Raw genomic sequence first — 72089 nt, 5'->3', positions numbered from 1 at the left:
ATTATGAAATCTAGCAGATGGATGTCAAAACGGCGTTCCTTAACGGTTTCCTTAAGGAAGAGTTGTATATGATGCAACCCGAAGGTTTTGTCGATCCTAAGAATGCTGACAAGGTGTGCAAGCTCCAGCGATCCATTTATGGACTGTTGCAAGCATCTCGGAGTTGGAACAAACGCTTTGATGAGGTGATCAAAGCATTCGGGTTTATACAAGTGGTTGGAGAATCTTGTATTTACAAGAAAGTGAGTGGGAGCTCTGTGGCGTTTCTAATATTATATGTGGATGACATATTGCTGATTGGAAACAACGTAGAGCTTTTGGAGAGCATAAAAGGTTACTTGAATAAAAGTTTCTCTATGAAGGACCTAGGAGAAGCTGCTTACATACTAGGCATTAAGATCTATAGGGATAGATCAAAACACCTGATAGGACTTTCACAAAGCACATACCTTGATAAAGTTTTGAAGAGGTTCAAAATGGAACAGTCCAAGAAAGGGTTCTTGCCAGTGTTACAAGGTACGAGATTGAGTAAGACTCAGTGCCCAGCAACTGATGAAGATAGAGAGCATATGCGCTCCGTCCCCTATGCTTCAGCCATTGGATCTATCATGTATGCAATGCTGTGCACTAGACCGGATGTTAGCCTGGCCATAAGTGTGGCAGGTAGGTTCCAGAGTAATCCAGGAGTGGATCACTGGACAGCGGTCAAGAATATCCTGAAGTACCTGAAAAGGACTAAGGAGATGTTTCTCGTGTATGGAGGTGACGAAGAGCTCGCCGTTAAAGGTTACGTCGATGCAAGCTTTGACACAGATTCGGACGACTCTAAGTCGCAAACCGGATACGTATTTATTCTTAATGGGGGTGCAGTAAGCTGGTGCAGTTCCAAGCAAAGCGTCGTAGCAGATTCTACATGTGAAGCAGAGTACATGGCTGCCTCGGAGGCGGCTAAGGAGGGTGTCTGGATGAAGCAGTTCATGACGGATCTTGGAGTGGTGCCAAGTGCACTGGATCCAATAACCTTGTTCTGTGACAACACTGGTGCCATTGCCTTAGCAAAGGAACCAAGGTTTCACAAGAAGACTAGACACATCAAACGACGCTTCAACCTCATCCGCGACTACGTCGAGGAGGAGGACGTAAATATATGCAAAGTGCACACGGATCTGAATGTAGCAGACCCGCTGACTAAACCTCTTCCACGGCCAAAACATGATCGACACCAGAACTGTATGGGTGTTAGATTTATTACAATGTAAATCACATAGTGATGTGAGGGCTAGATTATTGACTCTAGTGCAAGTGGGAGACTGTTGGAATTATGCCCTAGAGGCAATAATAAATGTATAGTTATTATTATAATTCCTGTATCAAGATAATAGTTTATTATCCATGCTATAATTGTATTGAATGAAGACTCATTTACATGTGTGGATACATAGACAAAACACCGTCCCTAGCATGCCTCTAGTTGGCTAGCCAGTTGATCGATGATAGTCAGTGTCTTCTGATTATGAACAAGGTGTTGTTGCTTGATAACTGGATCACGTCATTGGGAGAATCACGTGATGGACTAGACCCAAACTAATAGACGTAGCATGTTGATCGTGTCATTTTGTTGCTACTGTTTTCTGCGTGTCAAGTATTTATTCCTATGTCCATGAGATCATATAACTCACTGACACCGGAGGAATGCTTTGTGTGTATCAAACGTCGCAACGTAACTGGGTGACTATAAAGATGCTCTACAGGTATCTCCGAAGGTGTTAGTTGAGTTAGTATGGATCAAGACTGGGATTTGTCACTCCGTGTGACGGAGAGGTATCTCGGGGCCCACTCGGTAATACAACATCACACACAAGCCTTGTAAGCAATGTAACTTAGTGTAAGTTGCGGGATCTTGTATTGCGGAACGAGTAAAGAGACTTGCCAGTAAACGAGATTGAAATAGGTATGCGGATACTGACGATCGAATCTCGGGCAAGTAACATACCGAAGGACAAAGGGAATGACATACGGGATTATACGAATCCTTGGCACTGAGGTTCAAACGATAAGATCTTCGTAGAATATGTAGGATCCAATATGGGCATCCAGGTCCCGCTATTGGATATTGACCGAGGAGTCTCTCGGGTCATGTCTACATAGTTCTCGAACCCGCAGGGTCTGCACACTTAAGGTTCGACGTTGTTTTATGCGTATTTGAGTTATATGGTTGGTTACCGAATGTTGTTCGGAGTCCCGGATGAGATCAAGGACGTCACGAGGGTTTCCGGAATGGTCCGGAAACAAAGATTGATATATAGGATGACCTCATTTGATTACCGGAAGGTTTTCGGAGTTACCGGGAATGTACCGGGAATGACGAATGGGTTCCGGGAGTTCACCGGGGGGGGGCAACCCACCCCGGGGAAGCCCATAGGCTTTGGGGAGGCACACCAGCCCTTAGTGGGCTGGTGGGACAGCCCCAAGGGGGCCTATGCGCCAAGAGAAGAAAATCAAAGGAAAAGAAAAAAAAAAGAGGGAAGAAGTGGGAAGGGAGGGGGACTCCTCCCACCAAACCAAGTCCAACTCGGTTTGGGGGGGGAGTCCTCCCCCCCTTGGCTCGGCCGACCCCTTGGGAGTCCCTTGGACCCCAAGGCAAGGTCTCCCTCCCTCCTCCTATATATATGGGGCTTTTAGGGCAGATTTGAGACGACTTTCTCACGGCTGCCCGACCACATACCTCCATAGTTTTTCCTCTAGATCGCGTTTCTGCGGAGCTCGGGCGGAGCCCTGCTGAGACGAGATCATCACCAACCTCCGGAGCGTCGTGACGCTGCCGGAGAACTCTTCTACCTCTCCGTCTCTCTTGCTGGATCAAGAAGGCCGAGATCATCGTCGAGCTGTACGTGTGCTGAACGCGGAGGTGCCGTCCGTTCGGTACTAGATCGTGGGACTGATCGCGGGATTGTTCGCGGGGCGGATCAAGGGACGTGAGGACATTCCACTACATCAACCGCGTTCTCTAACGCTTCTGCTGTACGATCTACAAGGGTACGTAGATCACTCATCCCCTCTCGTAGATGGACATCACCATGATAGGTCTTCGTGCGCGTAGGAAATTTTTTGTTTCCCATGCGACGTTCCCCAACAGTGGTATGAGAGCTAGGCTCATGCGTAGATGTCTTCTCGAGTAGAACACAAAAGGTTTTTTGGGCGGTGATGTGCGTTTTGCTGCCCTCCTTAGTCTTTTCTTGATTCCGCGGTATTGTTGGATTGAAGCGGCTTGGACCGACATTACTCGTACGCTTACGAGAGACTGGTTTCATCGTTACGAGTAACCCCCTTTGCTCAAAAATGACTGGCAAGTGTCGGTTTCTCCAACTTTAGTTGAATCGGATTTGACCGAGGAGGTCCTTGGATGAGGTTAAATAGCAACTCATATATCTCCGTTGTGGTGTTTGCGTAAGTAAGATGCGATCCTACTAGATACCCTTGGTCACCACGTAAAACATGCAACAACAAAACTAGAGGACGTCTAACTTGTTTTTGCAGGGTATGATTGTGATGTGATATGGCCAACGATGTGATGTGATATATTGGATGTATGAGATGATCATGTTGTAATAGAAATATCGACTTGCACGTCGATGGTACGGCAACCGGCAGGAGCCATAGGGTTGTCTTTATACTAACATATGTGCTTGCAGATGCGTTTACTATTTTGCTAGGATGTAGCTTTAGTAGTAATAGCATAAGTAGCACGACAACCACGATGGCAACACGTTGATGGATGATCATGGTGTGGCGCCGGTGACAAGAAGATCGTGCCGGTGCTTTGGTGATGGAGATCAAGAAGCACGTGATGATGGCCATATCATGTCACTTATGAATTGCATGTGATGTTAATCCTTTTATGCACCTTATTTTGCTTAGAACGACGGTAGCATTATGAGGTGATCTCTCACTAAAATTTCAAGACGAAATTGTGTTCTCCCCGACTGTGCACCGTTGCTACAGTTTGTCGTTTCGAGACACCTCGTGATGATCGGGTGTGATAGACTCAACGTTCACATACAACGGGTGCAAAACAGTTGCGCACGCGGAACACTCGGGTTAAGCTTGACAAGCCTAGCATGTGCAGACGTGGCCTCGGAACACATGAGACCGAAAGGTCGATCATGAATCATATAGTTGATATGATTAGCATAGGGATGCTTACCACTAAAACTATACTCAACTCACGTGATGATCGGACTTGGGATAGTGTAAGTGGATCATGAACCACTCAAATGACTAGAGAGATGTACTTTTTGAGTGGGAGTTTAGCATATAATTTGATTAAGTTGAACTCTAATTATCTTGAACATAGTCTAAGTCCACTTTGAATATATTTGTGTTGTAGATCATGGCTCACGCAAGTGTCATCCTGAATTTTAATACGTTCCTAGAGAAAGCTAAGTTGAAAGATGATGGAAGCAACTTTGTAGACTGGGCTCGTAATCTTAAGCTAATCTTACAAGCTGGAAAGAAGGATTATGTCCTTAATGCTGCGCTAGGAGATGAACCACCCGCTACGGCTGATCAGGATGTTAAGAACGTTTGGTTAGCACGTAAGGAGGACTACTCAATAGTTCAATGTGCAGTCTTGTATGGCTTGGAACCGGGACTTCAACGTCGCTTTGAGCGTCATGGAGCATTTGAGATGTTCCAGGAGTTGAAGTTTATCTTTCAGAAGAACGCCCGGATCGAGAGGTATGAGACCTCCGATAAATTCTATGCTTGCAAGATGTAGGAAAACTCGTCTGTCAGTGAACATGTGCTCAAAATGTCTGGGTACTCAAACCGTCTAGCTGAACTGGGGATTGAACTCCCGCAAGAAGCTATCACTGACAGAATCCTTCAATCACTGCCGCCAAGCTATAAAGGCTTTGTGTTGAACTACAACATGCAAGGGATGAACAAGTCTCCCGGCGAGTTGTTTGCGATGCTGAAAGTCGCAGAGTCTGAACTCCGTAAAGAGCATCAAGTGTTGATGGTGAGCAAGACCACTAGTTTCAAGAGAAACGGCAAAGGCAAGAAGGGAAATTCGAAGAAGAGCGGCAAGTCTGTTGCCAATCCGCCGAAGAAACCCAAAGCTGGACCTAAGCCTGAAACGGAGTGCTTCTATTGCAAGGGTATGGGTCACTGGAAGCGCAATTGCCCCAAGTATCTGGCAGATAAGAAGGCGGGCAAAGAGAAATCAGGTATATTTGATATACATGTTATTGATGTGTACTTAACCGGCGCTTGTAGTAGTGCCTGGGTATTTGATACCGGTTCTGTTGCTCACATTTGCAACTCGAAGCAGGAACTGCGGAATAGACGAAGGCTGGCGAAAGACGAAGTGACGATGCGCGTAGGAAACGGTTCCAAGGTTGATGCAATCGCCGTCGGCACAGTGTCACTTCAACTACCATCGGGATTAGTGATGAACTTAAATCATTGTTATTTAGTGCCTGCGTTGAGCATGAAAATTATATCTGGATCTTGTTTATTGCGAGACGGGTACTCTTTTAAGTCTTAGAATAATGGTTGTTCTATTTCTATGAGTAACATCTTTTATGGTCATGCACCGAATGTGAGAGGATTGTTCATATTGAATCTTGATAGCGACACGCATATACATAACATTGAGACCAAAAGAGTTAGAGTAAACAATGATAGCGCCATATTTTTGTGGCACTGCCGCTTGGGTCATATTGGTGTAAAGCGCATGAAGAAACTCCATGCTGATGGACTTTTGGAGTCACTTGACTTTGATTCACTTGACACGTGCGAACCATGCCTCATGGGCAAGATGACTAAGACTCCGTTCTCCGGAACAATGGAGCGTGCAAGTGACTTATTGGAAATCATACATACCGATGTGTGTGGTCCAATGAGCGTGGAGGCACGCGGCGGATATCGTTATTTTCTCACCTTCACTGACGATTTGAGTAGATATGGTTATGTCTACTTGATGAAACACAAGTCTGAAACATTTCAAAAGTTCAAGCAATTTCAGAATGAAATGGAAAATAATCGTAACAAGAAGATCAAGTTCCTACGGTCTGATCATGGGGGTTAATATCTGAGTTTCGAGTTTGGTACTCACTTAAGACAATGTGGAATTGTTTCGCAGTTAACACCGCCTGGAACACCACAGCGTAATGGTGTGTCCGAACGTCGTAATCGTACTTTGTTAGAGATGGTGCGATCTATGATGTCTCTTACTGATTTGCCGTTATCATTTTGGGGTTATGCATTAGAAACAGCTGCATTCACTTTAAATAGGGCACCATTAAGATCCGTTGAGACGACACCATACGAACTGTGGTATGGCAAAAGGCCAAAGTTGTCGTTTCTTAAAGTTTGGGGATGTGATGCTTATGTCAAAAAGCTTCAGCCTGAAAAGCTGGAACCCAAAGCGGAAAAGTGCGTCTTCATAGGTTACCCAAAAGAGACGGTTGGGTACACCTTCTATCTCAAATCCGAGGGCAAAGTGTTTGTTGCTAAGAACGGAACTTTTCTCGAGAAGGAGTTTCTCTCGAGAGAATTGAGTGGGAGGAAGATAGAACTTGACGAGGTTGTCGAACCTCTCATCCCTCTGGATGGTGGCGCAGGGCAAGGGGAAACCTCTGTCACTGCAACACCGGTTGAGGAAGAAGTTAATGATGATGATCATGAAACTACAGTTCAAGTTTCTGTTGAACCACGCAGGTCGACGAGATCACGTGCTGCTCCAGAGTGGTACGGTAATCCCGTCTTATCAATCATGTTGTTAGACAACAATGAACCTGCGAATTATGAAGAGGCAATGGTGGGCCCAGATTCCAACAAATGGCTAGAAGCCATGAAATCCGAGATAGGATCCATGTATGAGAACAAAGTGTGGACTTTGGAAATGCTACCTGAGGGCCGCAAGGCTATTCAGAACAAATGGATCTTTAAGAAGAAGACGGACGCTGACGGTAATGTGACCGTTTATAAAGCTCGACTTGTGGCAAAGGGTTTTTCACAAGTTCCAGGAGTTGACTACGATGAGACCTTCTCACCCGTAGCGATGCTTAAGTCCGTCAGAATCATGTTAGCAATAGCTGCATTTTTCGATTATGAAATCTAGCAGATGGATGTCAAAACGGCGTTCCTTAACGGTTTCCTTAAGGAAGAGTTGTATATGATGCAACCCGAAGGTTTTGTCGATCCTAAGAATGCTGACAAGGTGTGCAAGCTCCAGCGATCCATTTATGGACTGTTGCAAGCATCTCGGAGTTGGAACAAACGCTTTGATGAGGTGATCAAAGCATTCGGGTTTATACAAGTGGTTGGAGAATCTTGTATTTACAAGAAAGTGAGTGGGAGCTCTGTGGCGTTTCTAATATTATATGTGGATGACATATTGCTGATTGGAAACAACGTAGAGCTTTTGGAGAGCATAAAAGGTTACTTGAATAAAAGTTTCTCTATGAAGGACCTAGGAGAAGCTGCTTACATACTAGGCATTAAGATCTATAGGGATAGATCAAAACACCTGATAGGACTTTCACAAAGCACATACCTTGATAAAGTTTTGAAGAGGTTCAAAATGGAACAGTCCAAGAAAGGGTTCTTGCCAGTGTTACAAGGTACGAGATTGAGTAAGACTCAGTGCCCAGCAACTGATGAAGATAGAGAGCATATGCGCTCCGTCCCCTATGCTTCAGCCATTGGATCTATCATGTATGCAATGCTGTGCACTAGACCGGATGTTAGCCTGGCCATAAGTGTGGCAGGTAGGTTCCAGAGTAATCCAGGAGTGGATCACTGGACAGCGGTCAAGAATATCCTGAAGTACCTGAAAAGGACTAAGGAGATGTTTCTCGTGTATGGAGGTGACGAAGAGCTCGCCGTTAAAGGTTACGTCGATGCAAGCTTTGACACAGATTCGGACGACTCTAAGTCGCAAACCGGATACGTATTTATTCTTAATGGGGGTGCAGTAAGCTGGTGCAGTTCCAAGCAAAGCGTCGTAGCAGATTCTACATGTGAAGCAGAGTACATGGCTGCCTCGGAGGCGGCTAAGGAGGGTGTCTGGATGAAGCAGTTCATGACGGATCTTGGAGTGGTGCCAAGTGCACTGGATCCAATAACCTTGTTCTGTGACAACACTGGTGCCATTGCCTTAGCAAAGGAACCAAGGTTTCACAAGAAGACCAGACACATCAAACGACGCTTCAACCTCATCCGCGACTACGTCGAGGAGGAGGACGTAAATATATGCAAAGTGCACACGGATCTGAATGTAGCAGACCCGCTGACTAAACCTCTTCCACGGCCAAAACATGATCGACACCAGAACTGTATGGGTGTTAGATTTATTACAATGTAAATCACATAGTGATGTGAGGGCTAGATTATTGACTCTAGTGCAAGTGGGAGACTGTTGGAATTATGCCCTAGAGGCAATAATAAATGTATAGTTATTATTATAATTCCTGTATCAAGATAATAGTTTATTATCCATGCTATAATTGTATTGAATGAAGACTCATTTACATGTGTGGATACATAGACAAAACACCGTCCCTAGCATGCCTCTAGTTGGCTAGCCAGTTGATCGATGATAGTCAGTGTCTTCTGATTATGAAAAGGTGTTGTTGCTTGATAACTGGATCACGTCATTGGGAGAATCACGTGATGGACTAGACCCAAACTAATAGACGTAGCATGTTGATCGTGTCATTTTGTTGCTACTGTTTTCTGCGTGTCAAGTATTTATTCCTATGTCCATGAGATCATATAACTCACTGACACCGGAGGAATGCTTTGTGTGTATCAAACGTCGCAACGTAACTGGGTGACTATAAAGATGCTCTACAGGTATCTCCGAAGGTCTTAGTTGAGTTAGTATGGATCAAGACTGGGATTTGTCACTCCGTGTGACGGAGAGGTATCTCGGGGCCCACTCGGTAATACAACATCACACACAAGCCTTGCAAGCAATGTAACTTAGTGTAAGTTGCGGGATCTTGTATTGCGGAATGAGTAAAGAGACTTGCCAGTAAACGAGATTGAAATAGGTATGCGGATACTGACGATCGAATCTCGGGCAAGTAACATACCGAAGGACAAAGGGAATGACATACGGGATTATACGAATCCTTGGCACTGAGGTTCAAACGATAAGATCTTCGTAGAATATGTAGGATCCAATATGGGCATCCAGGTCCCGCTATTGGATATTGACCGAGGAGTCTCTCGGGTCATGTCTACATAGTTCTCGAACCCGCAGGGTCTGCACACTTAAGGTTCGACGTTGTTTTATGCGTATTTGAGTTATATGGTTGGTTACCGAATGTTGTTCGGAGTCCCGGATGAGATCACGGACGTCACGAGGGTTTCTTGAATGGTCCGGAAATGAAGATTGATATATAGGATGACCTCATTTGATTACCGGAAGGTTTTCGGAGTTACCGGGAATGTACCGGGAATGACGAATGGGTTCCGGGAGTTCACCGGGGGGGCAACCCACCCCGGGGAAGCCCATAGGCTTTGGGGAGGCACACCAGCCCTTAGTGGGCTGGTGGGACAGCCCCAAGGGGGCCTATGCGCCAAGAGAAGAAAATCAAAGGAAAAGAAAAAAAAAAGAGGGAAGAAGTGGGAAGGGAGGGGGACTCCTCCCACCAAACCAAGTCCAACTCGGTTTGGGGGGGGAGTCCTCCCCCCCTTGGCTCGGCCGACCCCTTGGGAGTCCCTTGGACCCCAAGGCAAGGTCTCCCTCCCTCCTCCTATATATATGGGGCTTTTAGGGCAGATTTGAGACGACTTTCTCACGGCTGCCCGACCACATACCTCCATAGTTTTTCCTCTAGATCGCGTTTCTGCGGAGCTCGGGCGGAGCCCTGCTGAGACGAGATCATCACCAACCTCCGGAGCGCCGTCACGCTGCCGGAGAACTCTTCTACCTCTCCGTCTCTCTTGCTGGATCAAGAAGGCCGAGATCATCGTCGAGCTGTACGTGTGCTGAACGCGGAGGTGCCGTCCGTTCGGTACTAGATCGTGGGACTGATCGCGGGATTGTTCGCGGGGCGGATCGAGGGACGTGAGGACGTTCCACTACATCAACCGCGTTCTCTAACGCTTCTGCTGTACGATCTACAAGGGTACGTAGATCACTCATCCCCTCTCGTAGATGGACATCACCATGATAGGTCTTCGTGCGCGTAGGAAAATTTTTGTTTCCCATGCGACGTTCCCCAACACATAGCCTCTATGGACACGAGCATATCTAGCACCACACATAGTGTAAATTATTGTGCTGATAGGTCATGCATTTCACCTAAAGATCCCTCGACAAATGTCTGTGGTGATATGCCTGCTTCCTCATGTCCTCTTGATCAAAATATCTTGTTTCTCCCTAGTTGCTCTATGACTAATCATTTAGGGGAAATCAAGAAATATGAAGTACTTTTGACTAATGAAGAATCTGATTCACCAAAAGAATCATCATCAACTCCTCCAGTTCAAATGTGCCTCATGGCAAGAGGTAATAATGAGGTATCATCTTCCCTGTGCAATAACGATGATATTTGCGATGAGGATGATGATGATGATTTGACCGAAAATATTTATTTGATCAGTAAAATTCTTCATAAAGCTAAAAATAACGCTCTCCAAAGATTCCAAGATGTTCTTGCTTACTTTGAACATTGTAATGATTCACTTAATCATGAACAAGCTAAAAGTGAACAACTTGAACATGAACTTGAGAAGAGTCATCAAGCATGTAGAGACTTAAGATCTTCAAACGGGGAGATTGAAGTTGCTCATGATAAACTTAAAAAGGATTTTGAGGTCCTTCTCCTTGAATGCAATAATGTCAAGGGAGAGCTCATCAAAACCTCTAAGATCTATGAGGAGCTTCAATCTACTCATGAGAAGTCTCTATTTGCTACTTACTCCTCTCATATTGTTGATGATACTTGTACATCTAACTCTACCTCATTTGAAGTTTCAACATTGAAGGAGAATATTGAGCTACGTGCTCAACTTGATTTACTAACTAGCAATTATGGGAAGTTGGAAGAAAACCATGTAATGCTCACAAGCTCTCATGTCGATCTTCTAACATCCTATAATGTGCAAAAGTTAGCTCATGAGGCTATCATCACCAAGGTAACATCAAATAAGCCTCATGTGGACAATGGCACTACTTCTAGCCAAAGTACTATATTTTCATGTGTTAGTCCTCGTAATTCGTCTACTCATAATGTTGCTACCTCGTGTGATGAATTACTTTCCTTGCCTTGTTGCTCTAACAATGAAACTTACACTTCCTCTAGTATTTGCATTAAAACTAACCATGCAGAGGAAATCGAAGAGCTCAAGGCCCAAGTCACTTCTTTGAAGAAAGACTTGGAACAGTGTCATGAAGGGATGTCCACACTCAATAACATCATGTGTGAGCAAACATCTCCGAATGACAAAAATGATGTTGGAGTAAACTCAAACAAGAACAAGAGTGGCCTAGAACGAGTTAAGAATTCGGCCAAAATCATTTGCTTCAAGTGCAAAGTTAAAGGGCACCATGTTAGATCTTGCCCTTTGAAGACGAAGTCTCAAAGTCACAAGCAACAAGGGAAGCGGCCACAAACTCAATCACACACACAACTACAAGTTGAAGGAAGGCCTCTTCCCAATAAGACCCAAGCCAACACTCCCCAAGGTGAGAAATCAACTGGGAAGAAAACAAAGGGTAGATGTTGCTACTTATGTCATGAGAAGGGTCACGTCGCTTCGTCTTGCACGAGAGGTAACTTATCCAACCCAATCACTATTGATGATATCTATTCCCTTGGGTAGGATAAGGTTGGCAATGTGTTTGCCAAGTTTGTTGGTACTCAAAATGGTGTCAAGAAAAGAACCATTTGGGTTGCCAAGCCTATTGTGATTAACCTCTTAGGACCCAACGTAGTTGGGGACCAACAAGCTCAAACTTGATCAATAGGTGACTATGGAGGACATTAGAGACTTGGATACATAATGAAGAATTAAGGGGTCTTCATCATTCATATTATCTCAAGCCAAGTCATTTGGATTATTGAGTTTCTATCTTATATCCAATGTGCCCCCTTACGGTAACTTATACTTAAACTGTTTACATTGTTAGGTGCTTTCCCCTTTGCATGTTGTGGTTTTGTACCTTGCATGCGTTTGTATATGTTGTGCTTCCAACTTGCTTATCTTGAGCAATCGAGTATGGGTATGTTTGTTTGCATATCATGTACATGTGAGTCTTGTATTGAGCCTTTTTGCATCTTGTTTATATTTTTTTTGTTGGCTCTTGTGAGAGATTAATGGATTATCCCATTGTGGGGGAGTGATGTGCTTTGCACACCTCACAATCCTATAAATATGTATATATGGGGAATACCACTTAGTTTTGATACTTCAAGATTATCTAGTTTCTATGTGGTATGTCTTACTCATGAGAAATTCAAATTCTATATGGTCCATTAAGTATCTCTTGTTGGTTTTAATTTGCCACCTGTTAATGTTGTTGGTTTATCACATTATGGGGGAGTAATATGCTATGTGCATATTACAAACCTAGAAAATGTGTACATTTGACGTGTTGCCACTTAGTGTTGATATTGTAAATTATCTTGTTCCTAGGTGGCATGTTAGCTCTACAAGTGTCATTTGCTTGCGTTTTATGGGTAAAGATGATCTTGGATATATTTGTGATCTACCAATGAGTATCACTTCGAAAATACTTCTTGTCTTTGACAATTGGTATTCCCATCATGTGATAGGAATTGCTAATCATCTTTACATTGGATTTTGTGTTTCGTTTGTCTTCCTTGCCTCTTATGAATCTATTTTAACATGTCTAGTGTTTTTATAGATATAGAGAAAGTGATGATCCCATCGTGTGTGTTTTGTATTTAAATGCAAATTCTATATAATGCACGTCCCTTGGGGGAGCTATCCTATTTTCTTTAAAACACTCTCTTTATTCACCCATCATAAAATCTTTTGATCCCATCAAGTGTGTGTTGATGGGAGGCAAGTCTTGCTCTTTATGATGCTTTGTGCCATCATGAAAATTTGTCGAGGGCCTGGTTTGTTGGAACCTAGCTCTCTTTTGGAAATTAGATACCTCGTGTTTGTTTTCCTTCAATTGGTTTCTTGTTACCTTCTATTTGGCATATGTCAATGGATATCTCATTCCTTGAGGTATCTTTTAATTGATATCCTTCAAGTGATAGTTCTTTTTGTTTTAGGATCTTATTATCACTTGATACCTTGTCTTTTGGTGACTTCTCAACTTTGTGTTGAGTTGATTCTTGAGAGTCTTGAGCATGCGTATCTAGCTACTATATACAACTTCTTTTGCTTGCTTTCCTTCTTTGACCCAATATATAGGGGAAACTCCACCTTGTCATAAATTGGCTAAAGTGTGCATGAAATTCAAATTCATATCTATATGCACATATGTATGTGGAGTTTTTCCTATGTATTGCTGGTTTTCTAACTCTTTGGTCCCAATGAGTTTGGGCACCATTTTGTTTGTTTTGTTGTTCCAGGAACAACTGGAGATGTATTGGATGCTCGGCTCACCTATAAGGAAGATGTTGAGACCATGTGATTATTGGAGCCAAGTTAGGATGATCAAAGAACAACTATCTACTACATCAATCCAATGTTGTCTCGATAACAAGTATCCACTTCATGCATTCTTTTCTTGCAAAGGACCCAACCTGTCTTTCCTTTTCAGGTTGCATCATGGCATGAATCTCTTGATTTGTTCTCGTAGTACTTGTTTGCTTTCTCAAAGCATCCGAACGATGATGTCTTACTACTAGTTGGGATGTCTTTGATGTTCGTATGTTGGAAGTTCATATTGTACAATAAGAAAATATTAGGCCATGTGCTATGCTTCCAAGCAAAAGATCTCATTGATATATTTATGACTTCCTTTTTGGATATCTAGTTTGTTCCTTCTTGTAACCATTTCGTGTGTACATCCTTCTTTGTGGATATATATCATCATGATTGTCTTCTACTTAGAATCTTTTACACATGAGAGAAGTTACATCTCTAATTGATATCCTCTTTTCTTTCACGTCCATCGTTGCATTTCCTCTTTCAAGTTTTTTTTGGTGGCTTCGTGAAAGGATTTGTTTTGAGTGCGCATCTTATTTCTACATCTTGATGCACTCTTTGGCCGTGAAGATTATTTTTCCTCATGCTTGTCTTGATGAGGGTTTTGCCATTTCAACTAGTATCCCTCCTATTGACAAGGTTCTTACTTCCTATCTTCACAATGGGTTGTCACAAGCGTTGGTTCTTATTTTGTTTATTAGTAAGCTTGTGAACCCATTTTCTAGTATGTGTGTGTGGGAATGATATGTCTTGCACTTTGTATCTCATATTCATCAAGACTATGTTGATGAGTAATGCTCATCCTTATCTTAAGTCTTCTCAAGTGCTTTGCCATGACTCACACACATTACTTTGGTTGAGCTTATTCTTAAGTTGCTTCCTTTACATATTGCTCAACCATTAGTTTTGTGCAATTGATATGCTTATTGTCTCATCTATCTTCTTGCACTCGTTGTGTGTTCCTATTAATTCTGGGGGAGCAACGATCCTATTTTGTGCACCTGTGTCAAATACAAAAATCTCATATTAGTGCACAAATCATGGGGAGCTTCTCTAGTTTTTGATAAAGCACTATGTTGCCTCTATCATAATATCTTTTATTCATGTGGTTCGAAGGACCATATGATTGTTTGTTCCATCTGGAATTCTTTGATTGCTTGCCTCTATCTTTGTATGTCTTTGTGGCATACGATCCTTTTATTTGCAATCTTTGGGTCCTCAATATAGTTTGTTTTCCTCCAACTACTTATCATTGTATTTGTGTATTTTTCTGCACTCATTTGCTGAGAAGTACACACTTTTTGGAGGACCACCTACTATTTTGGCTTTCTAAACTTGTCGTCCATTTTGGCAATCGATGCCAATGGGGGAGAAGTTTAGAGAGTTTACTTTGGATATGTTTAGAGGGTTTTGCTTTTATTGCGTAAGCATTTACATCTTGCACACATGCATTATTACCTTGTATGTGTGCGCTTTTTTATGCTTATTTCCTTATATAAACTCTCTTGAAGTGGTTGTCTTCAATTACCAAAATGGGGGAGATTGTTAGAGCATATATCTCCATATGTGGTTTTGGTAATTGATGACAATTCCTATGGACTAATGGTTGCCTTAAGTTATATTTATAGGATTTGTCCATAGGCACTTCTTGAAGTCCATATGTCGGGTTCAAGGAGTTTATATGATGACCAAGATGTTATTCAAGGTATTATCCAAAGAATGGTCATAGAAACACTAGGTTGATCAAGATCTCAGACAAAGAGTAAATCAAGATGATCAACACACAAAGCGTATAAGATGTACCGAGAGGGATCAAGTGATCCCATGGTATGGTATTATCCAAAGAATGGTCATAGAAACACTAGGTTGATCAAGATCTCGTACAAAGAGTAAATCAAGATGATCAACACACAAAGCGTATAAGTTGTACCGAGAGGGATCAAGTGATCCCATGGTATGGTAAGCATTGTCCATTACGTGTTTGTGTACTAACCCATGGTCTTTGTGAGACTCCTGTGTGGGGGTTAGGTGTGCTTCCATTAGGCTTGCGTCAAAAGGAAGATCTCATACAACCCATGAAGGATGACGTCAAGTGGTGATCGTCATCAAGATTGTGGTGTGCAAGTTCAAGTGGATCAGCACGAATATATCATTGAAACTATTGTCAATGATCATGTGTTGATAAGGACAACCTCATGTGCTAACAAGGACAAGATCAAGATAAGCATTCCTGAGCACTACATGCTTGATTCTTGTGGATGTTCACATGGTGGACAAATGAAGATGAATACATAAGCTAGGCTTTCCGCATTGTGTATGGGAAAGCTACTTGAAGACTTCATCATGTCTTGCTCTCAACTTGAGCCAAGAAGGAACAACAACATCAAGCTCAGGTGAAAGGGCTAACTCAAAGGTATCAGTTCCTTTGACGTTAGTTGTGCGGAGTGATGATCAGTGAATAAAAGTATACACTCAAGTATGGATCATCAGTACTCTTTTATGATTCTTGAGTCCTTAGGGATCCCGCACTATTAAGAGGGGATCACAGGTTTTGCGATAAACTTGCTCAAACTACATCATCACTTTCTGCTCAGATCACATCTCCACTGTTTTGTTGTTATCTGAAAACAGAACCAGTGCCTTGGACATCCGGCTTTCTCCGGACATCCGAGGACCGGACGACCGACTAGTTCGGAAATCCGGAATCCTATACCAGAGAAATCAGAGTCATATAACTCGGACTTCCGGCTCCCTCCGGACGTCCGAGGCCCGGATGTCCGGCCAAGACCCGAAAATCCGGAAGCCTGCACCAGTAGAAGTTGAGTTCTACATCTCGGAAATCCGGCTCACTCCGGACGTTCGAGCGCCGGACGTCCGACACCCGTCGGAAATCCGGAACCTACCACCAGTAGAAGTTGAGCTGTATAACTCGGATTTCCGGTCATCTCCGGACGTCCGGTGGCTGATAAATTCAACATAGGTTCAGTCATATCTACAGGCCTCGGACGACCGACCCCTGTCGGACGTCCGATCGCTGTTTAATTCAAAATAGTTTCAGTCATATCTATAGGCCTCGGACGACCGACCCCTGTCGGACGTCCGACCCCTCGCGGACGCCCGGACTTCCGACAACTGTCGGACGTCCGGACCCTGTGTGACTTAAAGTGTCCCCAACGGCTCTTTTTCTCTCCCCACAATAAATACCCCCCTCCCACTTCGTGAGAGGGTTGCCCAACACAGCCTTATCCTCATAAGAACACATTTCCACCTCACACACATTTTCTCACTCCAAATCTTAGATCCCAAGAGCATTTGTGAGCCCCTTTGAGAGTTGTTCCAATCAAAAGATAGATCGTCTCCCTCTCCTTCTCTCAACCCAAGCTATTTGTGATTTGAGGAAGTTTTGAGCATTCCCCGTGATCTTGTTACTCTTGGAGGTTGGAGACTCCTAGGCGATAGGAGTTCTTCGGAGAGGAATCAATCCGTGTGATTTCCCCCGGAAAAGTTTGTGAGGGTTTGGAAGCCACCTCAAAGGCTTACCACTAGTGGTTGAGAAACGCCTTCGTGGTGTTATCTCAAAGGGAGAATAGGGTGAGCCTTCGTGGCGTTGGCGTGCCTTCGTGGTAACATCCACCTCTCTAACGGTGACTAGCTTCCCTCCAAGGAAGTGAACATCGGGATACATCTTCGTCTCAGTGACCTTGGTTATCCTTAACCCTAACTCCTTACTTGTGGTTTACTTGTGTTATTTGAGCATACATACATTGCATATTGGTTGTGCTCATTATATTGTGTTGGCTATTTCTTGTACAAGATTAATCATTCAAGCATACCCTCTATATCCACACGTCCATACTTGCAGCCCTTGATATATCGTGTTGATATAGTGTGATCTAGTATCTTGTGTTGTTCACCCACTTGTCGTGTGATATAGCTCAAGTAAGTTTGTGTAACTTACTTGTGTAACTTACTTGTGCTTGTTAGTAACTGTATTGTGTCCATCTTGGTAGATCGTGTTGTTAATGCACGTTGCAGTGCCTAGTGCATTTAGGATTTGTGCTTGACAAGTACCCTCTTAGTTTATTTCCGCGTTAGGTTCAAGCCAAATTCGAAGAATTTTTTAAATAGCCTATTCACCCCCCCCCCCCTCTAGGCGTCATCGAGGTCTTTTCAACCATAATACTTGCGATCACCCAATGCTGAAGACACTACTCGCACCCTAGTACAGAATGAAGCAAGAGGATTTCCTAGGATGCTTGGAAGCATCGATTTCATGCATTGGGAATGGAAAAATTATCCATTTGTTTGATAGGGGATGTACAAAGGAGTGAAAGGAGCTTGCAATGTGGTACTTGAGGAAGTGGCTACACAGGACTTCTAGATTTGGCACTCATTTGGTATGCCAGGAACTCACAGCAACATCAACGTCCTGCAATGCTCGAATGTCTTTGCGAAGTTTGTTGAAGGTCATGCTCCTTCGGTGAACTTCGGGGTCAATGTGCGCCACTACGACAAAGGATACTACCTAGCAGATGGCATCTATCCAAGATGGTCAAAATTTGTGAAGACTATCTCAAACCCTGTGCCAGGAGGCAAGAAGTTACACTTTGCTAAGTGTCCGGAGGCTTGCCGGAAGGATGTCGAGCGGGCATTTGGTGTGCTCCGATCTCGATTTGCTGTTGTCCGGTACCTCGCTCTGACCTGATCGAAATCTCACATGTGGGAGGTGATGAATTGATGTGTCGTCTTGCACAACATGATCATTGAGAGCGGGCAGGAGGAGCCAGTGTTTGACACCAAACCATATTTTAGGCAGGGTCCTCTTGGAGTTGTTGATCACCAGGTACCGGCAGCATGGGCTGCCTTCCTCAATATGCGTTAAGAGATCCGAGACCCACAGGTGCATCAAGTACTACAACACGGTCTGATGGAGCACCTATGGAGGCTCAAGAGCAACGCCGAATTCGATGTGTTTTAATTTGTGTTCGAATTATGAACTTGCTTCGTTGAAGTACTTGATTTGTATTGATTTTTGTGAACTATGTGATAAAAATTGTCCATTTGTTGAAAATGTGCTGAACTTGTGTCGAATCTGAGTTCCCACACGCCGAACTCAGGGGGGGGGGGGGAGGGAGGGGGGCTGGGAGCCAGAGCACCCCCGTGCCGAAAATATCGCCGGATGGCCCCCAAGAGGTGCTATTTTTCCACCTAAGAACGTGTTTGATGGGCCGAACGGCTGGAGATGCTCTAAGTGTCGAGATCCGGCTAGTGGAGATCGTCATCCGTTAGAGAGGTTGTTGACAGTTATGGGCTCGACGACAAGTATGCACTCACTCCAAGTTAAAACCATGATCTCACCTCTCTGAACTAGAATAGATAATGTTAGCGCATGTGCATTGTGCCCTTGTTGAAGGAGGTGGCTTGAAAGCTCGGCTTTAGGGATGATATTCTCAGTTCAGTCTTTAGTTGGGTCCATCAACATTGGCGGCCGTGAGATGATTTTTTTCCTTGAAGGGTTCACAGTAGAATTACGTAGATACTGATGGCTATATCTTCTTTTCGAGATGGCCTCGGATTTTTCTTTTAATTTTTAGCCGATTTATTTTTTGGGCATCGATGTGCGACTTTGCTTCATTTCATTTTTCTTTTCTAGGGGGTAGGGAGGAACATCGCGCCTTCTTGTGAAACCAAGTGGCTTCACAATCTACTCCCTTCAAGGCCAGTAACTAATGAATAAAAGGGGTTGTGTAACACCCAACCTTCTGCTCATATCTAGTTAAATAGAATGTGGTAGCTTTTTCTCAAAAAACCAAAAAAGAATGTGGTAGCTGACGAATCTTCTACTGATACATGAACAAGTTTTTGGACAGATGCATTGACTTACGTACCAGTTTTGATCGCCATCCTCTCCAACACACTGTTTTACTGATTATTATGGTATGACCATTACCAACCATAACCACTATGGAAAATGTTTGTACCAGCCATTGATTTCGACGCTTGGATGCAATTTGAGTATTTGACTTTGCCTGGCAGTAGAACCTTTTCTCTCTTTGTAAACAAACTAAGAATTTATATGAACTAGTGTAACTATGATGAAATATTGTTCTTTTTAATGGAAGTGAAATAATATTCTTTTTGGAAGCAAGATCACGATGTTTCCTAAACATATGCAATATTTATCATTTTTGACAAAAGAAGGTTTGAAGCAGTCGTCTAATCGATGGAAGCAAGATCGTGATGCTTCTAAAACATGTGGAATATTTTTCCTTTTTGACGGCACAAGGTTTGAAGCAATTGTCTAGTCGATGGAAGCAAGATTTCTTTTTCGAGAGAAGAAGGCTCGAAGCAGTCGTCTAGTCGATGGAAGCAAGATTATGATGCTTCCGAAACATGTGGAATATTTTTCCTTTTTGTCATAAGCAGGTTCAAAGGAGTCGTCTAGTCGATGGAAGCAAGAACGTGATGCTTACAAAAGGTTCAGAGCAATTCTCTAGTCGATGCAAGCAAGATCACGATGCTTCCGAAACATGTGGAATATATTTCTTTTTTTACAAAAGAAGGTTTGAAGTAGTTGTTTTGTCGATAGAAGCCAGATCATGATGCTTGTGAAACATGTGGAATATTTTTGCTTTTTGACAGAAGATGGTTTGAAGCAATTCTCAAGTATATAGAAGCAAGATCGTGATTCTTCTGAAACATGTGAAATATTTTTATTTTGGATGGAAGCATATTTGAAGCAATTCACTATTTGTTTAGTCGATGGGACAAGATCTTGATGCTTCTGAGACATAATATGCCGACACGACAAAAACATTCAAAAATATTGGAGTAGACATTCACCACATAAGCAAATTCTCTAATTAATGGAAACATAAACTAATTACAAACAAAAGTAGAAGCACGTGCATCTGATGCAAATTTGGCGTTGGCATGTTGGTTAAAAGTTTTGCTACCTAAGAAGCAAGCTTCCTAAAATCTGCAAGTTGCATCCTAAATCCAAGGACCCAGAATGCATATCACCAAATAATTCCATGTAATTAGCGACCCATTTAACGGCGTGATTTGTGGAGGCAGTTTATGCTGGATTTTGCATGTACGAAATAACTGTCCAAGCTTGTTTCCAGGGGGCAGCGCACACATCAGATTGAATCAATCGTAAGGCTCATGACTAGTCTGATCGGAGGCAGGGCATCAGTAGTCCGATGTCTAGTGGTGCCCTTTCGTAACCGTAAGTTTCCTACTCTTTCATTGAGATCATTAAATCATCAATAATATTACCACCTTTCTGGTTTATAAGGCTTGCACGTATCTTTAGGTTGACAAATACACCAATGTAATACATGTTATATACCACAAAAAAATCATTAGAAACTTCAAATCGTTTACTTTCTAACGGTATAATTTTTAGACTGTGTGCATCTTTAAGGTTGGGTGTTCTCTGCTACATTAAACTCAAACTCTGTAAAAAAAGAAGGGAGGAGCTTTTCAAACCGGACGAGCCTGGCTGGACTAATTACATGACGTCAACTGACTTTGGGTGAATCACTTGTGGGCCTGATGAATGAAAATCTACCAACACCACATTACTTCCCTGTCATGCCTTGGGCAGCATTCCAGTCACAGAGAATCTTTCCTTGCAAACAAGGCAGCAAATACATGTATAGAACTCCAAAGCAGCAAGAAGCCTTTGTTCGTTGAACACTTAATTATATGTATACAACTTTATAAGACTGCCGTGAACAAAGCTAAAATCTGCAAGACAAGGCAAAAAGACTCCTTCAGGGGGTTAACAAGCACACAGATATCCAGAAGAGGTAGAGGAATAATAATGGCAGTAGAAAAGCAGCTAACCACACTGCAAAGCAAAAGGTCCAGCAGATTCTCAAAGACTTGTTAACGAGGCAAAAGCGATCCCACTTGCTTGCCTCCAAGATAACAGCTTTCGTGCCTCGCTCCTTCTCTCTCTTTCTATCTTTCTTTCTCTCTCTCCCCCCATATGTATATATATGTGTTGCACGCTTAGCTTAGAAATAAGCTTGCAAGTTCGACGACATAAGTTTGTGCGTCGAAAAGGCCCCTGGTTGTCTTCCCCACGGTTCGGTTGTGCGCCATGGACGGTAGATTGAGACAATCGAGGTACCGCCTCAAGGGAACCTGTTACAACTCTGTTTCTAGCATCGGCACTACTGCGTTCTACAGGGTTTCTTTTCATATGTTTCAGAAGTTAGGAAAAAGCTAGCCATTGCACCTGTGAAATTATTATTGTTTTTGTTTGAAAAGGAGGAACAAAGCCCCCGGACCTATGAAATTAGTTGAAGGTATTGTGAAGCTGATTTGAAATTTTGCAGGGTCCGGTTTTCTGGTGTAGGGCAGGAAGATCAGGGCAGCGGCCAGGCCATGGCAATGCCACCACAGCAACAGCGAGGCAAACCTTTTGGAAGAGGTATACCATTAAAATCTGCATTTCAACTGGTTTGATCTGTGAATCTTATTATGACAAAATGGATGTGGAATTAATATCTTGCGGGCAAATGGGTGCAGGTGAAGAATACGATGCCGCGTACGCAGCAACGGTGGCAGCAGTGGCATATGCCATTGCTGCAATGGAGGAAGAGAAGTTGCCATCCCAACAGAAGCCTATTCCGGAAAAGGCAGCATCTCGGCAGAAGCGTGTAACAGTTCATGAGCCCACAGCCGGCCCGCCTCCAAGATCACCACCCAGGAGAGGCGAAAGCATTAAAAGGCCGACTGAAGGAAGCAAAATCTCAAGATTGTTTAGTGGTAACAAAGAAATCGTTGAAATTGGTGACGAAGACGAACAAGGAGGTAAGGGATGCATGCATAAACAGCGTGGACAAAATCACTATATGGCAAATCAAGTATGGCAATGTATTTTGTGTATTCTGCTAATCATGGCCATCTTTCAGCGAATGTTTCGGTAAGGAGGCCGGCGAAACTGGCGCCAAAGAAGTCAGGAGGTCTAACTCCTGCTCAGAACGTGGTAGGGAAGGTGGTCGACTCCGTCCCAAACCTGAAGGACAATCCAAGCTTCACGAGGAAAATACCGGACAAGAAGAGGAGCAGAAACTTTGAGCAAGAGGAGGCAAATCGGAAGGCGAAGCCCGGGGTTAACCCGACAACCTCGTTTCCACGAGAGAGGAAAGAGAGCTGGAAACACGAGCAGGAGCCGGCGAATCAGAGGGCGCCACCAGCAGCCAGGCCTACAGGAATGGTTTATTCCAGTGAGGCGGAGATGATGGCTGCGGCGTGGGAGAAGGAGAAGCTGGCGAAGATCAAGGAGCAGTGAGTAGCAGACCTGTGGAAACCGACGATCTTCTGAATTTTAGTCACTGTTATATAGTACTGTTTTAGATAACTAACACTCATCCAGGTATAACGAGACGATGGAAACCATAGCCGAATGGGAGACTGAGAAGAAGGCCAAGGCCAGGCGCCAGAAGGAACCCAAAGAGGTTCTCTGCTGCTGCTCGGAATCCCTCTTCCTAGCTCTGTTCTGGCATTATTTCCTTTTCATAACTTTGGATCATGATCTTCTGGCTGTTTTAATTGCAGGGTGATTCCGAGAAGAAGCGGGCAAAGGCGCTGGAGGAGTACAATGATGAGATGAAGCGGATCAGCAAAGTGGCCGCCGCATCAAGGCTGTCAGCGGAGGAGAAGAAAAGGAGCGCCGAGGGCAAAGTCTGGGAGAAGGCGGCTAAAATCCGAGTGACAGGGAAGCTTCCTCGGTCCTGTGGCTGCTTCTGAAACCATGGACACACACAATGTGAGCCAAGAATCTAGTTGTGCTGCTGCTTTACTGTGTATACTTGTTTATGTATCGCCTAAATGAAGTACATTGCGCCAACCAGTGCAAACTCCACGTGGTAGAATTTCGACAGGACTCATAGTGTGACGAAACAACTATAACCAAGTAGCCCCTGGAGGAGGCAAGAGTTCATAAAAAGTGTATCCTGTGTGCAAATTAGATATACAGATTTTAACGAGCTAACCTTTGTTTCCTAGCGCCACACAATCTCCATCATTTGATCTTGAAACTTCCAGCCTGCATTCCAAGGTTAAAAGGAGTAAGGATGACAGTTGCATGCCACGGGTTGAAAGTGAAATTTTGACTGATTTCATTAGCAAAACTAGGCCTTAATCATTTGATTTCCAATAGACCAAGAAAGGAAGCCTATCTGAATATTTCCTTAAGCTTTAGTTGGAAGCAGAGTTTTCTGTTGGAACACTCTACCTGCAATAGCTTCAGCTGGTGGCATCCTTGTTGGGATGTGTCATTCGGAGCTGCCAACTAAAGATCATGCATATGCCATGTTGGGATGCATATCCCTTGGTTCACAGAATGCATTCATTGGATCCAGTTTCAGTACCACACATGCAGAGAATATTTCTGCTTAATCTGATGTAACAGTATACTTGTCAAAAACAAAGCATCATATAGTCCCAGGTGTAACGTAGAGTTGTAATGCAAACTCAAGTAACTGATATCAGGCTCTATCTACAAAAGTGAGATCTTATACACAAACAGATATAAACAATTGCTCATGAAAAATCACCACAATGATACTGAGCCTAAGAAAGACACGTAATCTTACATATAACAAAATTAGAAGGTAGTAAACCAGGGCACATGGCGAAGAGTTTTCTGTCCGTACAGGAGGGTAGCATATCACCCCTGCATCGACAAAATAAAGTGACAGGGTTCACCGACTAGCATAATTACACAAGGTAGTTCAGCGTCTAGAGCACAGGAACAGCCACAAAGGCACTGATAACAGAAGATGACACTACACCGAAGGTTCTTGGGCTGGAAGCTCTGAGTAGCATGGCACATAGTATCGGTGCTCCTCAATGCCGTCTCGTATCTCGTTAAGTTCCCCGGTGCTGATATTATAAGAGATAAGCTTCATTGTCTTATTGTCAGAGAGGACAACAAGCTCTCTCTCCAAGTCGAGGGCAAGAATCCGATAATCGCAGTTCCAAAACCAGTCAGAGGCACCACTGATGCCTCCATTGTCATAGTACACCAAGTCTTTCCTTCCAAATGCATCTTCCATGTTAAGATGGCATTTCACGGTCCAATGCAATAAACAATGAGCATAATCGTCCAAAGTCCAAACTATAATGGAACGACCACTCCGATCTGGCAATGCGTAGTGTAAGATCCCTGAAGATTTGTCAAAGCAGCCATCGGTGAAACTATTCACGGGTGAAGAGTCAAATGGCAAGTCAATGGTGTAATGATAGGGCAGTATGTCATAGCTCATTGTCTCCAAGCCTTCAAACACCAAAACTTGCTGTCCATCAATCTGAACGCACAACATTCCATTAAGAAATAACTGAGGCTTCCTCCAGGAAAAGGTTATCTCAGGATCCCATTTATCATCCACAAGCCACGTGGAACCGCCAGACGAGAACATCTCAAGTTTGTCCACCAAACTGTGACTAAAGTTGAAGACATAGAAGTGTGGTGACCAGGAAGGATCAAAGGCCAAAATAGTTGTATGACGATAGCTATCAGTCCCCACAAAAGTATCAGGAAGTACTCTCCACTCTCGTGTTGCTGGGTTGCATACAACAAAGCGGCAAATGCCTGGAGAAGTATAGCTGCTCTTGTATTTGCAGAGGACTAGACCATTGCAGCAGTCAAGAAACTCTAAATGCTCATAGTGTGGTACGTCAGCAAGAATTCCATCGATTTCTCCATCATCCCGGGAAAGGCTTACAAGCGGGATAGCAGACTTATCGCGGGCCTGGTACAGAAGTCCAGTGGTTACTTTTTTGGGCAGCTTCTTGCGGTAGTCTGGATCGGAGGAGAAGGCAGACCAGGCCTTATAGGCACATTTGCAGCGGCAAAAGTCCTTGTATGTCAAGCGGGAGAGGATATCGACCACTAGATCATCAGTTAACTTAGCAGCGGTAACTTCCTTGCGAAGGTCCATGTCTTTGTATCAGCCTACTGACACTGAAATGAAAATTTGGCACTTATCAGAAATGGATGATAAAAAATAAGACAAAAGGAAATACTTGACATGCAACTTCATCCCATTCGAACTGACAATTTCATTTTATTTCACTAGTAACAAATCAACTTATTAACACAGCATTTTCTATCACTCGTATTCCTTGAATTTCATGCATCTCATGGCATTCCTACTCTTAGCTAGATTTTGCAACAATAAGGATGCCACAGACCTGCTTTTACCTAGACAAATTGGGGGAACAAATTGTTTCTGGTGTTTAATAGAATAAAAACCCATCTGTATTTCTACTAATGAATCACTGGGACAATGTACTCATAAGATATTTAATTGACGGATACGGAAATTATCTTTTACAAAGAAATAGGATGCCATACTGCATGCGTCAATCCACTGGTAGCATCACGTTCTATCTAGTATGTATATGTTTTTCAGCTCGAGATTTCTTGTGCTCATCGATTTACCTCGAGCAGTAGTAAGTACATATACTACTAAATCAAGCGCAGCGGTACTCCTAACCATAGTGAACCAATCAAGCACACCCTACTTCCAGCAAAGGGGAATCGAAAAGATGGTGGCTCCCAGCACACGAAGATTAAGCACGAAGAGGAAGCAGGGGAATGACCAGAAATCGGATCTGCAGGCAGGGCGGCGGCGACAGGTCAGGAGGCGGCGGTACAGGTCTGGCGTGGAGGAGGAACTGGGCTCAGATCTGGAAGAAGAAATGGCAAGGCCAGTTGAGCACAACCATGCGTATGGTAGTGGAAGAATGATGGGGGGCGATGAGCGGAGGTGCAGGACGGGGGTCTCGCGGTGCAGCTTGTCTCCGGTCGCGGCGAAGGAGATAGGCCGCCGCCGGTGAAGGACGAGACAGAGGTCAGAGGTTTCTCCCTTAGTTCTTTTCTTTTTCTTTTTGAGCTTCAAGGCTTCTTCAGTGAGGTCACAGATGTGTGCGCCAAGGTCTACAGGTGGCTGTTGGGCTCCGAGGTTTCTTTTTCTTTTTGAGGTCGAATTTTAACCCAAAAACTAGATGGGATATTCTAAATTTACTGTGAAATCCATATTGATTTCCATGAACAGTCTTTCCTTCCACTCTTTCAATGTGAGAGATTAAATTAAGAAGGTTGCTTGTATCAGAAGATTGACCAAGTCTATCTTTAAATGCTTTTCATAAAATTGATGCTTTCGCGACATGGTTTCTGTGTTCATTTCCATGCTCATCCTACAACAAATGAATATATTTTTTTTCTGAATTTAATGGTAGCCTTTGCTTGAAAAAAATTAGAGTTTTCATCTTCAAATTTCACCCATCTTATAGTTGCTCTCTACCTCCAATGAATCCTCTGATATGAAAGCATCTTGAGCAAATATTCTTTTAGTATGTTCCTTCGGGTACTTTCCTGTGGTGAAAGATCTCTATATTTCTCAAAATAATCGCACATTGCAATCACTTCCTTTGTTGATTTAATGATCTCTCACAGATTGGATAACTTTTTGCTCCATATCTTTAGCCTTTTTCTTAACCTTTTGAATTTGGCAGTAATGATCTTAGCACCATTGGTTTCTAGGATAGGTTGAGACAAGATATGCTCCGCTACTTTAAAATCTACGTGTTTCGACCAATAATTCTCAAACCTAAAAAACTATGCTTTTGGGATATCAGAACCAATAGAGATCACATTAGGAACATGATCAGAGACTGGTTTGGAAAGAGGGAGAGCCATAGTGTTAGGATAACTATCAGACCAACTTCGAGAAGTGAACACCCAGTCTATTTTTTCTAGCAGAGGGGCTTGCTGCATGCTACTCCAAGTGAAACTTCCCCCCTTGAGAGGGATTTCAACTAAAGCAAGGGAGCTTATGGTCTCATTGAACTGCAACATTTGATTAAAGTTACCATTACCCTGATTTCTATTATGAGGGTGTCTAATATAGTTAAAATCACCGATAATGATCCAATCTGTCTCATCAGGCATTTGGATGTTCTTGAGCCAATTCAAAAACATAATTCTTCCTAGATTATCACACGGGCCATAAACATTTGTAAGAATCCATGAACTTCCATTAAGTGATGATGTGAATCTTACTGACAAAGAATAATCATTTTTGAAAAGACATTTGCCTTGAAATAGATTATCATTCCAAACAATTAGCAGCCCACCAGAAGCTCCAACAGAAGGAGTGAATTTAGATTTATTAAATCTTCTAGGGCCAAAATTCTTTATGTATGCACTGTCAAAGGGTTCTATTTCAATTTCTTGAAGACATACAATGGAGCAATCGGTTTCATGTATCTTATTAGAAATAGTCAATCATTTATCACTTGAATTGATGCCCCTTATATTCTAGTTGAATTTTTTTCCAAGATATGTCTGTATGATCAGTAAATCATAAAAGAGCTCAATAACACTTGGGAAGAGCAAATTTGTCCCATACATAACATCCATAGTGAGTTCTAGACATATATCATACAAATGTAGCATATCAAAATTAAAGCAATCTAACTCGACTTTCTTGTTACAAAAGAGCACATGTCGTTCCTAGTAACATTAAACTTAGCATTCCATTGCGTGCCCCTTTAAGCTTTAGTCCTTCCACGCTGGCTGCTTTACTCCTTTTTTGGCCTTCTTCTTGAGAATGAACTCCACCCGAGTGGTTTTAGCATCCACCTTGCAATAAGAGGAGTTTAGATTTTTAACCACTTTACTGTTACAAAGGGGAGGTTTAGCTAAGCAAGTCATGCAGTTGGAGTCTTTGCATGTTTTAGCTTTGTACCCTCTAGAAATTTGTTGAAGTCTGGTACTCCTTCTTACCTCAGACTCCACCAAGGGTGTTATGTCCTTTGTCTTCGTCTGATAAGTGACCTCTGTTGTGTCAGGTGCAACCAAGCTTTAGGTTCCTTTTGTCAAAGAATTCTGAATGCACACATGAGCCATAAGAACAAGGCATTGAGCAGGTATAAAGAAATTTAAGTATTCTTTACAAATGGAGCCCTCTCTAATAATTCACCACATAGTTGACTGTAGGAAGCATTTTGTCCACTCAAATTTGTGTGCAGAAACAAGATTAGAACAAATAGAATTAACCCAATCAATAGGTACCTGGATTGGGTGATCAGCTTCAGATCCATATGCAAAATGCTTTTTCCAATCCATCAGACTTTCCTCCCCGAATTCTGTGAAGCAGAGTTCTCCTTGAAAGTAGATTCATGACCTGTTGGTACATACTTTACTTTAACTGCAAACCCTGGGGGAACTGAGCCTGCAGAATAATATGTATTTAACTAGGTTGCAACAGTATTTGAACACTCAGCGGAAAAAGGACTATGAGAGTTATCCAAAATCTCTATTTCCTCATCTACTAGAATGCTGAAGTTTGAACTTCTATCTCGAGAGATTGGCCTATTTTTGTGTTAGCAAGTTGCAAAATTGGGTCCTCTCCTTTTGCAAGATCAAGATTAAAGGATTTTGCATTGATGTCCATCTGCACCTGATTATCATCTGGAATGAATTCAACATGGATTCTTGAATCAGAGCTGTTGTTATGAACTTCTGGCATCTGTATAGGAGCAATGCTCACGGCAGTCCCCGGCAACGACACTAGAATAATGTTGTTGACGTGTTCCTGACTTGATGCCTTCGCGACAACAGAGCCAGAACCGCTCCCAGTTGCTCAACAATTAGCAATTGTCTTGCAATGGCCCACCAGCGCGTGGGTTCGCGGCAGTTTTTGAGGGTAGAGTATTCAACCCAAATTTGTTGGTTCGCCCGTCAGGAAGTGAAAGGATACTCTCAAGTATTAGCAGCTGAATGTGTCGGATTCAACCGCACCCAAAGATTAGTACCTGCAAGCAAAGAATCAGTAGCAAAGTAGTATGATAGCAACGGTGCTAGAAACGATCTGTTGACGACAGACTATTCCTAACTGTCGTATCAATGGCGCCAGTAAGTTGCCCGTGGACGGGAAATATTCTCTCCCGTCAATGTCGTGCTAAAAAGTATTGTAGCGGGTAGCAGCAGCGTAACGAGTAACAGCAGTGGCAAGGAACAACAGTAGTGACAGCGGTAGCAAGTAGCAACAGTAGCAAGTAGCAGTAGTAGCAAGCAACAGTGGTAATAGCAGCAGAGCAAAACAAGTAACAACAGTAACAGCAGCAGAGCAAAACAAGTAACAGTAGCAGCAGCAGTGGGACAAACTCGTAGGCAATGGGTCGGTGATTCGTTTGGATGACATTCATCATGCAACAGTTATAACACGGAGAGATATGTGGCTAGCTCCCGTTCGTCAATGTGATATAGGCATGCATTCCGTGTGTAGTCATACGTGCTTAGAGAAAAGAACTTGCATGACATCTATTGTCCATCCCTCCCGTGGCAGCAGGGTCCAAAAGGATACTACATGATATTAAGGTTCTTCTTTTAATAAAGAACCAGAACAACGCATTAGCACTTGGTGAACACATGAACTCCTCAAACTACGATCATCACCGGGAGTGGTTCCGGTTATTGTCACTCCGGGGTTGCCGGGTCATAACACATAGTAGGTAACTAAAACTTGCAAGATCGGATCTAAAACACACATATATTGGTGACAACATAATAATTTCAGATCTGAAATGATGGCACTCGGGCCCTAGTGACAAGCATTAAGCATGGCAAAGTAGTAGCAACATCAATCTCAGAACATAGTGGATACTAGGGATCAATCCCCGTCAAAACTAACTCGATTACATGATAGAACTCATCCTACTCATCACCGTCCAGCGAGCCTACGAATAGATTACTCACGAACGATGAAGATCTTCATGGAATTGGAGAGGGAAGAAGGTTGATGATGACGATGGCGACGATTTCCCCTCTCCGGAGCCCAAAACAGACTCCAGATCTGTCCTCCAGATGAAGAACAGGATGTGGCGGAGCCTCCGTATCGCAAACGTGATGAAATCTTCTCTTCTGATTTTTTTCGGGACGAAAGTGAATATATAGAGCTGAGTTTGGGGGCGGCAGAGCCACGTGGGCCCCGCAAGCTTGGTTGCCACGACCAGGGGGGAGGCTGCGGCAACAGGGCTTGTGGCCCACAGGCCCATCCCCTCCGGTGGATCTTTGCGCAGGTATTTTTCATATTTTCCAGAAATATTCTTCGTAAATTTTCAGGACGTTCCGAGAACTTTCATTTCTGCACAAAAACAACACCATGGCAATTCTGGTGAAAACAGCGTCAGTCCGGGTTAGTTCCATTCAAATCATGCAAATTAGAGTCCAAAACAAGGGCAACAGAGTTTGGAAAAGTAGATACGATGGAGACGTATCAAGCAACTATTTCCTGCCTCTCTATCTCCGGATCAGGTTACGCAACAGTTTGGACTTCTATAATCTGAATAGGAACAAAAAAAGTCCTGGAGATGTGGCTGCTCAACATGTAAAATATGCAGCTGGTCTTGGAGTGGTTGGTGGGCCTGAATGGGCCCAAGCATTAAATTAAGATCAGGCAGCCCATTGAGATTGACTTGTGCTTGGCCCAATAAGTTCAAAACTTCATTGCCCTCCATCGGAGGAGCTTCCATTCCACCCTCAAAACCAGGTGGGGCAATCTCATTTGAACCAACACAAAGAGTTATTTCACTATTAACATCCATATCTGGAAAATCTACCTGCAAATGGACATCAAGAGGATGAATCAAATTTGCCAACTCGAGAAATTCCTTCTCTACTATATCTTAATCAATAAGATCATTCTCTACTGGCATTGCCCAATGACCCCAACCCGACATCTCATCTTCTTCATTTCGCATGCCATCTTCTAGAGGATCCTGAGCCTGGTTGAGATCTAGGTGATTTTATTACTTATGCATGTCATCTTGAGCTTGGTGCTCCATTATTGGTCCTAGGAAATGGTTATGTTGGTTTTGATGGAAATTTGGGTTGTCCGTCGTAGGATGTGGGTTACCATCCACATGGATAGGTTCTTCATTAGGTGGCCCTCCTGCAAGCATTTCTTATTGCACTATCACCACCGGGACAGTCCAAGATTCAGAATAAGCTTCCTTCGATTCACCCACTACTATGCTTGAGAGGACATCTCTCAGTTCATCCACCCTGATTTTAACTATTATAGCTGCTTTTGTGCTCCTTGCTCGGTCCCAAAGAATTAGTTTACAAGGCAGCACACATCATTTGCAATTTCATGAATGTCTCTTTTGTCAAAAGGAAATCCTACTTCTAGAAGGACACAAATGTCTCTATTCATAGCAAGGTTTATCTAGTTTAGTCCCTAATTGTGCCTTTGGAAAGTGACATGAACATCTCCGAAAATATGAGGACTTTGCAACACCATAGCATCTCTATCAAATGAATGTCTCTTCATGTTTCTGAGCAGCTGGAGAAGAGATGACTCTTACCCGGCTGGCCTGCCTTCCTCATGAACATGTTGTTTGTAAGGATTCTATGACTATCAAGGATGAATTTAGGGATTTGGAGTACAAGCTATCCACCCAACCACCCTCAAAGCTATCCTCTCCACACACGTATTCCGTCCTGACCGAAGCCACCCACCGTTCACCGCCCTCCTTTCCAGCGAGGCGTGCGCTTAAGTAGTAAGCTACCGTTACACCCGCCTTAGCGAGCCCAGTATGGCCTTGCAAGCCACTGGGACATCTTGCGGTCGCGAATGGGCCGCCCTGTTGGCCCATGAGTCGAGTTGTTGGCCTCCCGTTGCTTCTCCTATTCTGCCAAAGCTTCAGTACCAGTATCAGGGGCCCTGACATCCCCACGTTCTTGAATGACGGCTTGTCCCTAAGCTAGAGTTCTTGGAAACAGCTGCTGCAAGGCATCCTTGTCTTCTCACGTTGGCTCAGGAGGTGGTGGCTCGCTCCAGTCCACCAAGACTTGAGCGATAGAACGGTTACTCTTGAAACAAACACGATGTTGCAGCACATGCACCGGAACTTCGAAGGTGACATCAGGCGAAGGTAGGGAAGTTTGAACTGTATACTTGGGAGAGATGAACTTTTTTAGTTGAGAAACATGGAATACCGGGTTTACCTTGATGTTGACAGGTAGAGCCAAACGATAAGCCACTGCGCCAATGCGTTCCAAAACTTGAAAGGGGCCAAAGTAACGAAATGATAGCTTGTGATTAGCTCTTGGGGCCACTCACAATTGCACATAAGGTTGCAGTTTCAAGAAGACATAATCACCAACAACAAAAACTCTGTCAGTTCTGTGTTTATCAGCCTGAAGTTTCATCCTCTGCTGAGGTCTGAGCAAATGTTGCCTGACAGAAGCTTGTACAGCAGCTCTAGAATCCAACCGTTGCTACACATCCATTGGAGCAATAGTATCATCAGGGGTAATGCCAAAGTACCGAGGTGCTTGGCCGTATAAAACTTCAAATGGAGATTTGCCCAAGGATGAGTGCTAGTTGGTATTGTACCAAAATTCACACAGAGGCAACCATTTACTACATTTCTTAGGATATGCAGAAATGAAACATCTGAGGTAATATTCCACCTGCTGATTAACACTTTCAGTTTGGCCATCCGTTTCAGGGTGATAAGCAGTGCTCATATTCAGTGTGGTACCAGTTTTTCATGTAATCAACTGCGAGAACTGACCAATGAAAACAGGAACATGGGCATACCATGTAGCTTGTATATGAAATCCAAGAACAGCTCCACAATCTTACTGGCATTGTATGGATGTTTGACTGGAATAAAGTGGCCATATTTGGTAAAATTATCAATGACAACCATGATGCAATCAAAGTGATCCCAAGATGGCAACCCAGAGATAAATTCCATAGTGATTGTTTCCCAGGATTTGCTGGGTACTGGTAGAGGAGATAGCAATCCTGGGGAGATAACTCTTTCTGGTTTTGCTTGCTGGCAAATGGTGCAGGATTGTACAAACTCTTTAACCATTGTTTTCATCCCATTCCACTTGTACAGGGATTGTATTCTTCTGTAAGTGACAGGGAATCCTGAATGACCACCCACTAGGCTATCATGGAAGGCATGACATATTGTTGCTTGTAACTACAAATCACACCCAATCCAAATACAATTCTTGTACCTGAGCAATCCATTAACCAAGGTAAAGTGAGGTTTTGATGTTGGGTCAACTTCTAATTGCTGCAAAAGTTCCTGAGCCTTGTCATCCTTAGTATAATTGTCAACAATTTATTGCAACTAAGAAGGTTGTGCTGAAGAAATAGTTAATAGATGAGAAGACAGAGGGGGTCTTCTGGAAAGAGCGTTAGCGGCTGAATTTTTAGCCCCCTTTTTACGGACGATCTTGTAGTTGAGCCGCAGTAGTTTAGTGAACACTTTATGTTGCCAAGGTGTGTGCAGTCTCTGACCAGATAATTGAATGGGATTTTTTTGATCTGTTTTAATGGTGAATTCCTGGAACCGCAGATAGGACCTCCATTGTTCAACTGCAAGCAAAATAGCCAAGTATTCCTTCGCATACACAGATAACCCTTTGTTTTTGGGTCCAAGATTCTTGCTAACAAAAGCTAAGGGGTGCCCATTTTGCATCAAAACTGCACCTATGTCAGTGTCACAAGCATCAGTTTCCAACACAAAAGGCAAAGCAAAATTAGGTAAAGCCAACACAGGAGCTTGAACCAGGGCTTGTTTGAGAGTAGTAAAGGCAGTTTCAGTAGCTGGAGTCCAGGCAAACACAATGCCTTTCTTTAAAAGTTCAGTTAAAGGCCTACTGATCATGCCTTAATTTTTAATTAACTTTCTGTAGTAACAAGTGAGCCCCAAAAATCCTCTGATCTATTTTACATTTGTGGGTGTATGCCACTATTGTACAACCAAGATTTTGGATGAATCGTTGAAGACACCCCTGTCACGGATGATGTGGCCCAAATAGGAAACTTGCTGCTGAGCAAAAGCACACTTATTGAGTTTCACTTTCCATTGTTTTTCTTGCAGAGTACTAAGCACCTTTTCAACATGAACCAGATGTTCCTTCAAGGTTTTACTGAAGACTAAGATGTCATCAAAGAACACTAACACAAACTCCCTCAAAGAAGGTAAATATGTATTCATAACTCCTTGAAATGTTCCAAGGGCACCGGAAAACCCAAAACCCATAACCAGAAACTCATAATGGCCTTCATAAGTTTGGATGGCTGTTTTAAACTCTTCTCCAGGAGCAAGCCTAATCTGATGATACCCTCCTCTTAAATCCAATTTAGTGAACCAGCAAGCTCCCTATAACTCATCAAGTAGTTCATCTATTACAGGAATAGGGTATTTACTTTTCATTGTGATGGCATTTAAGTGTCTATAGTCAATCACCATGCATGAGGTGCCATCCTTTTTCTTAACCATAAGGACAGGAGAGGAGAAATGATTGTGGCTCAACCTGATCATACCATTCTGCAGCAGTTCCCGAACTTGTTTCTCCATTTCAGTCTTCAAATGAGGAGCTACTCTGTATGGTACGATAGCTACAGGTCTAGCTCCTGGAACCAGAGGAATGGTGTGATCATACTCCCTTCTGGGTGGTAATCATTTTGGCTCCTCAAACACAACAGAAAATTTGTCTAACAGTGCGTGCACTTCTGGGATATGGGTAGGAGACTCTGCATCACTAGATAGTTCTATGCTCATAACTATGAAGGCCCACCGAGCAGGTAGTTCACCTTGTAATGTAACCACCTTTTGCTAAAACTGAAATGAGCACCATTTTTTATCCCAGTCAATGACCATAGGGCTATGACATGCCAACCAGTCAAGTCCTAAAATTCCATCATAACTACCCAACTGAAGAAGTCTGAAGTCTGTATGGAAGGTATTTCCCTGACACTCCCACTCACATTGTTGCACAACCTGTGAACAGGATAAGTGAGCGCCACTAGCAACTGTCATTGCAATAGGTTTAATACTCTTGATACCTTGAAGAACAAGAGCCAAGGTTGTATTGAGGAAGGAATGGGTTATACCAGAATCAACAAGGAATGTGAGTGATTGTCCTTGCACAACAACTCCCAACTGAAGTGTGAGAGGATAAGATTTAGCAGAAACAGCTGCAGCCGATAACAACATTAGATTATCAGAGTCACTATACGAGTACTCTTGGTGAGATTGCTCGTTACTCTGTATATGCTCTATCATATATACAGGCATTTCTTGGTGAGCACTCCTGTACAAACTACCAGGCATTTCTTCATAGGCATATAACTGGTCATATAATTCAGCAAATCATTCCATGTAATCAGCCACAATCGACTCTTGAGCAATACAGAACATCTGCCTTACCAGAGTTTTCTATTGGTTGCAACCAAAGCTGTGCATCAAAAGCTGACCAAATCCTGGCCACAGTAAATTTGGTGATCGGCGTTGCACCGCTTCCAACCAACGTGCTGTTGTGCCTTCAAACTAGGAAGTAGTGAATGAAATCCATCTCACCGGAGGGGTACCCCAATTAGATAATACTAGCAAAAAAGCACGTGCGTTGCAACGGGAGAAAAAAATACCATCCATTCTAACTCTATAAATTAAATCAATGACGTCGCAATAATTTATATTAGAGGAAAGATGTAATTAAAAGAATAATTCATAAGATGGGACGTGAAACACAATTTTTTTGGAAGCTATAATAAATATTCCGGTCATTTGGAATCATCCATGAACAGACTTATATAGTTAAAAATTAAATGTCACTTCTACTTAAATTTTTGTCCCCAAACTTTGCCCATAAATTATTTTGTCACCTTACCAAGCCCCACCAAATATCTGAACTTTTTTTCAGACCTTACAAATATCTACTTCCTATTCAAATGAGTTTGAATTCAACTCTTCCATATGGGTTGAAACTTCTTTAGTTGAACTAAGTATAAATTATATGCTTTACGTTAAAAGTTTCAACATTTTCCATGCATCCTAGCCATTTCTTTTCCATCCTGCTCTATTTATACTTCTTCTTTCTAATTTCTATAAAGGAATTTAGAGAAAGAAATTAAAGGAGAGAGAGAGAGCAATAGTGTAGAGCCCATCTGGCCTGCCAAGGCCCAGCCGCACTATTTTCCTTCAGTACCTGCACAAACATTGTTGGAACCATCAGCTTTAGTAGTATCTCATCCCTCATTACCCCTTTCGCTCCCTGTTGAAGAAAGCAAAGATACAAAACAAAAGAAACAATTTCTGTAGTTTGTGATTCTATCTGAGAAAGTGAATTGACTGTATACAGAATGACAGTGACTTATCATATAAAATATCAGTGCATAGTTGTAACCAAAAATGAGAAACAATAACATGCACATCTACATACAACAACCATTTTTGTGCATACATAGTTGTATTCTACAACAATTAAATTGTGATGCAGATCCAAATCCATTTCGGTGTGTATTGTAGTATTGAGCTTTGAAGAACACAGGCACAACAATTCAATAAGGAGACAGACCAGGAAGCAATCCAAATACTAAGTGCACACTGTAAAGTGGGGATACCTTCAATGGATAACCCAAGCATATGACCGTAGAAGCACTGATACCATCGGAGCTAGCTACCATGCAGCTGACCCTGAGAATGTTGAAGCATCACATAAGTGTACTCAGAAGTCAGATCATATGACAAACCAAAAAGATGCACAAGCAACAACATTATCACACCACTAAATGTTACCTCGAACCCATAGACTTCCTCATAAGAACAAGCGGGTGACCAGGATGCTCTGCCACAATATTCTTCACCACACTGAGATGATGGTCGACAAGCTTGTCTGCCTTCGAGGAGGCCTCCGTTTACCACCTGACATATCTCCAGTGTTGTTGCTTGATAAATTAATCAACCATTAAGTGAACATGGGTCAAGCATTAAGAACTGGACCTTCAGATAAAAAAGAAACAATTAGGAGTAGATGGAATTGAATAAACTCACATGGATAGTCGAATGTTACTACTTCAATGGCATCCAGGGCATCTTTCACCATCTCCTTCCAGCTAGAAGAACCAATTGTCAGTTCTTAAACATAACTATCCACATACCAAGCACATATAGATGTGTACACAAACTGGAATCCTCGTTCAAGCGATTTCAAAAACTGCAGATCCATCAAGCGCGTGAAGAAGAAGCAGAGAAAGAGAGCTCACTGGGTCATCCAATCAGAGGAGGAGGGGGCACCGGCACCGTGGGCGAATACGACCACCGGTTGCCGGTGAGTAAGTTTAGTCCAAAAGGGCGGAGGCGGTGACGGCGCCGTCGTGCGCTGATCCGCGCGGCGGCGCTTGCGAGCCATGGAGGGAGGTTAGGGGCTAGCACGTGCAGGCCATGGCGGCTCTGGCGAGCAGGAACTGGCGAGGCCGGCTGAGTCCTGTGGCGCAGCGAGGAGGAGAGGCCGGCTGAGGGCTGGGGCGGCCGATGCGGGAGGCTATGGCTGGCCTGGTGCGGTTGGTCAACACGGGGATCGGGCGAGGCACTCGACCTGGATCCCGATCCAAGAGCGAGGCGAGGCGAACGCCCTGCTTGGCTGACCCGATCCAGAACGGGGCGACGGGGACTCGCAGCAGGGATCCGCGGCGGAAGGCGACTGGCGGCGGCAGCTGCTGCGCGGTGCGGTAGGGCGCCTCGGGCACGGGAGCTCGAGCTGGGCTGCTCGCTCTGATGGGGAGGCAGGGAAGCGCAGCTCCGATGGGTTAATTTTTTTACTCCTACACGTACCGATTCGTTGACTTACTTGGGGATTGCGGGTTGATTAGCTAAATCAATTTGTGTAAAAATGCCTCGGCGGGTTTTCCGACAGAAACGATAGCCTCTTTATTATTAGGTAAAGATTTTGTTAAACAATAATCAATAAAAATTAAAAAGAGTGTTGATGACAACCCTCCCCCTCTAAAAAAAAATATTAAACAAATATCCTTATAAAATCCAAAAGATTAGATGAAAAATACAGAGATGAACGGTCGTGGATCAAGGTCGTCATTTATGGATTCTATCGAGCATTGGATAGCTTGGCGGTTATTCTTTTTCCTAAATAAATCAAACTGGTAATTAAGTTGTACATATCAATATATCTCTGCAGATATTTTGCTCATGTATGAAATATGAATTGTTCTTTGATTGCATGCATGCTTGGCTGGCCACCCATGTATTGGTTACCCTGTTTTTCTTCTAATATTAGATATTTGAGCCACACGTTTAATTGCTCGGAGGCAAAACAATGTTTTTTAAGCACTATGCATATTTATTTGAACCATGATGTGAGGAATTTTAATGCATGTTGCCCTCCTCCTTTTTTCTGACCGAGCCCCTTGACATTTTTTCTTCGTGGAAGAGCTAAGCCACTGTTTTTCCCAAACCAAGAGTCCGAGTCCTATAAGCTAAAAGATACCCTCGTGTAAGTATATGCCCACGTGGAGGACTCGTACCTTTTTTTAGAAAGGCAGTGCTAGGCGTCGGCGCGCCGGCCTGAAGGCTTGCGCCGGTCGCGCAGCAGCCGTCAGATCAAGGCCCCCTGACCGTCAGATCTGGTCGCGCGAGCCCCCACCGCCCGCCATCCTCGCACGCGCCGCAGTCCCAGCACGCGCCTCGCCCGCGCCGACGCCCCAGCACGCGCCGACCGCCTCGCCCGCGCCGACGCCCCAGCACGCGCCGACCGCCTCGCCTCGCCTCCTCACCGCTGGTCGCCGCCGGTCGCCGCCTCGGCCGCCCGTCGAAAGCACCATGGATGCAGCCCGTCGGTCTTCACCATGTCGCATCTCATCCCCTGTGTTGCAAACGCTGAATAAAAAGTTTCAACCGTGTGTAGAAAAAGCTTCAACCGTTAAGAAAAACAGCTTCAACCAAAAACATCAACGAGGGGAAGTTGCAAACGTTGACAGAAAAAGCTTCAACCGTGTATGAAAAAAGTTTCAAACGCCGCTCCGACTGCAGCATCTCGCGTGGTCACTCCTCAAAAAGTTTCAACTGCTAAAAAAAGCTTCAACCAAATACTTCAGGAGGAAAAAAGTTGCAAACGTTGATAGAAAAAGCTTCAACCATATATTAAAAAAGTTCCAACCGTCGCCCCGCTGCAGCATCTCGCGTGGTTCACCTTCGGTCACCGCCGTCAGGCACAGCGGCTGCCGGTGGAGAAGCCGCAACGCTCGCCGACAACGCCTGAGGTTGCAGGGGGGGGGAGGGGAAAGGATGCACTAGTAGAAAACGGGCCTTTGGCCTGGACCATTTAGTCCCGGCTTGCCTCTGGGCCGGGACTAAAGGCCCGGCCACGTCGCCCCAATTCTCAATGCCTCCCTTGAGGCTTTAGTCCCGGCCCGTAAGGAGCCTTTAGTCCCGGTTCGTGTCCCAAACCGGGACTAAAGGGCTACGCGGCGGGCAGTGGTGGTGGCAACCGTTCGTATCCCCCTTTAGTCCCGGTTGGTGGCTCAACCCGGGACTAAAGGACTAACACGTGGCATGTCGTGGTTGTGGCGACGGTTGGTATACCTCTTTAGTCCCGGTTGGTGGCTCAACCCGGGACTAAAGGACTAACACGTGGCCTGCCGTAGTGGGGCGACCATTGGCGTACCTCTTTAGTCCCGGCTGGTGGTTGAACCCGGGACTAAAAGCCTAACACGTGGCCTGCCGTAGTGGTGGCAACCGTTTGGTATACCTCTTTAGTCCCGGTTGGTGGCTCAAACCGGGATTAAAGGCCCAAACGGTTTGCATGCCGCGTCGTTTCGGGCGATGAAAAGCACGAACCGAAGCGTACAATCGCCATTTTTCTGTTCTTCTTCTCTCTCGCGTCGCCCTCTCTGTTCTTCTCCTCTCTTCTTCCCTTCTCTTCTTCCACCATGCCAACTACCTTTCATGAGGTGGTCGCGCATGGCACGACGAAGCTCCGTGTCGTGTACACGAACCTGAGCACGGAGGTGCCGTTTTTCCTTCAACAGTTGAAGGAACGATGGTTTAACCACGCACCGGATCATGAGAAGTTCTTCGGGCTGGATCTGGAGTACACGGCCGATCAACGCGGTGTTGCCGTCATCCAAATATGCTTCGCAAGCCATGTCTTGATCTTCCAATGGGCGAGGTAAGTTTTGAGGCTTTCTTTGATCCAAGATAATGACGTTGTATAAGTTTATTTGTTTCTATCATAGTTGGTTCCCTTCAAATAGTTGTAGTGAAACAATTTTGATTAGTTGAAGGGGAGCACAATCTAATTGGAATAGTGTTCCATAATCTGAAAAATCGTATTAGAATCAACTAGTGTTTAATATGTTCCATTGGAATCATAATTGGTTCCCTTCAAATAGTTGTAGTGAAACAATTTTGATTAGTTGAAGGGGAGCACAATCTAATTGGAATAGTGTTCCATAATCTGAAAAATCGTATTAGAATCAACTAGTGTTTAATATGTTCCATTGGAATCACAGTTGGTTCCCTTCAAATAGTTGTAGTGAAACAATTTTGATTACTTGAAGGGGAGCACAATCTGATTGGAATAGTCTTCCATAATCTGAAAAATCGTATTAGAATCAACTAGTGTTTAATATGTTCCATTGGAATCATAGTTGGTTCCCTTCAAATAGTTGTAGTGAAACAATTTTGATTAGTTGAAGGGGAACACAATCTGATTGGAATAGTGTTTCATAATCTGAAAAATCGTATTAGAATCAACTAGTGTTTAGTATGTTCCATTGGAATCATAGTTGGTTCGCTTCAAATAGTTGTAGTGAAACAATTTTGATTAGTTGAAGGGGAACACAATCTGATTGGAATAGTGTTCCATAATCTGAAAAATCGTATTAGAATGAACTAGTGTTTAATATGTTCCATTGGAATCATAGTTGGTTCGCTTCAAATAGTTGTAGTGATCTCTCTAGGTTCCATTGCATATGTTCTATTTGAATCCTAAAGATAAGTTTCTCTTTAGTTGTAGTGAAACATGTTTCCTTATTGCAGCAGTATGTAACATTTGTTCCATTCTAATTTTTTTTCTGTTGCAGGAGTGACAAGCATTGTCCTGGACTCATGGAGTTCCTTCGCAGCGGCGTCACTTTTGCTTCCGTTGACATAAGGAACGACAGGCTGAAGATGAGGCACAACTTCGGTATTGAGATACCAGCTGGTTGCCTCGTTGATCTCCAAACGATATTCAGGCTTTGACATGACAGGACTTCGATGGCTCATATGGCAGTTGCCTTGATCGACGAGTCGTATGGTGATATGAAGACCAGTTTCCCAAAGTATCAGCACAAACTTTGGGAGAAGGGCCACTTGATGATATCAACATTCAGTATGCAGCAAAAGATGCATACGTTTCATACGAGTTGTACCGCAAGATTCGAGTCGTCAACTATGGCCAGCGTCACCTCGAGGAACTTGGACATTCTGATTTAGATGATTCAGACGAGTAGTGTTCTGAACGTCTAACACTTGTATATATATCTATGGTAGCTATTATTATGTACTGTTTGGGCTAGTATCATGTACTTCTTGGACCAATTTATATATGTCTAGTTTCTGTTTGTGCCATTATAGTTTCCAAATTTGAATGGTTTAGCCCTTTCTAACTTCATTTGCTACTTTTGAATGGTTTAGCCCTTTCTAACTTCATGGTATCATGCATTTCTATCACATATATATATACAAAAAGTCTTCAGTTCAAATAAGTTCAAATAAGTTCAGTGCTTTTCAATTTCAGGGTCAACTAGCTCAAAAAAATAAGTAAATGCACGAAATATACCAAATGAAGTCAGAAATTGTTGAAATTTTGTGATGTGCCTTTAAATGGTGCATTTTGAACACACAAAAAGTATGGAGTTCAAATAAGTTCAAAAAAAATGAAATCCCTTTGTAAGAGATGAGTTCTCGTTCGAAACCCTGCTACTTCGAGACAGATTGTCAGTTTTGTACACGAACTGCATCCAGTTTTTGTCGTAGCCCTCTCAACTTTTTAACACATGCTATGTGGGTGAAATGATGATAGCATGCCAACTTTCAACATTTTCAGAGTTCATTTGTAGTGCTTTTCAATTTCAGGGTCAACTAGCTCAAAAAAAATAAGTAAATGCACGAAATATACCAAAGTAAATGGTACCTCATGCTAATCTTCCTATCAGACCTTATGATCGTACCCCCGAGGAAAACGCCAGGATAGCAAAGGAACAACATGAGGCGCAGATGAAAAGGAAGGAACCCGAGCCCCGCCCGAAATACACCGAGAAGAACATAGCATGGGCAAAAGACTTCATGACCACTCCATCACAGTATGACTTACACTATAAGCCTGATGACTATACACGCACATTGCACATTGCAGAAGGAAGTGAAAAAGAGCAGGTCACATGCAAGTGCAAGTGGGAGAAAATCAAGTTCAACTACAAGCAAGAAAAAAATCAGACATTCCTCAGCTTGGACAACAGGCCAAATAGTCGATCCCACCCCTCATTGTGTTAACCGAGAATGTTCCCCCTCCGGTGCAGGGGCAAGCTTTTGAAAAAGCAAAGGAGTTGGCGGATGCATGTGGTATCTTGGTTGAAAATTTGCTGGCTTCCCAAGACGACAGGATACCCAAGGCTGTGGTAGCCCCTAAGCCACAGTTTGTCATGGGAGAGCCTTTGGTCAGCAAAGATGATCTCCCAAGAAATATGCGTTACTTGCATAAATGGTACTTAAGTGAATCAAAGAATGGGAGAACGATGATCGTGCTGAGTGTCCCACAGGAGTACTACGACCGCTCCGAAGAAATCCATATCGACTTTGATGAACTCTTCCAGATGTACAATGGCGACGCCCTCGACAAATCGCTTATGAGTTGCTATTGTCTGTAAGTTTTTCAATTCGTTGTCTACATATAACTTGTTTAGTTATTTCAATTCATTGTCTATATATAACTTGTACTCTATTATGCAGAATGAAGATTCTGGAGTGTAAAAGTAAGAGCATCATAAATATTGGGTTTATTGATCCAGATAAAATACATATAGCGACGCTAACTAATTATCCCAAGGAGACGGAGGAAAACCTTCTAAGGTTTCTAAGAGATCAAAATTTCTGTGACCACATACTGTTTCCATACAACTTCAGGTGAGGGTCTTTACTCTGTTGTGTCCATTCACTTATAAGTGTAACTGATAAGTTACTCACACACATATATATATATATATACACATGTGCAGCTTCCATTGGATTCTGTTGGACATTCAAATTGATAAGGGAAGAGTTGATGCCTTCGACCCATTATCGAGACCCTTGGAACAGTTCCAAAGCCTACAGGACATGCTCCAAGGGTAATTTTAATCATTCTTGCGCTCTATCGGTCTCTTTCGATGGTTTTCTGATATATCAATTAATGAAAAACTTAGCAAATCATTATCCTTGTCGGGCAGGGTTTGGAATCGGTTCAAGTGCGTGACTCCCGGTAACTTTCCTGAGAAGCTGACCTTTAGAGCGGCTCAGGTAAGTAGTAGTATGATGTACTTCTATTAATTTTCAATACATTTATGATGCTAGATTATTATTTTGATTATATATATTCCATTCTCGTAAAGTGCGACGAGCAGCCACGGGGAACACATCTATGCGGATACTATGTTTGCGAGACCATTCACACGTTTACCTCTGAGTTCAAGGAGCAAAGATTCGACGTAAGCAATGAACATTCACACCTCTATTTTTACCCGTCATTCTTTGTTATCATGATTGATATTCATATTCATCTCCTCTTCTTATATAGCACACGGCTATGAGGACAAAGGTCCTACCAGCGCAACACGCGATTGCTGTTGCAGAGGAGCTTGCGGGATTTCTGAGGACGGAAGCTATAGACTGATGTTCGTCCATGTAATTGAATAGACGGGCTCTAGTCCCGATAATTCAGATCTCCATATAATTGTATATATGTGATCGCGTGTAAGATAAGTTAATCTTATATATATATATATATATATATATATATATATATGCATAATTATTTATATTTTAAATTATATGAAAACTAATTCCCGAACACAAAACGAGGCATCACGTTAATCTCCTGAACACCTAAACCCTAAAACCCTAAAACCCAAAAATAATTTCATTCAAAAAAAAACCCAAAAGCCAGCAAAATCTGAAAATCTTTAGTCCCGGACCATGTAACGAACCGGGACTAAAGGGCCTGCCCCTGAGGCGCTACGAGGCGCCAACGTGGAGCACCTTTAGTCGCGGCGTGTAAGAGGGCCGGGACGAAAAGGTTAGGCCTTTAGTCCCGCCCCTTTAGTCCCGGTTGGTGAACCGGGACTAAAGCCCCTTACGGGCCGGGGCTATAGGCCCTGTCCCCACTAGTGAGGGGAGTAGAAGGAGGAGGAGGAGGAAGGAGATGGAGGAAGGGGGAGAGGAAAGGACGAGGCGGGGGGCACGCGAGATCCCTGCCGTCAGGCGCAGCGGCTGCCGGTGGAGAAGCCGCAGCGTTCGCCGACAACGCTTGAGGTTGCAGGGGGGAAGGAGGAAGAAGAGGGAAGAAGGAGGAGGAGGAGGAGGAAGGAGATAGAGGATGGGGGAGAGGAATGGAGGAGGCGGTGGGCACGCGTGATCTGGTCGATCCAGGCCAGCCACACGATCGGTCGAACGTTTCGGCCGGCGCGCTGGCGAAAAACGTTTACCTTTTTAGAATACTACTATTGATCAGTCGTGTCCGGCTACAACACTAACACACATGCTGGTTTTCTCCCTTTTTTTAGATGTACGCATCTTTTACTTTTGCTAGGCAAGATGCACGTACTGTACCACTTGCCCTATGTTAACAAGACATGAGATGAAAATATTTTTTTCACATAAACATGTCATCCCAGGCTCACCAATTTATGTTACGTAAATCGAACGGTTACAGAATCATAATTTTAGAAGATCTACAAGATCAAGGGCTGGCATTTTCTGATTAACGTGGGAATTTCTAGCATATTCTCTATTTCTTACCCGTATTTTACTTTTAGTATATAATAGAAGATAGATAGATAGAAGATAGATAGATTATGCTCATCAAGTTGACCTAGATATTTTTATCTAGGAGGTATGTGAATCGGAAATTCGAACCGACCCTCTTATCAAGAGGTTAAATTTAGTTGAAAAAGTAATCAAGTATTTGAAAGAAAAATTGAAAAGAATTGAAGAAGAGAAGATGAAACTGAAGTTGTATGTTGCTGATGTCGTCGATGATCACAAGATCAAGATGGAGAAAATGCGCTTGAAGATTAGAAAGATTAAAAAATATGCCATTGATAGTGAGGCTTGGTATCATTATGCCGTTGAATCAATTGTTACCTTTGTTGCGATCTTGATCGCATTTGTTGTTGCATTTAAATTCTTTAGCTAGAGAGTTTGTATGTTGTTTTATGAGAATAAGTGTGTATGAACTTTATGTATGAACTTGTATTAATTTGGTCTTTTCGGTGTTGTGTAATGAAGATGAGTCGGCAATGGATGTACGATGACCGATGCTCTCCCTGGTTTGTTAAATGCGTGCATACTTTTCTGATTGCGGCTGAGGCAAACAAGCGGGCGGACGGTTTTATGTGTTGTCCATGTGTTGTCTGTAAGAATGATCAGAATTACTCTAAGTCAAGAACCATTCACGTCCACCTGTTTGAGTCCGGTTTCATGCCTCACTATAATGTTTGGACCAAACACAGAGAAAGAGGGGTTATGATGCAAGACAATGAAGAAGAAGAGGATGACGACAGCTATCATGGCCATGGGCTCCCTGAATATGATGCAAAGATAAACTGCGCAAGTGAAAAGGAGATGCTGAAGTTGCAGCGCATGTTAGAGGATCACAAGAAATTGTTGTACCCAAATTGCAAAGCTCACAAGAAAAAGCTGGGCACTACAATGGAATTGCTGCAATGGAAGGTAGAGAATGGTGTATCTGACAAGGGATTTGAAAAGTTGTTGATAATGTTAAAGAAGATGCTTCCAAAGGACAACGAATTGCCCGATAGTACGTATGAACCAAAGAAGGTTGTCTGCCCTCTAGGATTAGAGGTGCAGAAGATACATGCATGCCCTAATGATTGCATCCTCTACCGCAGTGAGTACGAGGATTTGAATGTGTGCCCGGTATGCGGTGCAATGCACTATAAGATCAGCCGCGATGACCCTGGTGTTGTTGAGGGCGAGCACCCCAGGAAGAAGATTCCTGCCAAGGTGATGTGGTATGCTCCTATAGTCCCACGGTTGAAACGTTTTTTCCAAAACAAAGAGGATACCGAGTTGATGTGATGGCACACAGAAGACCGTAAGAAAGACGGGAAGCTGAGAGTACCCACTGACGGGTCGGAATGGAGAAAAATCGAGAGAAAGTGGCGGGACTTTGCAGCTGACGCAAGGAACGTAATGTTTGGTCTACGCGCAGACGACATTAATCCTTTTGGGGAGCAAAGCAGGAATCATAGCACCTAGCCTGTGACTCTATGTATGTATAATATTCCTCCTTGGTTGTGCATGAAGCAGAAGTACATTATGACGCAAGTGCTCATCTAAGGCCCAAAGCAACCCGGCAACGACATTCATGTGTACCTAAGGCCATTAGTTGAAGAATTCTTACACCTATGGAATGATAAAGGTCTACATGCGTGGGATGAGCATGGACATGAGGAATTTGACCTACATGAGTTTCTATTTGTGATCATCAATGATTGGCCTGCTCTCAGTAACCTTTGAGGACAGACAAACAAGGTATACAGCGCATGCACACACTATTTGGATGATATCGATAGTATATATTTGGATAATTTTAAGAAGAGTATCTACTTGGGACATTGTCGATTTCTTCCAAGCAAGCATCCCGTAAGAAAGAAAGGCAAGCATTTAAAAGGTGAGGCACAACACCGGAAGAAGCCTCGCCACCATACTGGTGATGATGTACTTGATATGGTCAAGGATTTAAAAGTAATCTTTGAAAAGGGTCGTGGAGAGAAATCTGTTCCGAATGACGTTGATGGACGCGCACCCATGTGGAAGAAGAAATCTATATTTTGGGACTTACCCTATTGGAAAGACCTAGCGAAAACGTACATAGTTGTTCCAGCGGAAATACTTTGTTTAATTCTACCACTTCTACTAGGAGTAGCCTTTCTAGTGTTAGCTAAACGTAAAGTAATGGCTTTTGTGCAACATCGAAAGGGTTCTGGTGTAGTGGGATCGTCCGGATTGTTACAACCTCTCTGCTCTGCAATTGACTTGATGCACGTGACAAAGAATCTTTGCGTGAACCTGCTAGGCTTCTTGTGCGTGTATGGGAAGACAAAAGATACATCGGAGGCACGGGAGGACCAGCAACGTATGCACAGAAAAGACGGCATACATAAGGGTCGTGCCAGCTACGTCTTACCAAAGAAGAGAAGGAAATTTTCTTTGAATGCCTCCTCAGTATGAAGGTCCCATGTGGCTTCTCGTCGAATATAAAGGGAATAATAAATATGGCAGAGAAAAAGTTTCAAAACCTAAAGTCTCATGACTGCCACGTGATTATGACGTAACTGCTTCCGGTTGCATTGAGGGGCCTTCTACCAAAAAATGTTCGATTAGCCATTGTGAAGCTATATGCATTCCTCAATGCAATATCACAGAAGGTAATAAATCCAAAAATCATACCAAGGTTAGAGAATGATTTGGTGCAATGTCTTGTCAGTTTCGAGTTGCTGTTCCTGATACGTCTCAAACGTATCTATAATTTTTGATAGTTTTATGCTGTTATCTTATCAACTTTGGATGTTTTATATACCTTTTATATCTTTTTTGGGACTAACTGATTAATTCAGTGCCAAGTGCCAATTCTTGTTTTTTGTGTGTTTTTGACTCGTTTCTGATCTGATTTTGGAACGGAGTCCAAACGGAATAAAAGCCCCGAAATAATTTTTTCGAGAATAGAAGAAGATCGGGGGACTTGAGGGCCAAGGCAGGAGGCCCACAGGGAGCCCACCAGCCCTATTGCCGCGGCTTGTGTCCTCCCTGGCGCTCCCCTGCCCTAGCTCTTTGGCCTATAAATTCCCTAAAATCCCCCCAAAAAATAAGGGCGTCCACGAAACCACTTTTCCGCCGCCGCAAGCTTCCGTTTCCGCGAGATCTCATCTGGAGACCCTTCCCGGTGCCCTGCCGGAGGGGACTTTGGAGCTGGAGGGCTTCTACATCAACATCATCGCCCCTCCAATGACTCGTGAGTAGTCCACTTCAGACCTACGGGTCCGTAGTTAGTAGCTAGATGGCTTCTTCTCTCTCTTGGATCTTCAATACAAAGTTCTCCATGATCTTCATGGAGATCTATCCGATGTAATCCTCTTTGGCGGTGTGTTTGTCGAGATCCGATGAATTGTGGATTTGTGATCAGATTATCTATGAATTATATTTGAGTCTTTGCTGATTTCTTATATGCATGATTTGATATCCTTGTAAGTCTCTCCGAGTCTTGGGTTTTGTTTGTCCAACTAGATCTATGATTCTTGCAATGGGAGAGGTGCTTGGTTTTGGGTTCATACCGTGCGATGACCTTTCCCAGTGACAGAAGGGGCAGCAAGGCACGCATCATGTTGTTGCCATCAAGGGTAACAAGATGGGCTTTCATCATAGATTTGAGATTGTCCATCTACATCATGTCATCTTGCTTAAGGTGTTACTCTGTTCTTATGAATTAAATACACTAGATGCATGCTGGATAGCGGTCGACGTGTGAGTAATAGTAGTAGATGCAGAAAGTATCGGTCTACTTGTTTTGGACGTGATGCCTATAGATATGATCATTGCCATAGATAACGTCATGACTTTGCGCGGTTCAATCAATTGCTCGACAGTAATTCGTTCACCCACCGTCTACTTGCTTTCATGAGAAAAGCCACTAGTGAAGACTACGGCCCCCGGGTCTATTCACAACTATCGTCTCCACTTTTACTTTTACTTTGTTTTGTTTCCTTTTTGCTTTTAGTTCTCACTTTGCAAACAATCTATAAGGGATTGACAACCCCTTCATAGCGTTGGGTGCAAGCTCTTTGTGTTTGTGCATGTACTTGTGACTTGAACGCTCCTCCTATTGGATTGATACCTTGGTTCTCAAACTGAGGGAAATACTTACTGCTTCTGTGTTGCATCACCCTTTGCTCTTCAAGGGAACACCAACGCAAGCTCCAAGTCCGCGGGGGAATCCTTTGCATATTTGCCAAGGAAGTCCGTGTAGGCGTAGCCAGCAGCAGAAGGACCTCTGACGCCGTTGCCGGGGAAGGTCTTTTGTTACCATAGCAGTTCCCACCATCCTTCTTCAATATCATGACGCACGTCCTAGTTCACCTAGCCGAAGATATTGCCATTCTTGCTCCTATATTTCTACACAATATGTTCCCCTTTGAGAGGTTCATGGGAGTCTTAAAGAAATATGTTCATAACCGTGCTAGGCCCGAAGGAAGAATCTCCAAGGGCCATGAAAATGAGGAGGTAATTGAGTTTTGTGTTGACTTTATTCCTGACCTTAAGCCGATCGGTGTTCCTGAATTGCGGCATGAGGGCAGACTGGGTGGAAAAGTCATGCTAGGACCGCAAGAAATAATATGTCTGGACGGGCATTCTCTCACTCAAGCATACTACACAGTTCTACAAAATTCCTCCTTGGTGGCTCTGTATATCGAGGAACACAAGAATATTCTACGCTCCAAACACCAGGAGGAGTCTGACGATAGGATTACACGTGAACAAACGGGGACTTTCGCCGGTTGGTTGCGGACACTTCTCATGCATGAGGACGCTGTTGAAGATGAGTTGTACTTGCTGTCCAAGTTACCATCTTTGAATATATTGACTTTCAAAGGGTACGAGATAAATGGGAATATATTTTACACGATGGCCCAAGATAAAAAAGAGCACCAACCAAAACAATAGTGTCCGCTTTGATGCAGCAAACACCAATAGGCCAAAGCACACATAGTATGGCTACATAGAGGAGATATGGGAACTTGACTAGGGACGTGATTTGAAGGTCCCTTTGTTTCGGTGCAAATGGGTTAATCTGATAGGAGGCGAGATAACGGAAGACCCGCAGTACGGAATGACAACAGTGGATCTCAACAATCTTGCGTACACAGAAGAACCATTCATCCTAGCCAATGATGTGGCGCAGGTTTTCTATGTGAAGGACATGTTTACCAAGCCGAGAAAAAGAAAAGATAAGGAAGCGAATACATCATTTGATGAGCCAAAGCGTCACATAGTTCTTTCAGGGGAAAGAAACATAGTGGGAGTGGAGAACAAGACAGACATGTTAGAAGATCATGAAAAGTTTCATAAAATTGCTCCCTTCGCAGTGAATATTGACCCGAGTATCCAGTTAAATGATGAAGATTGTCGATGGTTACGGTGGAAAGGGACACACGCGAGGAAAAAGTTTTACACCCAAAGATCCCACTCCGGGATGTGATCGGCTTCACTTTCATCACTTTCTTCTCTAGTCAGTTTCATGACTTATATATCTCGAAAGTCCCACTTCGTACAAACCGGAGGGAATCTTTAATTTGTAATAGTTAGGGTACTTATGTGTGATTAATTTCTCATCAATTTTCAACCCTTTCTAACAACATTTATTATTTTTCATGCATTTACTGTTTTTTGAGCTAAATGACCCTGAAATTGAAAATCACTACCAAATGAACTCTGAAAATGTTGAAAGTTGGCATAGTATCATAATTTCACCCACATAGCATGTGCAAAAAAGTTGAGAGGGTTACGGCAAAAACAGGATGCACTTCGTGCGCAAAATGGACAATCTCTTTCGAAGTATCAGTGTTCGGGCGAAAACTCATCTATTACAAAGGAATTACATTTTTTTAAATAACCAAAGGATTACCAAATTGAATATAATGATAAAACACACTAATATTAAACAGAAGAAAAATAATCACCGAAAAATCTATTTTTATAGTAAAGTTATTCACAAACTAGTGAGTCACACAAATTTCAAATAATTTAAATTTAAACTATTCAAAATTGAAAACTACTCGCACTAACAAAAAGTTTATAATGTTTTTTACCTGAAGCAAAAAAGATTCACAAAGAAACTCTAAATAAAGCAAAAAAACAACTCAGAAACAAAAGAAAATAAATAAAGCAGAAAAAATAAAAAATAAATGAAATTAAAAAAGCCTGTCTACTCGGTCACAACGGCGTGCATACGACTCGAAACCCAACCTGTAGTTGGGCCAGGATGCAGGCCCGCAAGGTCTAGTAGGCCCACGAGGGCAGCATAGGTGAGGTAGGCCTAGAAAGCCTTCATTAGAGAGGAGCTCGATGCAGTGCCTCCACCGGGGCTTATAAACAGGTGCTGGCTCCCCTCAACTAGCGAGGTGGGACTAAACATCCACCGCGCCCCTCGCATGGCCGTGCACCACCTTTAGTCGCAGTTGGTGGCTTCAACTATGACTAAAGGCCCCCCTTTAGTCCCGGTTGGAGTCACCAACCGTGAGTAAAGGCTTGAACTTCCCGCCGCTTTGGCTGGCCAAAAGTGACATTTAGTCCCGGTTGGTGGCTCCAACCGGGACTAAAGGTCTCCGCATATATATACTCACTCACACTTCAAAATTTTCAATTTCTCTGCTTTCTTCGACCTCTTCAACATCGCCGCGCCGTCAACTTCTGGCACATGTCATTTCCTCGAAAGATCTTTAGTCTGCTGGTCCTCAAAGAAGCAGAACCACATTTCTCTCTCCATTGCCGAAGCTGAGTACATTGCTGCTGGTTCATGTTGTGCTCAGTTGCTATGGATGAATCAAACCCTCAAGGACTACGGCATCAACATGAAGAATGTGCCTCTCTACTGCGACAATGATAGTGCAATCAAGATTGCATACAACCCAGTACAACACTTGAAGACTAAGCACATCCAGATTCGTCATCATTTTCTTCAGGACCATGTCCTTAAGGGCAATATCCTCATTGTAAGTGCATCTAGTGCCCCTTAGTGATTTTGGTGGTTTGAAAACTTATAGGTTAAGTATCTAATGTGTTTATGAGTGTACACAGGATCTATAAGTCATTGAGGAGTTTGAGATATTTGAAGAATATCGACCCCTAAAAATGTATGCCCTCAGTTGAAGAAAATGGTCTGAAGCTGAAGAAATGAATCGCGAGGAATCTGCGATAAAATTGATATTCCTCATGAAGATACTGATATTGAGAAGTTCGGTGTGTCCTCAAGAAAATCACTCTCAAGAATTTGAAGCATGAAGATTTACACTTTCTGTTTTACTTTCTTCGCATTTGAGTAATAGGAACACCGTACTGTTAAAGGGGGTCGAAGTTATACTATGGAATGAATTTCCTCATGATGCTCAACCCAAGCCTAATCCTACCAAAAGCCTCAAATGAGGAATACGAGTGACATGAGTACTCTCACAGTTGAGGGTTCTGACCGTTTCGATAGCCACGCCACATCACTCGTCTTATCCACTCCAACGGTCATATTACGTAAGGGCATTAGTGTCAAATCATGTCGGGATGCTCCCAGGCTATAAATAGCCACCCCCCACAACCACTAGCTGGTTGGCTGCTCCGTTAGAAACTGACACTTGTCATAAGAGCAACCCAATTCCTCAGAGCCTTCGAGAGTAATTCATCAGTGAGGAAATACACCATACACCGAAAGCACAAACCAAACCTAGTGATTGAGCATCACTGAAGAAGTTGTTCCTATGTGGGACTGAAGCCTTTTACCTTTGAGGACTGTGCATCCTCCAGACGGTTAGGTGTCATGGTCTAGAGCTTTCCAGCAGTCAATTGTGGATCGCCGGGTGACCAAGTTTGTGAGGGTTTGGAAGTCTGCCCCGAAGACTTACCACGAGTGTTCGGCGAGGACTGTCTGTCCTTAGCTCAAGGAGAATACGGTAGGGACTGTGTGTCCCGGGACTGTGTGTCCTTTGGTTTCAATACCAAGCCTCTCCAAACCAGATGTACGACTGTCACAGCAGTTGGAACTAGGTCATCAACGACTGTCTTCACTAAGAAACGGGTTCTAATTCCTCAACTCCTTACTTTCCCCGTATTATGTGTTGATGATTTTTACTGTGACTGTTTGAAGAATTTACTGAAGACTTTCTCTGAATTTCCTCAACCACCAAATTCTTCATGTCAGTTAATCCTCATCTGAATTCTACGTGCCTGCTCACTGTGCAATCTGTTTTCACATTCTTCACTCTGAAAAACTGCTGTTGTGAAACTTTGCACTTCTGATCCTTTACTGTTTCCGCTGTAAGTTAGTCATCAGAGAGGAATTTCCTCAAAAGGAATTTCCTCAGTGATGAAAATCTAAAAATCTCCTATTCATCCCCCTCTAGTCGATATAACACACTTTCACTCATCGACCATGTGAAGACTGACGATCAACTAGCAGATATCTTCACTAAGCCCTTGGATGAGAAAAGGTTTTGCAAGTTGTGGTGTGAGCTAAATATCTTAGAATCTTCAAATGTTTTGTAAAAACATGCACACATCCTAACACTTATGCACAATTGATGACATAGATGTGCAATACACGAAGAATCGATTTTCTTCAACCAATGAAGAATATCACTCTTAGTGCGAGGAAATTAATGAAGAAATTGATTCTCAGGGCCCTACGACAATTGTATGCGGCGCCTGAAATCATCATTCTTATACGGTGGGTCACGCCACCACCCAACTTTGAAATTCCTCAAGTTGAATTTCTTCAAAGTCGTTTGTCCTCAAAGTTGATTTTCTTCAAAGTTGTTGTTCTTCAAACTTGTTTTTCTTCAAAGCTGAAATTCATCAAAATGACGCTTTCTCACAAAATCCTCAAGTTAATCAAAATCTTCAAAACACTTGATGATTTTCATTTGCCTATATATATATATATATATATATATATATATATATATATATATATATATATATGTAAGTGCATCTAGTGCCCCTTAGTGATTTTGGTGGTTTGAAGACTTATAGGTTAAGTATCTAATATGTTTGTGAGTATACACATGATCTATAAGTCATTGAGGAGTTTGAGATATTTGAAGAATATCAACCCCTAAAAATGTATATCTTCAGTTGAAGAAATTGGTCTGAAGCTGAAGAAATGAATCACGAGGAATCTGCGATGAAATTGATATTCCTCATGAAGACATTGATATTAAGAAGATCGGTGGTTCCTGAAGAAAAATCATTCTGAAGAAATTGAAGCGTGAAGATTTAAGTTTTCTGTTTTACTTTCTTCGCATTTGATGAATAGGAACACCGTACTGTTAAAGGGGGTCAAAGTAACGCTATGGAATGAATTTCCTCATGATGCTCAACCCATGACAAATCCTACCAAAAGCCTCAAGTGAGGAATATGAGTGACATGAGGACTCTCACAGTTGAGGGTCCCGACCATTTCGATAGCCACGCCAAGTCACTGGTCTTATCCACTCCAACGGTCATATTATTTAAGGGCATTAATGTCAAATCATGTCGGGATGCTCCCAGGCTATAAATAGCCGCCCCCCATAACCACTAGCTGGTTGGCTGCTCCGTTTGAAACTGACACTTGTCATAAGAGCAACCCAAATTCCTCAGAGCCTACGAGAGTAAATCATCAGTGAGGAAATACACCACCCACCGAAACCACAAACCAAACCTAGTGATTGAGCATCACTGAAGAAGTTGTTCCTGTGTGGGACTGAAGCCTTTTACCTTTGAGGACTGTGCATCCTCCAGACGGTTAGGCGTCATGGTCTAGAGCAATCCAGCAGTCAATTATGGATCGCCGGGTGACCGAGTTTGTGAGGGTTTGGAAGTCTGCCCTAAAGACTTACCACGAGTGTTGGGGGAGGACTGTGTGTCCTTAGCTCAAGGAGAATACGGTAGGGACTGTGTGTCCCGGGACTGGGTGTCCTTTGGTTTCAATACCAAGCCGCTCCAAACCAGATGTACAACTGTCACAGCAGTTGGAACTGGGTCATCAACAACAGTCTTCACCAAGATTCGGGTTCTAATTCCTCAACTCTTTACTTTCTCTGTATTATGTGTTGATGACTTTCACTGTGACTGTTTGAAGAATTTGCTGAAGACTTTCTCCGAATTTCCTCAACCCCAAATTCTTCACAATAGTTAATCATCATCTGTATTCTGCGTGCCTGCTTACTGTGCAATCTGTTTTCATAATCTTCACTCTGTAATACTGCTGTTGTGAACGATTGCACGACTGATCCTTAACTGTTTTCGCTGTAAGTTAGTCATCAGTGAGGAATTTCCTCAAAAGGAATTTCCTCAGTGATGAAATTCTAAAAATCTCCTATTCACCCCCCCTCTAGTCGATATAACGCACTTTCAATATATATATATATATATATATATATATATATATAATGTGATTTCAAAGTCCTCAACAGCATTCACTTATAGCTATTTCTTCAACTTGATATTTCATCTAAGTGAATGTGATCGGACCCTACTTCCCCTCTATGCTATACTCACCCAGTCTATTCAATTCGTCATATGCGTTCTACTTGAAACTTTGTTCAAAATCCTCACTTCGTCATTGTCAGCTCATGATTTTGAACAAAATCCTCAAATCCTTTAAAATGATTTTTTATATTGTTACATAGTAACTGAACCCCACTTCCCATGATCAGATAAGCACGATCTCCACCGCGTTAAACGGTTGCTACACGTGTCCTGCGGAGACGAAAGGGCGGGGGTAGTTCGGTCCGAAAGAATCGGTCGGACAGTTTTCACCTGAGCTATAAATATGTCCTTACCCCCTCCGGTCAAAACTCTTCGTTCTCTCTCGACCTCCTCTCCGCTACAGCAAACACCTAGAGCCACCGCTAGAAGTTTCGTCGCCGGCGAGGAAAAGCTTCACTACCTCGACCTCTCCGTCGCCGAAATCACACTGGAACCGGAACGTCTTCGTCTGCCGCCGCCGTAGCCGTCCTCAGTTGCCAAGTTAGGGTGCAGTGGACTCGCACCGAAGAGCTTCTACTGCTACTTGTTCTTCTGATCTTCGTGCGTGCTATATAGGGAAAATAAAATCCTATTTTTACAGTCCCTTTCAATCTACTATTTTACTTTAGATTCGTGGAATCTGTTTTTCCTCAGTGTCTATCAGTCTCTATTCCTCAAACACTACTTATTCCTCAAACTCTTGATGAATTTCACTAAGCAACTAAAAGTCTTCACGCGATTCCTCAATTGTGCAAATTTTTGAATCTATACAACTCTGGAACCCAAGATTAGAGTGCTTAGACAAATTCCTCGACCCACTGGTCAAATTCCTCGACTTTAAAATTTTCACTTTCTTCAAATCTGAGGATGCATATGACCTCTCCAAATTCCTCGCAACTATACTCTGTTCATAGGTTCAAAATGTCAGCTGATGAATCTCTAGGTTCTCATCAACTTAACTCATTTGCAGCGTTTCTTGAAGAAAATCTGCTAGTGTCATCAGAATCCTCAAGAGTTCAATTTCCTCAGCAAAAGCCTCAGCTGAAGAAAATGGAAGATGACAGGAAGCAAAAGGGTGGAAAGAAGCTCGAACAAAACACTGCCATTGATATCCCTGAGGATATATACTTGGAATACTGCACACCAGATGAGCAAGAAACAATGCCCAAGAGGAAAATAAGGCTCCAAAGATAGAATGTCGGTGGGCTAAGGAGTGGAAGGAATACAGATTCGTCACTCCAAAGTACGCGAAGAAATTCACTCTTAAGCCACGTGGCAAAAGGCCTCCTCTTGAGGATCATCAGGATGCCCATCCTGCAAGCCTCAAGACGATTGATGACTATCCTGAGGAAAAGATAAAACACTTGTCAAAGCTTCAGAAGCTAGCAGAAGCCACTGTGAGGAAATTTAATGAAGAATATGCTGCTGATGCTGCCGCAGCCACCTCCTCAGCCGCTGAAACTTCTGGCATGGCCATTCCTCTAGTGAAGCCTATGCCATAGAAATCAAAGGCTTCAAAGCCTCAGGAGAAATTGCTTCAGAAGGCTGCGCCTGCATCCGCACCAAAACCCTCAACAACCAAACAGGCCTCAAAGCTTGAACACAAGCAGATTGTGAAGCAACTGCCTACTGTCTCCAGCTCCTCCATTCCTTCCGCAACGAGCTCAGAGGCAAAGTCTTCACCAACTCCAATGAAGACTAAGGTGACTGCTGGAAGCGGAACCAGACCCAGTCCAAGCAAAGTCATAAAAGTCCCTTCTGCATCAGAAGGCAGTGATGAATATGATGATCAGACACTGCAAGCAATCATCAGGAACAAGCAGGAGCGTGTCACTCAAGCTTGAGACAGCGCCATCCCTCTCGCCATGGACCCAAAAGTCCTCTTGGACTACATCAATGTTTGGTATGATGACCCCAACACACCCATTGATGACTTGAAGCTTCCCTCGGGCATCAGCCATATGGTGGCCACATTCATCAACGAGGCCAAGTGGAAGGAGACGCAAGCCAAACAAGCAAAGGCTGCAAAGCCGAAGAAGGACAAATTCCTCAGACAAAATCTCCTCAGCCTGACGTCTGATGCTCTTGTGTCAACCCAGGCAGAATTGAAGACTTTGACAGACAAGTATACCAAGCTATTTGATCGTCAAAGTCTCAAGAACAATTTTACCAAGTTTGCAACCAGCGCAGTTGATGATTACAACAAAAAGGCTGCCCCTCCAGCAACACCACAGCAGCCTGAGATAGAGGAAGAACAACCCACCCCTGCTGAGGAAATGCCTCAAGAATGTCGTGCTGATGCACCGGCTATTGAGGAAATAGCTAAGGAAATGCCAGCTGATGCATCTAAGCCAGCTGATGAATCTGCTCCAGCTGAATAAAAAGGCTTCAACTGAGGAAACTGCCAGGACGGATACGACTCCGCCTCCTGAAGAGAAAATGCCTTCACCAAAATCCTCTAAAGGTGAAGAAAATGACTCCGTCCGCATCAGATGTGAAGAAATCTAGGGCTGCAGAAAGGGAAGCTAAGAAAAGAAAAGCTTCCTTAACACCAGAATCAACCGAGGCCAAGCGCCTCAAATCTCTTGATGAAAATGCTCCTTTGGATGTTGTGCCTCTCAAGATTGCTCCATCCTATGAAATGATTCCCTTCGAGAGCGAAGATAAGGAGCATATGACTGATGAGGAAATGAAGACTGTTGAGTCTGAGGAACACACTGATGAGGAAATTCAAATTGATGACAGTCCTGAGACATTCATTCCTCCTGAAGAACTTGCTCAAGGATCAGCTGATACAGCTGACGAATTTGGCTCCTCCTCCAAGCAATTTCCTCAAGCTGAGGAAAACCAAGGAGAAGATCCTCAGCCCAAAGAAAATCCAAATCCTGAGCAAAACCCTCAACTCGAGGCTCAGCATGAAGAGATTCCTCCTCCCGAGCAGAACCCTCAACCACACGCTCAGGCTGAAGAAAATCCTCACCCGGAGAAAAATCCTCAACCTGAGGCACAAGCTGATGAAATTCCTCATCCTGAGGAACATGCTGAAGAAAATGCCCCTACGCCAAATACATAAACTGCTATTGTGGTTGTCAATCCGGAGACTGCCATGATTGTCTCTCCTCAAGGGAAGAAGCAAAATCTTCAACCTATGCAGCATCAACCCTTCTCCAAGAGGCCAAAGTTTCAGAAGGAAGCGTTCTATGAAGAACGAATGTATTTCATCGTAGAAAATCCTTATGAAAAGCCTCGCATTAGGCATATGATGTTTTGGACAAGGACACAGCTCAACTATTATGCATATGTGCTTTGTGGAAGAAACAAAATATTTCAGCACAACCATATTCCTCATGTTGAGCTTGAAGAAATTCCTTGCTTCGCCCCAGTCCTCAACGTTCTTCATGAAGCAGGACTGCTCCCTCTTTGCACTGATATCTGTGATTGGAACAGCGACATCATTCTTCAATTCTATGCAACTTTGCACATCTCTGGAGATCCAACAGATATCAACACTTGGGTGCTGGATTGGATGATGGAGCACACACACTTCAAGGCCCCTGCAAATGAGTTGTTGCGAGTACTTCCTGTGTCAATTCCTTCAGAACATGCCGTGAAGATGCCCCACGGGTGATGAATAACAGAGATCTACTCCTCAGTCTTCATCAGAAGGTCGATCACAATCACAAGTGGGTCAAACGCCAATTCGGCGCCATTGTGAAAACCCTCAATGAGACTCAGAATGCAGTGAAGATCAATCATCACTATCTTCATGAGGTTTTTGATCGCACCTGGGCCACACTGGCTCATTTGAAGACTCCAACAGAAGTTGAAGAATTGGAGTTTACACAGGACTTCGACTGGTCATGGCCACCAAAGAAGAAATACAAGCCAATTCTAGTTCCAGACCTTGAGGACTGTAAGTGCATCCAGTGCCCCTTAGTGATTTTGGTGGTTTGAAGACTTATATGTTAAGTATCTAATGTGTTCATGAGTGTATACAGGATCTATAAGTCGCTGAGGAGTTTGAAATATTCGATGAATATCGACCCCTAAAAATGTATATCTTCGGCTGAAGAAATTGACCTGAAGCTGAAGAATTGAATTGCGAAGGAATTGCGATGAAATTGATATTCCTCATGAAGCAATTGAAGATGAGGAATTCGGTGTGTCCTGAAGAAAAACAAGTTGAAGATTTTGAAGCATGAAGATTTATTCTGTCTGTTTTATTTTCTTCACTTTTGAGTCATAGGAACACCGTACTGTTAAAGGGGGTCAAAGTAACACGTGGGAATGAATTTCCTCCTGATGCTCAACCCAAGCCTAATCCTATCAAAAGCCTCAAGTGAGGAATATGAGAGACATGAGGACTCTGACAGTTGAGGGTCCCGACCGTTACCGCAAGTCGCGCCACATCATTGGTCTTATCCACACCAACGGTCGTATTATTTAAGGGCATTAATGTCAAATCATGTCGGGATGCTCCCAGGCTATAAATAGCCGCCCCCACAACTATTAGTTGGTTGGCTGCTCCGTTAGAAACTGAGACTTGTCATAAGAGCAACCCAAATTCCTCAAAGTCTTCGAGAGTAATTCATCAGTGAGGAAATACCCCAAACACCAAACCACAAACCGAAAACCAAGTGATTGACACTACTAGGTAAAGGCCTGCTAGTGGCGCACCTATTTTGGCTACTAATGGCGCACTATAGGTGCGCCTCTAGCATAACGCCATTAGATTTTTTTACTAATGGCGCACCACAGGTGCGCCATTAGTATCTGGTATACTAATGGCGCACCAGGCAGTGTGCCATTAGTATTGCTCATGGTGCGCCATTAGTATCTGGTATACTAATGGCGCACCAAGAAGTGCGCCATTAGTATAGCTCATGGTGCGCCATTAGTATCTGGTATACTAATGGCGCACCAGGAAGTGCTCCATTAGTATAGCTTATGGTGCGCCATTAGTATGCCTCCCAAGGCATATTTACCCATGTGCTCTGGCTTACTAATGGCGCACTAGTTGACGATGCGCCACTAGTGTGCTTTTGCAGTGCGCCACTAAAGTGCCGAGTGTTGCGCCACTAGTATGAATATTAGGTTTTTTTTTCTGATATTTGCACAGATTACAAAACATATTACTGCACAGAATATAGAGAGCACAACATATAAACAACAGATTTATCGAATACAATAGAAGATTAGTCTCCGAATACAATTCATCATATTAGTCTCCGAATTTAAAATACCGAACAAAGTTAGAACATTACAAGTCTCGAGACCGCGAGTAGCGAGTTTGTCTTCACATTACAAGTCGATATCGAACATCTAAACTAACATCACATAGAAGAGAGCTGCGGTCATCACGAGAAAGACGGGCAAAATTATCTAAATTACAACATCATCGACACCAAGCATGTTACTGAAGCCGTGCCTGGAGAATCAAATTCGCGTCCTTTGCCTGCTACCCTTGTCCTCGTCAGAATGGAATTTCAAGGCCCATAATTCAGAAAATGTAAAGTTTCTTTACATTATCTAGTGAACACAGAAAAATGAGAAGTATCTTCGCAAATCAGAGCACTCTATAACATGCAAAATTAAAATCAGTAGAAACAAGAGAAATGTTTACCATCTTCATCACCAAAGCCTTCAAAATCTTCCATATCATCCATGTCACCCATCTCGATATCACCACCTTCAACATACTCTATCTCGCCTTCCTGTATTGGCAAGTGAATCCACAATATATGGGAAAGATTGTGAGCAGTGAGAACATAACAAAATTAGCTTGATTCTCAGAGTCGGTACTGTCTTACTTCTTCCTCTTCTATCTCAGGAGCCAACTCATATTTTTTCCATGTCAAGGATAGTATCAAACTGCTTGAAGGGGAAATTATAAATTTCACCATAGACACCCTTCCTCAGGCGCTCCTTTAGTTCACTTTCAATACTCTGATTAATAGCAGGAAGATGTTAGAACATGGGAAGGTAACACTTGGATCAATAGCAGGAAGATGTTAGAACATGGCAATGTATATCAGGAAAAATAACCTTATCTAGTTGAGCAGCCTTTTCAGCTTTCTCCAATCTTCGGAGATTGCGCTGAGTTTTCTTCCTCGGCACTGTCATTATCTTCTCTCTAACAGAGCAAAAGAATGTGTTTAGCAACTCTTGATGTGTCAAAAGTTAACATTAAAATTATGTAGAACAACAACGTGAATCAGCAATTAACTTTTCTTTTGTCAAAAGAAAAAAGAATCAACATGTAACTGAACCTGGTTACATGTTAATGGCACAAATGTTAGACCATCAAGTCTCAGGTCATCACTAGTCAATCGCATGTTCTGACTTTGTAGGTCACCATTATTCACAATGGTGGCCCATAAGACTGTACCGAGTAAAATAATCACATGCAAAAACACTGGACAGTTAAGAAACTTAGACCCTTGTATGGAACTTTGGATAAATGGATGCCGGACGACTCTGCTGCTTCTGATCGGTGCTCATAGCCATCGCCCTCATAGTGCAACAAGGAAGTAAAAGAATTCACGCAATAGACTGTACAGAACACACATGTAAAATTAGCACAAAACACACATATGTGTACGCGGTTATAAGATGTAAGGGCAACAATTAGTGTGCTCCAACTAGGCAAATTGCAATTTATAACCAGTGTTAATTTGTAAGGCAATGATGGTACAGAAGTAACATATCTATATTGAAGATTACAAAAGAAGAAACATACCGCAAATTTAAGTGTTTTACCATTAAGCCTAACAAGTCCTGGAAAAAAGTCTAACAACATACTGAGCAATTGCCTCTGTGTCATATTCAGCAAAAGCAAAACCTTTGGGACGCCCAGTTTCCTTGTCACATGGTATGTGTAGGTCTACTACATGGCCGACCTGAATAAGAATCTCATACAAGACTCTCCCAGGGACCTTCTCATCCAAGTTGCCTGTTGAGAAAAACAGGTCATAAAATTAATACAACACAAAACACTGCTGAAGTAATACAACAGAATGAAGATGTGTACAGGAACGATACATCATAGAAAAAGTAGCAAACACTAGGATTGCCAGAGAGAACACCATACGCAGACAGTGATGTCTCAGAACAGCAATGGAGTATAACAACCTACGAAAGTGACCGAGAAAACTAGTGATAGAAGAGCGCTACCCAAACAGACCCAGCTATGCGATTATTCCCAGACAAGTGAATGTAGCTTGTTGTGAATACATAATTCAGAAATAAACAAATTTCCTATTGCCCAGTTCCTGATGAGCAATATATATATTAACATATATCCATGGCCCAATAAGAAATAAACAAAAAATCAGAAATAAACTTTTACTAAGGGGCAATTATGATGTGCATCCTGTCAGCAGCATCTTGTTTGTAGGATCAACACTAGCGATATCCATAGAGATACAGTGTTGCTATCTACAGCAGACTGAACTTAGGGGAGTTGACAAAATAACATATCTTCGTCTAGCTTTGACAAAATAACATGATATGTTTATAACTACGGTTATGATCTTGCACCCTGTGTGTTAGATGATCATTTTTTTCTTGTGCGTTTTTTTTTCATTTTCTGCTTTTTCTTCACCCATAAGCTTTTGGAAAAATAAAGTACTATACATTATACCTTTGATAGCAAAGTATTTTCTAAGTTTTCTAGGAATACTACAGTTTTTCTAAATACTACAGTTTAATTTAGTCTAACCTGTTTGGCAATCATTAAAAATAGTAGTATTAATACTATGGTATCTTTAAAACCACAGTATCATCTCTGTCTAAAAAAAAGAACACCTGACCTCTTTTTTTAAACTGAGCAAGCGAATAAAACGCCGAATAAAAAGGAAATTGGATTGAAGCTCTGTCAAAACAGTTTAGCAAGTTAACTTAACTGCAAGAGATGCAAGGCAATGGTGATGTGGGACAGAGTCAGGCAGGCCAAGGATCTGTGAATGCATTTATAATAAGCCTAAAAAACACCAAATGCTTGTTATGCAAGGCAGTCAGAGAGGGGTTCACCGATCAATGGTGACCGCCATGGAATACTGGGAGGTCGTTGCCCAGCTCCCAACCAAGGCATCGAATGACAAGCAGACTTGGAAGCCCCCTGATGTGGCTATGGCTATGGCTATGCTTTAAGCCTAAAAACAGTTTTAGCCAACAGATTAAATGAATTTACTACCAACATCTCCAGTGAAATAGAGGTAAGATATCAGGTACTACGTCTGTAGTTCCTGTAAAAAGCAAATGTGGAGGCTGCCTGCAGACGGTGGTTTGTGATGCCCCCGCCTCCTCCGGCACCGGTGGAAGCAATGAAGCCTGGCAGAGAGGCCAGCTCGCAGGAACATGAAAAATCAAAGCATAGCATCTCAATAACATCCCAACTTCAAGACGTCCCGCTGCAGCCCGATTGGATCCTTGACAGATATTAAGATACAGATACGACATCACATTACATTACGCCTTAGCAAGGAAAGATAGCCACGGGCGTCCAAAAATTAAACTAGTACGCAGCGGATAAATCGAACCAGCCTGAATGGGATAGAGATCCATTGAACAGTGTACCAAGTAAAAACAGGGTACACGGTGCTAAAGATGTTCCGGATGTTCAAAGACAACCTCCAAAGTGCCTTAGACTTAGACATTGGGTGACAACCAGAAACGTCAAAGGTATTTATCATGTCCTTCATGTTTATATTTCCTAACCTGCACAAGTCAATGACACACCTTCTTTTACCTGGCTATTTACTGGTGCTGCGCTGCAGGGGCGGAGGAAGGGGCGCCGCCGGTGGAGAGGACGAGGACGGCGTGGGTCTTGCAGGGGGACTTGAGGTGGCGGCCGAGGACGGTGAGGTCGGGGAGGTGGTGGCCCGCCGCGGCGGCGGAGCTAGGGTTCGGGGACACGGCGGGCGCCGCTGGGCGATGGAAAGGGGGTAGGGGGGAGGCCGCGGGAGAAGAGAGGAGGGGGCGGTTGGGTGCGCGGCTTCGGGGCTGGAGCAAACCCTAGCGCCGCCAGAGCTCCGTGGGCTGCATGGACGAAGGTGGGGGAAGGGGTGGGCGGGGTCGAGGGCGCGCGAGGGAGGGCAGATCGAGTAGAGGCGCGGGAGGGCAGCCGGGTTAGGAATGGCGCACCCCGAGCGGTGCGCCATTAGAATGTTTTTTATATAGTAATGGCGCATGTATATGAAGTGCGCCTTCTCTACCTTGTTAATCTTTGAAGTAGTAGCGCAGTGGTGCGTGGGTTTTTCTCTTAGCAAGAGGTGGCGGGTTCCATCCCCCCTCAGCACCCTTTTTGGGGTTATTTCTCTTCGGCACAGTAGCCATCCGAGAGTATTCCCTGCTCTCTTGCACTTTGTTGTCGAGCAGATGCTTCTCAGCCCAGTGGTTTGATGCAGGATTGAGTACCAGGGGGACAGGGTTCGAATCCTCTTCCCCCCTCCTTTTATTTTTTTCTATGCATTGTTTTCTTGTGCTGGTTGCACCTTGGTTTGAGAAGTTGATGCTGTGGTGTGCATCACACCATGATGGTGATTTATCTTCCCTCACAACAACATCTAGTGCCTAGTATATATTTTTTGATGTTTGCAAGTAGATGCCTATGAATAGGAGTTGAATCTTGTGAATAGGTGTTCTATTGGTAAGTATGCCGACGGCGGCGGCGGTGGAGCGGGGGAGGGTGCGGGGGGTGCTCGGCGGCGAGGGGGGATAGTGATCGAGATGGAGGGGGATCGAGATCGAGTGTCCTCATGAATATTCAATATTTTTCATTAGTAGTTCTGGAAAAAAATATAGTAGTGGCGCACCACCAACAGGTGCGCCATTACTAGTTTTGCAAATTTTTTTTATAGTAGTGGCGCACTACCAACAGATGCGCCATTAGTAACCCTGGTTACTAATGGCGCACCAGCTGCTGGTGCGCCATTAGTAGTTTTGCAAAAAAAAAATTGTAGTGGCGCACCGAGTGTGTGGTGCGCCATTAGTGTCCATCACACTAATGGCACACTTGCACATGATGCGCCACTACTATATAGTAGTGGCGCACTACTTGTCTGGTGCGCCATTAGTGTCTATATCATCTATAGTCCTTTTCCTAGTAGTGTGAGCATCACTGAAGAAGTTGTTCATGTGTGGGACTGAAGCCTTTTACCTTTGAGGACTGTGCATCCTCCAGACGGTTAGGCGTCATGGTCTAGAGAAATCCAGCAGTCAATTGTGGATCGCCAGGTGACCAAGTTTGTGAGGGTTTGGAAGTCTGCGCTGAAGACTTACCACGAATGTTGGGCGAGGACTGTGTGTTCTTAGCCCAAGGAGAATACAGTAGGGACTGTGTGTCCCGGGACTGTGTGTATTTTGGTTTCAATATCAAGCCGCTCCAAACCAGATGTACAACTGTCACAACAGTTGGAACTGGGTCATCAACCACTGTCTTCACTGTGAAACGGGTTCCATTTCTTCAACTCTTTACATTCCTCAGATTGTGTGTTGACGATTTTCATTGTCACTGTTTGAAGAATTTGCTGAAGACTTTCTCTAAAATTTCTCATCCCAAATTCTTCACGCGAGTTAATCCTCATCTGTTTTCTCCGTGCTTGCGAACTGTGCAAACTGTTTTCCATTTTCTTCATCCTGAAAAACTGCTGTAGTGATACTTTGCACTCCTGATCCTTTTGTTGTTTCCGCTGCAAGTTATTCATCAGTGAGGAATTTCCTCAAAAGGAATTTCCTCAGTGATGAAATTCTAAAAATCTCCTATTCACCCTCCCTCTAGTCGATATAACGCACTTTCAATTGGTATCAGAGCAAGGTACTCCCTTGTTCTGTGTGATTTTGGTTTAACCACCTGGAGTTTTAGTTATGTCGACTGTAGGCATGATCAAGGTTACTGCAGGATGTCCTACTTTTGAAGGAAAGGACTTTTCCTTCTGGAAGACCAAGATGCAGATGCATCTACAAGCTATTGACAACGATCTCTGGTATATTGTGGAACATGACGTCCCTATCATCACTGCTACTGTCTCTGCCGCCGATGTGAAGAAATTCAAGCAACTTGATTCTCAAGCGAAGAATATCATCTGTGGCCATCTGAGCAAGGGCCAGTATGGCAGAGTGAGTGCTTTGGGCTCAGCAAAACTTATATGGGAAAGGCTGTCCAAAGTTAATGAAGGAGTCTCAACCCAGCGTGATTGTCGTGTTGATGTTCTTCGCAATCTCTTCAATCGCTTCAAGAGGCTTGACAATGAAAGCTGCCAAGATACCTTTGATCGCCTCACTGACATATCAAATGAACTGCAAGCACTGGGAGCTCGAGACATTACTGATCACGAAGTTGTGAAGAAACTTCTAAGATCTTTGGATTCTTCATTTGATACTTTAGTTATGATGATTCAAGAAAGACTAGACTACAAGATGCTTGATCCAGCTGATATACTCGAAAGACTCAATACTCATGAATTGCAACAAGAAGAAAAGAGAGATCCATATGGACCAAGCTATTCTAGACTACGTGCACTGAAGGCCAAAGAAATTTCCTCATCTGAAGAAGAAGACTCGGATGGTAGCATTGGTGATCCTGAAGAATTTGGATAGGAGCTTGCAATGCTCGTGAGGAAATTCCAGAAGTTTACACAACGTGGCCAGTTTGGCAAATCTTCAAGAAGAGATATGAGGAAATCAGAATCTTCATCTAAGGACTACAAGAAAAGAACCTGCCACAAATGCAAGAAATCAGGTCACTACATTGCTGATTGTCCTCGTTGGGGAAAGGAATCAAAGAAGAAGAAATACAAGGATGGCAGTTCTGATGAGTCGAAGAAAAAGAAGAAATCTTCAAAATCCTCATCTTCAAAGTCCTCGTCGCACAAGAAGACTAGTTTCAGAAAGGCTCGGGCACTTATTGGCAAGGAAATGGATTCCGAGGCAGAATCCGAGGAATGTGATGAAGAGGAGGGTTCTGATGAAGACTCAAAATCTGGACAGGCTAGCCTTGCACTTGCAACCACATTCGTGAACAAGTCAATCTTCAACCTTGAAGAAAATGATAACACCATCCACACTGATGACTATGCTGATGACTTCGCTCCAACCTATTTCTTCATGACAAAAGGTTCAAAGGTACCGAATGATGCTTCCTCCTATGATTCAAGTGACTGTGAACCTGATGATTATAAAAAACCCAGTTACAGTAAACTTGCTATCATTGCCACTAAACAACAAACTGCCCTCGAAAAGCTTCAGAAATTGCTAGACAGAAGCGATGATCTGTTGAATGATGAAATGAATCTTACCCAAATCCTCACTGAAGATATGAAAAGTCTTCAGTCCAGATTTGATAATCTTCAAGATCGTCATGTTACACTCCTCGCTGATCATGAGAAACTTTCCTATGAATTTCTTCAAATGAAGCTTGATCTTGAGAAGTTGAGGATTTCTCATGATGATCTTCGTATGGAAAATGATTCATTACTAGCTCAACAGATCAGTACTGCTCAAGCTGAATTCATTCCTCCATGTCTTAAATGCATCGAACGTGAAACTGCTAATTCTTCACCAGAATCATCAAATGCTTCTATTGCTACAAATTCTTCAACTGCTCATGTAGTGTCAAATTCCTCACTTGAGGAAACCACAAATGTCACTGATGAAAATGCAGGGCTGAAGGAATTGTATGTGACAGGCATATACAAAAGTCTCAAAGGACACCAAACCCTTTGTGATGTGCTCAAAAAGCAGATCTTGAACAGGAACCCGAGGAAAGAAGGAATTGCCTTTGAGAGGAAATTGAATGCTGATGGATCATATTGGAAACCTGAGCAGTATCCCAAAACCTCATGGGTTGCTGCTAAAGGGCCTCCTTTTGATCCATCCAATCTAACAGGATTTTCATGTGAATTATCCTATTCCTCAGATGAGTCATTTGAATCCAACTATAGACTATTCAAAAATCAATCTGGTGAAGTATTTGCTCGATATGTTGGAACTAACTGCAGGAATGGGCCTCCCCTGAGGAAAATCTGGGTTCCCAGAAGTTGCCTTCAAAATCTTCAGGTGAATGTCCTCATGACACCACCAATGAAGAATTTGAACCCCAGATCAAATTCCTCAGGAGGACCAAAGTCTTCAAGAGGATCAAAATCCTCAACTGGCCAAAACTATGCTCGTACCCGTGCTAATGCTTCTAATATACAGGGAAATTAGAAGGAATATGAATATGAGCGTTATTCTTCAAATCATTATGTTCATAAATCCTCAAATAAATTCTCTGCATATTCATTTGATTACTTTAACCCCCTACTGTTAAAAGAAGTGCATTATCTTCAATGCCCCCTTTCTCATATGGTGCTTGCAGGATGATGAATGCTTTACCACCCCTTCAGATGTGGGTGGTGAAGAAATTGAACTAATCACTTCTGCAGGTGAGGTATCCAGATGAAAATCAGCATCTGAAGAATTTGCTAGAGATATGAGGAAAACGCTTGATGGGACGCAAGCCAATATTGATGAAATAGAAATATTTCACATGTCCTTATAATTCTGTTTATGATGAAATTCCTATCTGATGAAATTGATATCATATTCTTCATGTCTGAAGCATATGATATGGTAAGATGTACTAATTCATGTGCAGGATGACAAACCCAAGAGTAATGAGTGGGTTCTTGATAGTGGCTGCACACACCACATGACTGGTGACAAAAGCTTGCTGATGAATATGGCACTAACTCCATCACCCCTGAAGCAAATCACATATGCTGACAAAGGTAAAAGCAAGGTATTAGGACTTGGCAAAGTGGCTATTTCCAAGGACATGCACATGGACAAAGTGGTGCTTGTTGAATTCCTTGGATTTAACCTCATGTCAGTATCAATGCTTTGTGATCTTGATATGATCGTTATCTTTGGAAGATATAGATGTGTTGTCATCATGGAATCTGACAGATCCAAAGTCTTCGAAGGTGTTAGAAGAGGGGATTTGTACATTGTTGATTTCTCTACAGGTCCTCAACCAGCCACTTGCCTACTAGCAAAAACCTCAGAAGGGTGGCTGTGGCATCGAAGACTTGGTCATGCAGGCATGATGAATTTGCACACGCTCGCGAAGAAGAAGCATGACATCGACATCGAATCAGTCAAATTCCTCAAGGACCACCTCTGCGGTGCTTGTGAGTCTGAGAAAATGACCAGATCCAAGCACCCCTCGAAGACCATCATGACCACTACTCGTCCATTTGAATTGCTTCACATGGATCTATTTGGACCTACTCATTATGCCACACTAACAAATGCAGTATCTTTATATGGCTTTGTCATAGTTGATGATTATTCCAGATACACGTGGGTGCATATCATTTTATATAAAACTGAAGTGCGAGAAGTTTTCAAACGATTTTCCTCAAGGGCATCGACAAACTTCGGCGTCAAGATCAAACACATCAGGAGTGATAATGGAACAGAGTTCAAAAACACTGGTCATGATAATTATCTTGATGAACTTGGTATTACTCACGAATTGTCTGCTCCTTATACTCCTCAACAGAATGATGTCGTCGAAAGGAAGAACATGACTCTGGTTGAGATGGCAAGAACCATGCTTGAAGAATATCAGACTCCTCGTCGCTTTTGGCCTAAAGCAATTAACACTGCATGTCATATCATCAACATGGTATATCTTCACAAATTCCTCAAGAAAACCTCATATGAACTCCCCACATACAAGAAACCCAATGTAAGTTATTTCAAAGTCTTCAGTGCAAAATGTTGGATTAGAGATCCTCACCATAGCTCAAAGTTTGCACCTAAGGCACATGAGGGTTTTATGCTCGGTTATGGAAAGGACTCGCACACCTACAGAGTTTTCAACAACTATCACAACAAGGTTGTTGAGACTGTAGATCTGCGGTTCGATGAAACTAATGGCTCGCAAAGAGAGAAATTGCCTCCTGATCCAGATAAGCTGTCTCCTGAGGAAGCAATAAAGCTCAAAGCTACTAAAGACATTGTTCCCACTGAGGAAATTTATGAAGAAATCATTCCGAGCACTGATGAAAATCAAGAAGATGCTCCTGAGGAAATTGCTCCAGAACAAATTCCTCAGCCCAGACGAAATCCTCAACCAGCTCATCTGAGGATTGCAAATGAAGTGGAACTTGACAAAATCCTCAATGACATCAACATGCCAGGTCCTCTCACTCGCTCAAAAGCTTCACACTTAGTTAACTTTTGTGGGCATTTCTCCTTTGTGTCTATCACAGAACCTTCAAAAGTTGCTGAGGCTTTCATGGAACCGGAGTGGATCCAAGCCATGCAAGACGAACTTCTTCAATTCAAGTTGAATGACGTATGGGAGCTCGTCAAACGACCAGATCCTCTCAAGCACAATATCATCGGCCCCAAGTGGATTTTCCGAAACAAGCAAGATGAGGATGGTCAAGTGGTGAGGAATAAGGCACGACTTGTAGCCCAAGGCTATACACAGGTTGAAGGAATAGATTTCGATGAAACTTTTGCACCTGTTGCTGGACTTGAAGCTATTTGAATACTACTTGCTTATGATAATCATCATAACATCATCTTATATCAAATGGATGTGAAAAGTGCATTCCTCAATGGTAAGCTTGAGGAAGAAGTATATGTTGCTCAGCCCGAGGTTTTGAGGATCCAAAGAATCCAGACAAAGTCTTCGGACTGAAAAAGGTGCCCTATGGTCTCAAGCAAGCCCCTCGGGCATGGTATGATACATTGAAGGAATTCCTCATGAAGAAAGGCTTCAAACCTGGTTCACTCGATCCAACTCTTTTCACTAAATCCTATGATAATGAACTATTTGTGTGCCAGATATATGTCGATGATATCATATTTGGCTGTACTGACAAACGTTACAGTGATGAATTTGCTTACATGATGAGTGAAGAATATCAGATGTCTATGATGGGGGAGCTGAAATTCTTCTTAGGTCTTCAAATTCGTCAACAATGCAATGGAATCTTCATATCACAGGAGAAATACCTCAAGGATGTTCTGAGGAAATTCGACATGCATGA

At 43.1% G+C, this 72089-nt stretch overlaps 2 protein-coding genes, 1 long non-coding RNA gene and 1 pseudogene across 5 annotated transcripts; 1 reads left to right on the top strand and 3 right to left on the bottom strand.

Moving 5' to 3' along the window:
- Positions 1-20935: 20935 nt before the first annotated feature.
- On the top strand, positions 20936-23521 carry LOC123403315 (remorin 1.4-like). Of its 2 annotated transcripts, none has more exons than XM_045097351.1 (6): positions 20936-21789; positions 22002-22096; positions 22195-22479; positions 22581-22956; positions 23045-23126; positions 23227-23521. In XM_045097351.1, the coding sequence occupies exons 1-6, from the start codon at positions 21764-21766 to the stop codon at positions 23416-23418; spliced, it is 1056 nt and encodes a 351-aa protein (XP_044953286.1). In that variant the 5' UTR covers positions 20936-21763; the 3' UTR covers positions 23419-23521. The 2 variants fall into 2 exon arrangements, with proteins under 2 accessions (XP_044953286.1, XP_044953227.1); XM_045097292.1 differs by having other exon boundaries at positions 22189-22479.
- Positions 23522-24262: 741 nt separating this feature from the next.
- On the bottom strand, positions 24263-26593 carry LOC123403218. Its single transcript, XM_045097195.1, has 2 exons — positions 26290-26593; positions 24263-25636 (listed from the first exon to the last, which is right to left on the bottom strand). The coding sequence occupies exon 2, from the start codon at positions 25611-25613 to the stop codon at positions 24459-24461; it is 1155 nt and encodes a 384-aa protein (XP_044953130.1). The 5' UTR covers positions 25614-25636; positions 26290-26593; the 3' UTR covers positions 24263-24458.
- Positions 26594-28806: 2213 nt separating this feature from the next.
- LOC123396050 lies at positions 28807-37906 on the bottom strand (annotated as a pseudogene).
- A 23804-nt stretch (positions 37907-61710) lies between these two features.
- LOC123405697 lies at positions 61711-63008 on the bottom strand. 2 transcript variants are annotated; one of them, XR_006611980.1, is made up of 3 exons: positions 62780-63008; positions 62086-62592; positions 61711-61986 (listed from the first exon to the last, which is right to left on the bottom strand). It is a non-coding gene; the product is annotated as an uncharacterized LOC123405697 (long non-coding RNA). The 2 variants fall into 2 exon arrangements; XR_006611981.1 differs by having other exon boundaries at positions 62882-63008.
- Between the last annotated feature and the right edge of the window lie 9081 nt (positions 63009-72089).

The sequence above is a fragment of the Hordeum vulgare genome, chromosome 1H (genome assembly GCF_904849725.1).
Source record: "Hordeum vulgare subsp. vulgare chromosome 1H, MorexV3_pseudomolecules_assembly, whole genome shotgun sequence".
NCBI classification, from domain to species: domain Eukaryota; kingdom Viridiplantae; phylum Streptophyta; class Magnoliopsida; order Poales; family Poaceae; genus Hordeum; species Hordeum vulgare.
Note: the sequence above shows the minus strand (reverse complement) of the source record. Positions and strands in the feature narration are given on the sequence as shown.

What these genes read in the sequence shown, in the direction of transcription:
- LOC123403315 (XM_045097292.1), top strand. Translation starts at nt 21,764, where the DNA reads ATGGACGGTAGATTGAGACAATCGAG. An exon ending in AGGCAAACCTTTTGGAAGAG is followed by an intron (nt 22,097 to 22,188) that starts GTATACCATTAA and finishes GCGGGCAAATGG; the next exon opens with GTGCAGGTGAAGAATACGAT. An exon ending in CTGGCGAAGATCAAGGAGCA is followed by an intron (nt 22,957 to 23,044) that starts GTGAGTAGCAGA and finishes ACACTCATCCAG; the next exon opens with GTATAACGAGACGATGGAAA.
- LOC123403218 (XM_045097195.1), bottom strand. Translation starts at nt 25,613, where the DNA reads ATGGACCTTCGCAAGGAAGTTACCGCTGCTAAGTTAACTGATGATCTA.